At 34.0% G+C, this 72,089-nt stretch overlaps 3 protein-coding genes across 3 annotated transcripts; all 3 read right to left on the reverse strand.

The window, feature by feature from the left end:
• Positions 1–2,718: 2,718 nt before the first annotated feature.
• LOC125859914 (acid phosphatase 1-like) lies at positions 2,719–6,105 on the reverse strand. Its single transcript, XM_049539771.1, has 3 exons — positions 5,461–6,105; positions 5,016–5,225; positions 2,719–2,980 (listed from the first exon to the last, which is right to left on the reverse strand). Exons 1-3 carry the CDS (start codon positions 5,862–5,864, stop codon positions 2,803–2,805), a joined length of 792 nt encoding a protein of 263 aa, XP_049395728.1. The 5' UTR covers positions 5,865–6,105; the 3' UTR covers positions 2,719–2,802.
• Positions 6,106–18,674: 12,569 nt separating this feature from the next.
• LOC125859905 (uncharacterized protein At3g06530) lies at positions 18,675–48,267 on the reverse strand. Its single transcript, XM_049539757.1, has 39 exons — positions 48,050–48,267; positions 47,387–47,600; positions 47,135–47,230; positions 46,935–47,052; positions 46,669–46,842; positions 46,046–46,216; positions 43,716–43,771; positions 43,518–43,607; positions 43,301–43,440; positions 42,703–42,785; positions 42,467–42,586; positions 41,405–41,479; positions 39,767–39,935; positions 39,553–39,692; positions 39,366–39,458; positions 38,620–38,800; positions 35,203–35,297; positions 34,956–35,108; positions 34,718–34,871; positions 33,194–33,327; positions 32,904–32,985; positions 32,575–32,737; positions 31,043–31,118; positions 30,790–30,963; positions 30,624–30,695; positions 30,394–30,498; positions 29,174–29,263; positions 28,031–28,242; positions 27,702–27,903; positions 27,437–27,619; positions 27,069–27,164; positions 26,884–26,951; positions 26,458–26,809; positions 25,411–25,626; positions 24,329–25,009; positions 23,823–24,232; positions 22,802–23,057; positions 20,029–20,199; positions 18,675–19,272 (listed from the first exon to the last, which is right to left on the reverse strand). The coding sequence occupies exons 1-39, from the start codon at positions 48,198–48,200 to the stop codon at positions 19,042–19,044; spliced, it is 6,447 nt and encodes a 2,148-aa protein (XP_049395714.1). The 5' UTR covers positions 48,201–48,267; the 3' UTR covers positions 18,675–19,041.
• Positions 48,268–54,261: 5,994 nt separating this feature from the next.
• Positions 54,262–57,362, reverse strand: LOC125859913 (replication protein A 70 kDa DNA-binding subunit B-like). The gene is made up of 9 exons (XM_049539770.1): positions 57,196–57,362; positions 57,012–57,102; positions 56,726–56,859; positions 56,571–56,649; positions 56,354–56,489; positions 56,106–56,263; positions 55,897–56,020; positions 55,480–55,770; positions 54,262–54,479 (listed from the first exon to the last, which is right to left on the reverse strand). The coding sequence occupies exons 1-8, from the start codon at positions 57,218–57,220 to the stop codon at positions 55,483–55,485; spliced, it is 1,035 nt and encodes a 344-aa protein (XP_049395727.1). The 5' UTR covers positions 57,221–57,362; the 3' UTR covers positions 54,262–54,479; positions 55,480–55,482.
• Positions 57,363–72,089: the final 14,727 nt, after the last annotated feature.

The following is a 72,089-nucleotide window of genomic DNA, read 5'->3' on the forward strand; positions in this document are numbered from 1 at the left end:
TTATTTAAAATATTTTTTAAATATTTCCATTTTCATTCATGATTAAACGGCTAATAAATATATCTATGGTTAGATTTAAAGCAGGAAGCAAATGTCGTTGACCTAGCTAGATAATTGCTTATGCTACAAACATTTATTGTGAGATATTGTTGAACTCAGGGATCATTTGATTTTTGAATAAGATAATTAAAAAGAAAAAAATAGAAAACAAATTTAAGTTTATAAATAGCGTAACTTTTTTTATTATTATTATGGATGTGTTTATGTTGGAATAATTAGTGTTAATGAGAATAAAAATAAAGTCAAATGTTGGAGCAAGTAGAAGGACAATGAGTTGCGATGACTATTTTCTTTTGTTCTTCTTTAAATACTCATACTAAAACACAATTTAGTTCTTGTAGAAAATTCATATGAATATTATTGAAGCATATTTTTAATATTAGAGTTTTATATTTTATTTTAAGTGTGAAAATATGAGAAATAAAAAGAAAAAAGTGTGAATGCAAAAATAAAAAAAGAGCAAGAAAAATTTAAGATTATTTTTTTGTGGTTATATTGTAATTTTTTTATTTTTGTATCTGCAAAAGAAAAATTGGTACATCTATAATAATTTTCATAAGAAGAAGAGTGAAAAATAAATCTGATTACCAACATAATAAACTCAAATTATTCGTTAAACTAAAGAAGGCAAGAAAAATAATCTCATATGTGAGAACTGAGAAGGATCAAATGTACCCTTAAAGGCCTTAACTTTGCAAAAGATCAAATATACTTACATGGATTTTATTTTTTAAAATAAAATTTTAAAATTAATCTTTTTCACTTACGTTAGATATGTAATAGTAAAAATACGTATAAACCATTTTTATAACTAATAATATCTAAATAGTAGTAATAAAGTCGAGTATATATTTGACTCTTTACCCTCTGTAATTTACTACTCCCTCCGTCCCTTTTTAGTTGTCCACTTTAGAAATGGCACACAGATTAAGNTTTTATAACTAATAATATCTAAATAGTAGTAATAAAGTCGAGTATATATCTGACTCTTTACCCTCTGTAATTTACTATTAAATTGTTTGGCAATAAACCAATAATGATGAAGTGCATTGGCTGGAGAAGTAGAGTGATAAAAAAATAGTAGAGAAAATGATGGGTTAGGTAGCGTTGAAATTAAAATGTAAACAGAGCTGAGCTCTGACTTCAAAGAATTTTGGGTTGCTGACTTTTTTTTTTCCTCCGTGTTCGAAATTTATATTGGAGTCTCGACGAAATTTGAATTGTGTACTATTGGATTCATTTGGGGATGACGCTCTCAATAAAATTTTCTTTGTATCCAAAGTTCAAATCGAAAACCTCTAATTAAAGATGAAACAGTTTCACAACTATATCACAAAATTTGAGCATCGATAAATTAGTATTATTTTTTTGGTGCTGACTTAATCCTTACTCAAAGACACCGACATTCAATTAATGTAATGTAATTGAGTGTCAACTGTTTGACGCTTCTTTGATGTTTAGTACATAAGGATTATAATAATTAATAATAAGACTTTCTCAAATAGAATTTTAAGAGCTTATATTAGCTTTACTTTTTCTCAAGAGGCATGATATTGATACCCTCAACTTGAAAAATAAACTCGGAGATTCCTTCATTGGGCAGCACAAAAGAATTAATTAAGAAATATGGGAGAAATTTTAAACGGTTATTTGTGAGAATATATAAGAATAGTACTGAATAGAGTTTTTTTAATAATATTGATTAGTTATACTGAAATATTTTTTCATCTTATTTGGTGTATTAAATAGTCATATCTTTAACCGTATTAATTCATGTATTAATTACCATTATATATTACTAATATCATAATTTGTAGTGTATTAATTATACACCCCATATTATTAAATAAGATGTATAACTAATACATACATTATATATTTTATCGAATAAAAAATTGAATAATATCATAATTAATACATAAATTAATTTTTTAATGCATCCTATCAAACGAACCTTAAATAATTTGAAGATGGTAGTGAATATGAAAGCACAAACAAAGGACATATATGATCAATGTTTGTTCACTACGTACCAGACGAATAAACCTATTGCCACACTAATTAATTTCAATAAATAATATCTAACCAACTCTTGCGATGTGTTTTGTAATACGGAAAATAGTTTTCAAATTTTGTTCATATTTGGTTGAAAAAAATATTTTTTTTAAGGTAAATAAGTTTCTTACATATGAGTAAAAATGACTTGTGTAATGAAAGTAGGAAAACAAATTCAATAAATAGCATTTCACATTAATTGTCACTTTTGTGTGTCCAACACACCCCACCTTTATCCCCGCCCCCATATTCCTACCCTTTATCTTTACTCTCATATAGGTGTTTGTCTAGATTATACAAAACGTTTTCCAGACAATAATTTCTGCTTACTTGTCAAACACCAGACAACCAAATTGAAACGAAGGGAGTAAATACCATAGCAAAAAATTTAATGGCACAATTTAGTTCCATTTCCCATTAGGGGTTAAGGTAGTTGTTGGGCAGCACAGGTTTGGCTCTCTCAGTTCACTTCTTCTTTATTAAAAAGGATCAATTTTCACAGTAGAGGAAGTTATATTTTGTTATTGTCAATCTATATGTGTTAGTAGAAGTATAAAGCAATCAGAGAGAGATGTGGATTGTGCACAACTACACCAATTATGACATGGTTACATTAGTTAATTCATGGATTTTCTTGTTCAAAGAAGTATGTTTCCATTATTTGCAGCAGAAAATATATTGGGGATGTCAAGGAATGTAGTACATTGGGTTAGGAAGCTTGAAAGAACGAATCGATGCGGAGGAGCCTAACAGATCACTCCACTGATCTCCAGAGTTGCCCACTATTATCAACCCCTCTTCTACCATCTCATTCCTTTTCTCTGATTTATAAATTGTGGCTGATTTGCCATGATCCTCTGATCCCCTGTATAACAAACATTAATCCAGAATTTTAACATGTTGTCACCCTACATTAACAAATATAGGTAAGGGAAGCTTCTTATATAACTAATCAACAAGCGAAAAACAAAACCAGTAGAATTTTAGAGGTGAGATAGTAAAGTGAAGCCCAAAAAACTGGTAGAAATATTTCTTGTATTACGGCACAAACCTGAGGGATAACAATAAACTACTAGGAGTAATAAATTTGATTAAGAAAATTACAAATGGACTAGATGACATGCCACCTGCACTGCCCCATTTAAAATTTTCAGAAATGGATTTGAAGGAGTGAAAGCCACTTGACTCTAAGGAGAGGGGGTGACTTTCGCCTATCTATAAGGTCTAAGGACAGTTGGAGTTGACTGTCCTAGTTCTGTTAGAGTAAGTTGAGTTTTTCTCTGCCTTGCTTCGCCACCGCCCTGCCCCTTTGCAATCTGCAGATTGTCAATGAAGTAGTATGCGATATGGTAAACTTGTCAATTAAAACACAAAACTAAATATATTTGCTATAGGTTCACCTAGATGAATAATATGCAATTTGATTGAGAAATCTGGAGTCTCTTTTCCGTTTTGAAGTCATGGGGACTAGTTGCAGATATCAAAAGATCTCAGAACTATAGAATGAATAAGAGTTTTTTTTACTTTTCTACTTTTTCTGGCTTTATTTCATCATATTCCTTCCAATAACCATTCTGATGGATTTGCCTATCTAGTTGATAACTGTCATTACATTATATGGCAAATACTCCACTTCTTACTCCCTTAAAGGGCCTCATGCAGATTACTTTTAACTCCTTTAAATACTTGACCCTAATACTTTTATACTCAAATACTTCTACCTGGAAAAGAATTTCCATATGCAGAGAGAGATGGAAAGAGAGACACACTAACAGCAATGATTTAGGTGTATCAAGAAGCAAAGGTCTTCTGCACATGCTACTCAAGCTCTAAAACTATCTGATTTTATTTGTTTAAAACCTTACCCTCTATGGATTATTATCACTAGAATTGTTCCTATTTCTTCTTGAGTTCTGGAGTTATCTATTTCTGTTTTCATTTTGGTCAAGCGAAAGACATATTTTGCTGTCCTTGACAAAGGAGATATATCAAATATTAATATCACCAACTAGAAAATAAATGGCATTCTTTAGTTTACCAAGTATGGAGAATACTGACATTTAAGATGGAAATGGAATATTGGTGCAATTTGAACGTGAACTCTTATAATCTTAGCACCTCTATATCATCTAGGTAAGGCTACATATGTGGGGGGGTGGGGGGGGGGGGGTTTGTCATGTGGATATTTTTCCAAAGTAGGAATTATTAGACCTATAATTGTTACTTTCAGGAGTTTTGGTTCCTCAACATGCCTTTAAAGCTACCTTCTATAGACCAAGTAAAGTTAATCAAGTTCCTGGAAAATTATTGCCATGTCGAATTCTTGGATAAAATTTTACTGACAAATAAATTTCAACTCCAATCCCCGGATTAAGATCAGAGAGTATAATATATGCAAAGCAATAACTTAAGACCAACTAAGCATAGCAATAATGCAAAAGCAACTACTGTTTTGAGTAAATGATGAAGTACTCATCAAACTTCCCTCTAACTAAATTTATTCCTAAGGAGAAACTGTTTGATTCTTCCTAAGTTAGAAAGATCACCACTTAAATAAGGGTTCTAATTTTGAAGTATCTCTGATTTCCCATACAAAACTAAAAAGAATCAAATGGAACCGAATAGATGCAGATCATTCATCCAATTGATCTTTAACTATTTTGGGATTGAGACATCGATTGGCTATGACCTAGATGGGAAGCATTACCAAAACAGACCATATACCATGCCAACGGGGAAGATTCAAAATTCAGTCTTAATGTCTCATATCTCATAGTTAATTCCATTTTCAAAATTTCAAGTTATAAATGACTCATTTCATAGCTAATTTTCCATTTTCAAAATTTCATAACTCATTTCCATTGATATAAAATCTGAAGCAGTTATAACTTATAACTCACCTCAATATGAGTTTGTCCCAATCCTGAAACCCAGCATTCATCAAATTCTCCACTGTAACAATTCTGTGTCTTTCGCTACGCCCAGTCAACAAGAAAACTTTGAATCCTAGCCTCATAACATCTTGATAAAGCTTCAAACTTGATCCAATTGCTGGTGCCACTCCCTTCTCAACCCATTTATCGAATTCCACACTATCAAAAACCTCCGACCTACAAATAACCCCCAAAATACCTTATCAGAAAATCAACAAAAATGATCAGTAGCATACAAGAACACATTGAACAATGCTCAAAAAAACTGAAATATAACTTCAAGTATAATAAACAAAGTTCCATTTCTGATGGTAAAAAGACAACCCAATTCAACATTTGTGTTTGTGGATTGAACCAGGTGTTTAATTAGTCGAGGTGAGCCCAAACATGGAAATATTAATGAGACTCGTACCCATAACCATGTTGGGAATAATAAGGAAGATTGGAAAGCAAAGTCTCATCAACATCAAAAATCCAGACATCTTTTCCATCTTCCCCCAATTTCATGCTTTCAGCAAAGGCTCCAGCTTCACTGGAAACTCTATCAATCTCCATCTTATAAGCCCCACCAGTAATATACTGTCTCACATAATCAGCACATTCCTGTGGAATTATCTTCCATGGGCTTAAATTATTAGCCTCCACAGCAAACCTCCAACTTGTACACTCTAAATGAAGCGTTCTCTTCAAATGGGGTTCATTATTTTCAAAAAACTCAACAATCAATGGCCTATCAACCACATGGGTATTCAAATCTTCATTTGCAAAAGCAAAAGTAAACAGAATCAAGAAAATGGAAATTCCCAAAATTCTCATTTAAAGTTCTGCAAGACAAAATCCTCCCTATAGGATTAAGGGGTTGTTCTTAAAGAGATAAAAAGAAGGAATAGGAAGAGATGCTTGATGGGGTTTCGGGTTTTTGCAGAGATTCTTTGCTTTTCTTTTTCCCTTTGAGAAAGTAAAATGAAATATGTAGATAATAGTTGAGCTGCGATTTTCGATGCAGATGGAGAAAAGGGAAGAAGATAGAGAGAAAATGAGAGAAGAGGAAGGAAGAAAGTAATGGAGTCAATGGAGAATAATGCAGAGAATATGTCACAAGGCACAGGAGACGTGAGTGTTGGCGGGGCCAATCACATTGCTTCATTCTGTTGGATTCGGCGCGCTCATTCTTATGTTGCCTATAATTCTACTCTTTTTCTTTTCCAAAACAGAGGGAGTCCTCAAATCATCTTCGAATTTACTCATTTTAATTTGATTTCTATATTTATTTCTCATTTTTGACAAAGCAAGAAAGAATAAAAAAAACTCTACTATATTGTCCCTTTGTTTCTAATTATTTGTCCAATTTTCATTTTTTATTTATTCATTTTAATAAATTAAGAAAGGACAAAAAAAATTATAACTATTATATCCTTAATTAATTACTTTGAAAAATATAGAGCTTCTTGAAAATTTTAAAATTTTAATTTATCCACTTCATTATTAATAGAGGTAAAATGGTAAACTCACTATATCAATCATTGTTTTCTTAATAAGTGTGTCAATTCAAAAGTGGACATGTAATTAGGGACAAATGAAATATCAATTAATAAGGATAAAATAGTAAACTCACTATATTTATTACTCACTATCTCCCAATTTATGACTTATGTTTGATTTGACACGAAATTTAAGAAAAAAAGATTTCTAAAACTTATGCCAGAAAATAAAGTTTTTGGCCAAAAACATCCTTCAATTATACCTCAAACTTAAGTTACATCCTTAAAGTATAATTTTTAGCAGAAAACATCTTTCAGGTATTTAAAAGTGAGTAATTTTCATCCTTCTGTTAGATATCGTCAAAAAACTAAGGGAACCTACAAAAACATGAGTAGTTCACGTGACTATCAACAAAAGTTTTCCTACATAATTTCATTACTTGTTATAAGAAGTTCCTATAAAAAATATTTAAAATCTTAAAAATTATTGCCTACGAAAATAAAAAAATGTTTGGAAGGTGTGAGGGTACATGATCTGCTCTTTTTCTCATTTAGTAACAGAAAGAAGCTGAAGCTTAATTATCTTTACCTTTTTCATAGCCAAACTGTATTTAGATCAATAATTTTTTGGGCCAATCTGATAGTGAAGTGATCAAAATATTGATTATGTCTCGCATTTGAGTTCTTTCTACATTATTAGAAGCGGAAGTCTCCAACAAACGGCGCTTCTAGCATATTCAATTGAGAAGAAACATATTTCAACTAATAATATTTTAAATATCAAATTACATGAAAAATAAATGAAAAAACATTTAAATTAAGATTTTGCATAATACTAAACTCAATTACCAAAAAAGTTCTCGACAATATTTTTGGCGTATCTAAGAACAATAATTAGGAAGGAATGACTTGATTTTTGTGGGATCTGTTAGTTTTCTGATAAATTAAAAAAGAAGGATGGAAATTGTTCACTTTTAAATACTTGAAGGATGCTTTCTGCTAAGAATGATACTTTAAGTGATTTATAGTCACACAATAATTAGTCAAGTTGTTTGTGTGACTATAAATCACTTCATTGAGGGTAACATAGACATTTTAAAGCTAAATTCTTACCAAATGAAGAAATGTGTCATTTTTTTTAAAATGACAAAAAAGAAAAGTAAGTCATATAAGTTGGAGCAGAGTGAATATTATTTCCTTTGATAAATATAGCAAGTCAAAATTTAACAAGTAAATCTAGACAAATTGAGTAATTTTAAAACATTGAGTTTATTATATTAAACGAATGCTTCTATTAATTGCTCTTCAAAACAATATTGAACAAGTAAAAATGAATGAAAAATGTAATTAAAAAAATGTTAAGCCTTCCATCCCAATGTTACTTGTCAATTTACAAATAAAGATAGAATTAATTTTAAAAAAATTATTTTACCCTTGAATCAATTCTTTTTAAAAGTACAAATACTATAACGTTCCACAAATATTCCTACATTATTAATCTTTGTTACTGATGGATAAACATATCCAGAGTGTATTAAAAAGGTTAATTAGTAACAACACCCTTCTCATTTATGAATTATTAATTTGGTAGAACGTAGAGATTGTGAATACACAAGAGGTAGCAACATCAAAAACAGTAAATATATAATGAGAATTTGTAGTCATTCATTTAACTTAACATCAAATTATGGTTCAAACATAAAAGGCGACAACTTTGGGGTAGCAAAACAATAACGACTTCTCCTACTGTGAGAGCTTAGAAAAATACTTTTAAACTGTTGACAACAGCAGTATACTCGTTTCTCTTTCCTTTTCAACAAAATTGCCTCCCATCTACATGGACAAAAAGAGGTAAGGCCACACCATGTATATACATCTCAACAAGAGGCTATTCTTTCTATGCTACAAAGGTCCTAAATATTCAGCTACAAAACTATCGCCAATACTCTCAGATTTCCGAGCTCTGTGCACAACTCTTAAGTAGGGAAAACATGGTATCATCCCACAATGAGTGTCCGGTCCTGCCAAATGTTGTATATGTGCCCTGATATCTCCGTATAGAGGGCTAGGAAAGGCAGAATGCTGCAAGGTGCTCATTACCTTTCAAAACAACAAGTTCGTCAGAAGGCAAAATTCCTGCGCTACACACCCTTGAGGAAGAGGCTTCTATAGATTTTCACAATTAAGCTCAGAGATATTGCCGTAAGCTTTCACCACTCATCGATTCCATCTCCTTGAGAATTGACTTGACAGGAAGCTCAACATCTTCAAGCAGCTCCCCAAGGAAGGGAATGGTTTCGGCCAATAAGACCGGATATTCTGTAACACCTCTAAAACACTAGACCAACTCTTGCATGTCGATGCATCATTTCTTAATTATTACAATATGTTTTACTCTTAGGGCCCGTTTGGCCATACGATATGGTATCATGATTTGGTATCATGATATGGAATCATGAGATGAAATTGAAGGTTTATTTGGACATGCGATATGAAATTTTTGTGTTGTATATTTTCTCATAAACATAAAAATCTCATAAGTTGTAAAACTATTAAAATAGCCTCAATTGTTTATTCAATCTTATCAAATAAACAAAAATTTATAAAATCGCATAATAAATTATTACAAAGCTATTTGTTCTCCACTTAAGTAATTGTTTCATCTAACTTGAATTTTTTTTTAAAAACTGAACATAAATTGTAGTGTACTAGTCTTTACTATAATCCTCCCATATAGTATGGACAATTTTCTCACGTTGAACTTGCATTTTTCAATCATGTGATCGAGAAGACGAACCAACATTGTTACTTTGAGCCATTTGTTGGTCAATATCATCCGCAACTATATTTTCATGCTCATAGACCATAAATATTTCATCACTTTAACAATTGATTGGTGTGAGTTAAAGTGACTATATGTTGGTGAGAATAATAAATTTTATGCCGGTGAGAATAATAAATTTTAAAAAGTAATGATGTGATTATAAATTTTATTTACATATGAATTAAATGGTTAGTAGATATAAATGTGGAGTTGTTTTAACAAAATATAAACTCGTGGATCAATTTTTGTATTAAATATCTCAAATCATGATATGGAATTACCATATAATTCCATGTCATGGTTTTTGGATAATATGGAATCACATCTCATGATATGGAATCACGAGATGAAATCAGCGTAAAATCGCATGTCCAAACGCTGATTCCATCTCACGATACCATATCATGATATGGTATCGCATGGCCAAACGCCTACTTAATTTGGGAACTTGAAATTTTGTGATATTTGCAACCTTGCTTAAAATAAATTGTGCTCATAATTTAAGGTATTGTATGGGGGTATTTACGTAATTTTTCTAATTAAAATTTCATATGAATTGAAAGTGTTGGTATCAATTATATACATACAGGTGTATATGTATACATTTTGGGCAGCACACAATAATATGGGGCAGCACCTTTTAGTGACAGTTGTATATGTGACTAAGCATCACTCTTAAGACTATATTATCACACCTCCTCTTGTGATTTTCGTTTGGAACTGAAGTCCAAGAACCTAAGAACATTTTCTAACCAGTTGTTCATCAAAATCACAAGAGAAAACCTTGGTCCTTCTAGCTGGAAATCGAGACATCCTACCTTTTGGTGAGTAATCATTTGTTTTTTTTAGCTGAGTCATGTTTAGTACTTTTAGAATTTCTCGTTCTGTATAACTCCTTTTTCGGTGAATAAATATGATTTGGAAAGCTGATTCCTATACCTACAACTCTTCTGTTTATGGTAAACTCTAATTTAGCTTTTATGACTACGAAATAAGGGTCGCAACATATGACATGTTCTGTCCAGATTCTGGAATTTGAAATCCTATATGTTTAACTGTTAGTGTTTTGATTATATCTTTTTGTACAAAGCGTATTTTGCGGTGATTCTTGACTATTTGCAAGCTTAAGAGATGTACCTACATCTTTTATGAAGGATATAAATTCCATTTTGGCCGTTTTCTGTTTCAAATCTAAGTTGTGACATGAAATGCTTTTATTGGGTAGAATTGTTGTTTTTGGAGTATAGTCGTATTTGTACAGGCTAGACTTACTTGTGATGATAACCCTGTGTTACGCCATCATTATTGAGCTACTAGAAAGTAAATAAGTTATTGAATTCATTTTTTAAGGTTGTATATCCTCGTGTACGAGTTGAAGACTTTGATACGCTAGTTGGTCTACGATTTGAACTCGTGAAGTTGTGTTGGACTGTTTTTGTGCTAAAGAACTGAGGTTTGCGTATAAACTTGCACTTGCACTCTTTTAACTGCTGGTATATCTGAAAGTTGATCTTGGTACCTTGGTTACCTCTTGTCACTTTGCATTGTCGTGTTGGTATCCTTTAAGATGTTAAAGACTCTTGTGTAACTCGCCCACTTGTACGGATTATTTGATCACTTGGCACTCTTGTTGGAACCTTGTCCTTCTTGTGGCTATGACTTTGTCACTATTGGCATGCCTCTTGATTCGGATCATTTGTCATCTTGACTCTGGATTTTTAGTCCGTCTTAAGAATGGAAGTTGTCCATTTTTAAGTACGAACTAGAAAGCCATTTTTAATATGGTTCTTGGTTCTCTTGATTATTGGGTTTTGACCCTTCTTGATACCTGCTTCTGCTTGGTGTGACGACATGATGTATATATTGGGCGAGCCTTGTTGTTGAATCTCTTGGAAAACTATGCTATGAGCGTTCTTGACATTTGGATCTTTAAATATAAAACTTGATACTCTTTATATATTGTTTACTTAATTTATTTATTATGTTCAATTATACTGCCCTTGACTTGAGAATGATAACTTGCTGAATTTGAGGGCTCCAAACCTATAGTTTTTACACCACTAAGCTATATGCTTAGCAATAGTTGTTTCTATCGTAGGGGTTGTTCGAGATGATGCTTGAAGCTGGCCATTGGAGATGGATGTTTTGAGAGCCTTAAGGAAGATCACATTTGCATATAGGAATCTATATTTTGTATAAACCTTGGGACTTGTACATATTCTATGTGTTGTATATTTACATGGGATTTTGAGGGATAATTTGATCATGTCACCATGAGTTGTAATATAAATATGGCTATATGTTTTGTTCTTTTTGGATGTGTAAACCCAAGTCTTGTAATATCCTAAATGTACTAGTACTTTATGAATGTTTGTGTGAAGGATGAGCAGGCTGATTTCGGTACTCGGAAGCTTGAAATATTCTTGTTATTTCATCCTTGAGTGTGAGGATAATATATATATATATGAAAAGCTCGTCGGTTATTTGCTTAAATTACTTTTCGGAGGTCATTATGCATCTAATCCCTCTACTAGATTAAAATCAATATGGCCATAGTTAACCTCTTTTAAATATCGCAAGTATTTAATTAGATTTCTTGTTTAAGTGGTAGTATCCTTTCGAAAGGGTTGCTACATATTCTTTTTTCAGATTCTCCACCATATACTTAACAATTCTCAAACCCAGAATTCGAGAGCGCAACTTCTCACTACGAGTTTGCATCAGCACCTGTATAGATAATGTGAGCAGTCGAAATCTCTTTTTTGAAAAACTACATGGTTTTTGAAGCACGTCAAAAGAGCAAATGAATAATCTAAGTAGGAAGAGACACAGGTAGGGTAGAAGGCGTGTAAACGCCAAAAAATAAACAACTACCACTTCATGCATTTATCCAATTTGGCAAGGTCACAACTGGAAAAACCCCTTAATAGTAAGGTGGCTCCGCCACTGATTATATGTTTGTATGAATACTTTACCAGAAAAACCCGNAGAGGAGAATTTGATGATTAAACAGAATTGAGAAACTATACCTAAAATATTGCCAGGATGAGCAAGCAGACTCAAATTTATTTGGTAACTCCCACAACATAGAAGCATGGGTTTACCTTGCCCTTCATATTGTATTTAGTACTATTCTCAAAGGCGATAAATGAACTAACCAACTGAAGAATAAGATTTTGGATGCCATTAGTTCAAACGAATTGCATAGAAGAAAAAACTTTGTATCTTATAGCGGCCCAACTGACATGATACAACCCACTTAGCTCAGCAGAGTTCATTAAAAGAAGTACTGAATTGATCTTAGATATCAGCTGGAGAGGACAACAAAAAATCATAAACAGAATCTATAGTTCGTCTCATTCTCCTCAACAGAGAGATTCCGAGGGAGTCATTATGGTAGGAGTTTATATAGATAAATATACATGAAACATATTTAATCCCAGGAATTTATCCACTGTGATCATAAAACTGAAAATAGATAATAGTAAGCAATAAACGTTGTAAAAGTAAATTTAGTAGTCACCTCATGGTTTAGCGGCTTCCAGAGGAGGTCAAAACCAGCAGTTACAGCCATCCGACCAACACATGCAACTAATAAATCATCAACTTCTTCCACTGATGGCACGTTGGGGTATTGCATCAGTGCAACTGGTAGGTCTGTTACAAGCTGCGACACTATCGATTTTAAAAGAACCTAATGAAACACAGAATGTCAGTCGAATGATGGAACTACAAAACAGTTGGAAATTCTTATGGCACTTTCATATGTACAGCTACAAGAACCTTACTTCTGCTCATACTACCTTTATTGAGTACAACACACTTTTTACACCTTATATGACCAATCACATTTTCAATTTTTGCTTGTATGCAGAGCAACTTGCATCCAGCAAAATCATAAATCAAAATTAAGACAAACAATGTTGGAAGAAACAAATAACCACTGGCATCACCCAACTAAAGTACCTACTCTGACATTTACGATAAACCTCTGTTTCAGTTAAATTTGTAACAAACAGGAGATTCTTATGAATCCCCCAGCCACCCTAACCCACATACACAAGAAACAAAGGATCAAAAGTTGTAGAACTTTAACAGAACATATCCCTAAGTTTGCATATCAAGATTCATTGTTGAGTAAGAAAATATAACAAGATATGCTATAGAATATGTTAAGATATGATGTATTTAACCACATAACTTTACTTAGCTTATTAGGCATAAAATTGATTATGTGTCCTTTTTGTATGCAACCCCAACATCTATTCCTGAACACTATTAATGAAGTCCACAAGAATTCTTCGTTATACTTCTTTTTGGATGACTGAGAAATACATCCAGAACCAACCCTAGCTTTCGAAACTCGGGGATAACGGACTCGCTCAATACCTTCTCCATTTAAATACTAGGCCTACCTTGCATGCGCAGGCTCAAAGGTGCGACTCAAGTCATGAGTCCCTCAACCTTTGCCACTTCAACTAAACCCATGGGAGAAATCTTCTTCTATACTTTTTCGCATAGTACCAAAACCCCTACAGTCTTAGTAGAGACTAAAAAATGAAGCGTTCTCTTCAAAAAGGGTTCATTATTTTCAAAAAACTCAACAATCAATGGCCTATCAACCACATGGGAATTAAAATCTTCATTTGCAAAAGCAAAAGTAAACAGAATCAAGAAAATAGAAATTTCCAAAATCCTCATTTGAAGTTCTCCAAGAAAAAGTCCTCCATGTAGGATTAGGGGGTTGTGCTTAAAAGAGTATATTTACAGAAAGAAAAGAAGTAATAGGAAGAGATGCTTGATGGGGTTTGGAGTTTTGCAGAGATTCTTTGCTTTACTTCTTCCCTTTGAGAAAGTAAAATGAAATGTGTAGATAATGGTTGAGCTACGATTTTCGATGCAGATGGAGAAAAGGGAAGAAGATAGAGAGAAAGATGAGAAAAGAGGAAGGAAGAAAGTAATGGAGTCAATGGAGAATATGTCATAAGGCGCAGGAGACGTGAGTGTTGGCAGGGACAATCACATTCCTCCATTCTTATATTCCCTATAATTCTACTCTTTTTCTTTTCCAAAACAAAGGGAGTCGTCCAATCATCTAACTCCTATCTTTTTGAGAAAGAACCAAAATAAATTTCTACTGTACTACTCTTTTTGTCGCTAATTTTATTTTCCGACCTGAAGGCCATTTTATTAATAAAGTTCTTTTAGAAACATCTGTCTGGCCAAAGAGCCCAATACCACCCCAGCCCATCTTTACCTAACCTTAATTAGGAAAGTGGACAGAACCACCGCCCCTTTCGATCTTTTCATCTCAATCTCCCAGATGTTCCTTGTTGTTCCTCGCCTTCTCTTTTGGATGCAGCTCAGCTCCAGGTTCTTTCCTTTTCTTTATTATTTCCTGACTCCTCCGTATTCTGTGTCAGCTGATATTGTGCTGCATTTTCATGTCTGCTTGGACACTGTGTTGACCTCCTTGCTTGAGTGTCTTCCATGATGCTGCTTTCAAGCTTTGTTGTCAACTACTTTTTGGTGCTAATGTAGATTAGCAAACCAATTATTTTAGTAGTTGTAATAATCCCCTTTCTAAGATTTGCTTCTATGTAATACACTTTGATGCTCCCCTCCCCTGTCTGTCTATATGTCTGATCTTGTGTCATCATGTTACCTTATTTGCTTATTTCTTATTCTGATGGATGGAATCTGTGTTTTGTCCATGTTTGTGATGTGTTTGCCTGCTGTTGGTAGCTCTGTAAAATCATTGAACTCTTGTATTTCTGTTTGATTAATAGCTAGGTTAGCTAAATAATCTGCTAGTTGATTGCCTTCCCTAAAAATATGTTTGATTTCTACCTTCTGTGTCCCCATCTCCTTCATTATATCTTCCATAATTTCTGCAATTTCCCATGGTATTCTCCAAGTCCTCTGTATGATGTTCCTTAGAGTAAGGGAATCAAAAGATTTCGAAACCCCCTTCCTAGAGCTGATTTTTAGAGCTTCTTGGATTGCTTTCACCTCTGCTTCTATATTAGTGACAAATCCTATTTTTTTAGCTTGAGCATAAATAATATCTCCATTCATGTCCCTGAAGCACATCCCAATAGCACTCTCTCCAAGATTTCCTTTGCTAGCTTCATCAGTATTGCATTTCACTTGATCCATCATTGGTGGTTTCCATTGAACAGTATGGTAGTATATTTTAGACTTGTATGATCCTAATATATTTACCATCTCTGCCCAGGTCTTTCCAGAAAAGTTAAGATCTGCGCTTCTCCCCATTGTCAGTAACTGAATGTTCTTTGTTACCTGTTCTATTAGTTCTTCCAGTTTGTCGCTAATTACTTGTTTAATTTTCCTTTTTTATTTGTCCATTTTGACAAATCAACGAAAAATAATTTTTTTAAACTATTATACCATCAATTAATTATTTTGAAAAATGTAAAAGACTTTTCAAACTTATGCCATAAAATAGGGGTTTACAAAACCGAATCGAAAATCGAACCAGACGGCAAATCGAGTAAAACCGAGAAAAAAACCCGACTAGTGGTTGGTTTGACTAGGTTTGGTATTGAAAAAAAAAACCGAGGGTTGGTTTGGTTTTAACTAAAAAAAAAACAACCTGAGACCAAACCAACTCGACATTATATATATAATTTTAAAATTTTATTTTATACATAAAAATATTTACTTTGATATAATTTTTAAATATTTCTTATACTTTTTCATAGTTTTTATCTATTATTATTTCAAGTTTGAAACTTAGAATTCTAAATGGTTCAATAAAGATTATAGTCCGCAGATGTTGGTAATTATAATAAAGTTTAAATCAATATCAAATTAATACTAATGCAAAAAAGAAAATCAATTCAACACTAAGAATGACAATAATATTAAATATTTGTTCGATGGTTTTACGTTGGTTTATTCAAATACATAATCTAATTTTAATTTCTTTTAATATTTAGTCATATAACTAATACTTATTAAACTTATTTTAGCATGATTTAGTACTATTAAATTATGATCATTTTCATTATGACTTGTTAATTTGCAATATTTGTTTTACGCGATTTCATTATTATTATTTTTTTGTTGGATATTTTAGTATCATTACTCATAGGGGTGTACATAGGTCGGTTTGGTTTGGTTTTTCATTAAAAAAAACCTAAATCAATTATGTCGGTTTATTAAATCTAAAAACCAAATCAAATCACGCAAAGTCGGTTTTTCGGTTTTAGTAGGTTCTTTTGGGTTTTTTTGGTTTTTTACAACTATACGGTGTTTGAAAAAGAGATCAAATATATTTTCACTTACCTGTGTGAAAAGCTAAACTTAAGAAATGTTAAATGAATAGAAATTTTCATAAACACGGTAAAATTCACATGAGTACAAAATATATTTTTTTTGAAATATCAACGTTCATTATGTTAAATTAATAAGATTAAAGGATACAGTCAAACTGAATACAAAACGAAATATTTACAAAGTAAATTGTTAACATTGAATTTGAAAAACTATAACAATATAATTGTAACTTTGGATCTTAATACAAAATAAAATATTTACAAATTTTACAAGCCCAAATTTGAAATAAAATATATAAACATTGAAAACTATAAACTAACTAAAAATATATTAACAAAGTAGATTATAAATAATATTTTTTTATCTATAAATAAAATAAAATTATATGTATAATATTTACAAAATTTTACAAGCCCAAATTTAAAATAAAATATCTAAACATTGAAAACTATAAACTAACTAAAAATATATTAACAAAGTAGATTATAAATAATAGTTTTTATCTATAAATAATATAAAATTATATATATAATATTTACAAAATTTTACAAGCCCAAATTTGAAATAAAATATATAAACATTGAAAACTATAAACTAACTAAAAATATATTAACAAAGTAGATTATAAATGATACTTTTTATCTATAAATAAAATAAAATAATTTATATATTCGATTTGACTTTTTTTCTTTTAATACCAAACCAAACCAAGAGTGGTCGGTTTTTTTTTCAACCACCAAACCAAACCACAAATCGTTTTTTTTTTTCGGTTCGGTTTGACTTGTACACCCCTAATTACTCATATAATATTTTGTGTTATTTTCTTAAGAAACATCTTAGATAGTTGTATTTTGGTAGGACTAAAGAAATATTTGAAGTACAAGTAAATTATATGCAGTGGCGGAGCCAGGATTTTCAGTAAGGGGGTTCAAAATCTGAGAAAATAGATACATGAAGTAGCCAAAGGGGGTTTGACATCTACTATATATACCTAAAAGTTATTTTAATCATGTATATATTATATAATTTTCCACCAAAGGGGGTTCATTGCCGAAGGGGGTTCGGATGAACCCCTTAATAGTAAGGTGGCTCCGCCACTGATTATATGTTTGTATGAATACTTTACCAGAAAAACCCGAAAAAATCCTGAAAAACCCGAAGTTGAAAAATTCGAGTTTTATTGGTTTGGTTTATAGATTTAAAAATTCAACACAAATAGTTTGGTTTGATATTTGAAAAATTCGAACCAACCCAGCCATGTACACCCCTACCATAAAATAAGTCATAGTTGTTTGTGTGACTATAAATTATTTCATTACTATAAATTATTTCATTACAGATAAAATAGACATGTTAAAGTTAAATTCTTACTAGAAATGTGTCATTTTTTTTTAAATGACGAAAAAAAAAAAAGTAAGTCATATAAATTGAAATAAAGGGGATATTATTTTCTTTGATAGATATAGAAAGTCATTTAACAAGTAAATCTAAGACAAAATGAGTAATTTTAAAACAATGAGTTTATTGTATCAAACGAATGATATTATGCCTTCCATCCCAATGCTACTTGTCAATTTACGAATCAAGATAGAATTAATTTTAAAAATTATTTTACCCTTAAATCAAATCAATTCTTTTTTTAAGTACAAATACAGTAACGTCCACAAATATTCCTGCATTAATGATCTTTGTTACTGATGGATAAACATACATAGATTGTATTAAAAAGTAAAAATAGGTTAATTAGTAAAAACACCCTTCTTATTTATGATTTCTTAATTTGGTAGAACATAGAGATTGTGAATACACTAGATATAGCAACATCAAAAAGTAAATTTATAATGAGAATTTGTAGCCATTCATTTAACTTTTAACATCAAAATTATGGTTCAAATATAAATGGTGACCGTTTAGGCTAGCAAAACAATAACGACTTCTCTTGCTATGAGCTTAGATAAATACTTTTAACTGTTGACAACAGCAGAATACACTGTTCTCTTTCCAATTGAACAAAATTGCCTTCCATCTACAGGAGAAAAAGAGGTAAGGCCACACCATGTATATACATCTCAACAAGAGGCTATTCTTTCTATGCTACAAAGGTCCTAAATAATCAGCTACAAAACTATCGCCAATACTCTCAGATTTCCGAGCTCTGTGCACAACTCTTAAGTAGGGAAAACATGGAATAGTCCCACGATGAGTGTCCAGTTTGTCCGGTCCTGCCAAGTGCTGTATATGTGCCCTGATATCTCCGTATTTCGGGCTAGGAAGGGAAGAATGCTGCAAGGTGCTCATTACCTTTCAAAACAAGAAGGCCTCAGAAGGCAAAATCTCTGCGCTACACACCCTTGAGGAAGAGGCTTCTATAGATTCACAATTAAGTTCAGAGATATTGCCGTAAGCTTTCACCACTCATCGATTCCATCTCCTTGAGAATTTCTTGTGCAAGAGACTTGACAGGAAGCTCAACATCTTCAAGCAGCTCCCCAAGGAAGGGAATGGTCTCGGCCAATAAGACCAGATATTCTTCTTTCAGATTCTCCACCATATACTTGACAATTCTCAAACCCAGAATTCGAGAGCGCAACTTCTCACTACGAGTTTGCATCAGCACCTGTATAGAGAGTGTGAGCAGTCAAAATCTCTTTATTGAAAAACTACATGGCTTTTGAAGAACATCAAAAGAGCAAATGAATGATCTAAGTGGGAAGAGACACAGGTAGGGTAGAAGGCGTGTAAATTGATAAACGCCAAAAAATAAACAACTACAACTTCATGCATTTATCCAATTTGGCAAGGTCACAACTAGTAATGAATCAGGTGCAAATTGCAATGAAGAGGAGAATTTGATGATTAAACAGAATTGAGAAACTATATGTAAAATCTTGCCAGGATGGGCAGGCAGACTCAAATTCATTTGGTAACTCCCACAACATAGAAGCATGGGTTTACCTTGCCCTTCATATTGTGTTTAGTATTATTCTCAAATGCGATAAATGAACTAACCAAATGAAGAATAAGATTTTGGATGCCATTAGTTCAAACAAATTGCATAGAAGAAAAAATTGTATCTTATAGCGGCCCAACTGACATGATACAACCCACTTAGCTCAGCAGAGTTCATTAAAAGAAGTACCGAATTGATCTTAGATATCGGCTTGGAGAGGACAACAAGAAATCATACACAGAATCTATAGTTCATCTCATTCTCCTCAACAGAGAGATTCCAGGGGAGTCATTATGGTAGGAGCTTATACAGATAAATATACATGAAACATATTTAATCTCAGGAATTTATCCACTGTGATCATAAAACTGAAAATACATAATAGTAAGCAATAAACGTTGTAAAAGTAAATTTAGTAGTCACCTCATGGTTTAGCGGCTTCCAGAGGAGGTCAGAACCAGCAGTTACAGCCATCCGACCAACACATGCAACTAATAAATCATCAACTTCTTCCACTGATGGCACATTGGGGTATTGCATCAGCGCAACTGGTGGGTCTGTTACAAGCTGCGACACTATCGGTTTTAAAAGAACCTAATGAAACACAGAATGTCAGTCGAATGAGGGAACTACAAAACAGTTGGAAATTCTTATGGCACTTTCATCTGTACAGCTACAAGAACCTTACTTCTGCTCATACAACCTTTATTGAGTACAACACACTTTTTACACCTTATATGACCAATCACATTTTCAATTTTTGCTTGTATGCAGAGCAACTTACATCCAGCAAAATCATAAATCAAAATTAAGACAAACAATGTTGGAAGAAACAAATAACCACTGACATCACCCAACTAAAGTACCTACTCTGACATTTACGATAAACCTCTGTTTCAGTTAGATTTGTAACAAACAGGAGATACTCATGAATCCCCCAGCCACCCTAACCCACATACCTTTGTCAAAAAAAAAAAAAAGTTGTAGAACTTTAACAGAACATATCCCCAAGTTTGCAAATCAAGATTCATTGTTGAGTAAGAAAAAATAACAAGATATGCTATAGGATATGTTAAGATATGATGTATTTAACTGCATAATTTAACTTAGCTTATTAGGCATAAAAATGATTATGTCGGTTTTGTATGCAACCCCAACATCTATTCCTGAACACTATTAATGAAGTCCACAAGAATTCTTCGTTATACTTCTTTTTGGATGACTGAGAAATACATCCAGAACCAACCCTAGCTTTCGAAACTCGGGGATAACGGACCCGCTCAATACCTTCTCCGTTTAAATACTAGGCTTACCTCGCATGCGCAGGGCTCGAAGGTGCGACTCAAGTCACGAGTCCCTCAACCTTTGCCACTTCAACTAAACCCATGGGAGAATTCTTCTTCTATACTTTTTCGCATAGTACCAAAACCCCTACAGTCTTGGAAGAGACTAAAAAATAGCTTCCGCAAAGCATAAAACTAGCTTCTTCTTTTTTCCTTTCTTTTCAAGCAACCTAATGTCGCTTATCTCTTCGGCGACCATATGGGCTCCATTTTATGATTATTCACGTCTTTTCTTATCCAGTGACCAGAGACATCCCTCTCTACAACGACCTACTCTTTCCTCTCTAGAGCGACCAACACCTTCCTCTACACCTGGAACGTTTGGTCATTGTTCCACCAATTCAAGCTACAATGATCATTTATTGCTGGGATTTTCAACACTATACCTCTTTTTTGGGTGACAGAGGTCAGATTATAGATTTTGGTCCAACAATGTAGATATATTGGACATCTATTTCAAAAAAATGTATATATGTTGGACATTTTGAGGCAATAATAGATCCTGGATGGCAATTCTGATTGGTCAATAACAATCGATTTCAATGCTATTTCTTTTTTTGTTTTATATGAGTATGCTTGAGTAGTGCAAGAAGCACAATCTTCTATTGTGCAGTTGGTCACTTGAAAAAATTCAACAGAGTTTTTATTTTAGTGATTCTACTCTATTTCGACACACTATTTTTATGTTTAAAAAGAAGCAAACTCAAATGAGATTTCTCACATTGAGTTTGAGACACATGTTGAATGATAGAGAAGAAAGAGGAAAGAGCTAATATCTCAACAAAAGACAAATTTAAGAGTCATTACAGCAAAAGCCAGCAGCCTTGCATCTAGTGCCATAAATATTTCCAACTATTCAAACTACAACGGCGAATAATTTCAAGAAATTCAAACTAAAAAGAACAAGGACAAAAAATATTAAGAGAATTCACAAATGAAAAGAGTAGCACGTAGTATGTTTGATTACCTAAAAAATTGCAAATTATAGAAAAGTTTAGGACGACTGAAATTGGTAAATGAAGTTTTTTTGAAGATAGGATTTTAAGTTTTGATTATATAATCCAACGATAGAACGGATTAATTGTTAATGTTTGCAGGTTCCAATTTGATTGTTAAGGGTCACAGATCATCAGATCTATTGCAGAAATCTAATCCAAATGGATCTTTGCTTAGTTGGAAGAGTTTCTTCTTTTTGAAGGAGAAGTCCAGGGATCAAGTCTTGTTGCCATTTGTAGTTTGATGACACTAAAAGTTTAAAAACCAAGATATGGTCAGGGGGTTGGTGTCATCACTGTCTATTTATCTTATATTATATTCTGCATATTATTTACCTTCATACAAGTGATTTTTTTCAGAGACCAAAGCAGCGTTGGATGACACCGCTTGTATTTACATGCGTCAACCCCCGCCCTACACACCTGACTAAATCCTCATAAAACAAAGTAATCATGCGACAAGCCAGATTGAAGGCACTGTTTTTCATTCTGTCATAGAAAGTCGATCTGGGTGTATTAAGCAAGCAGCTGACAATTAAGACTGAGCAATCCATACTCCCAATAATAAGTGAAGCTAGCTTACAAACACAAAACCAAGGGATAATCTATCAACATTAGTGGCATTCATGTGTTGAATAAGGACGTACTTTGCAATAGAAAACAAACTTATTCATTGAGGTCCCCCCTACATAAACGTATAGGCAGAAAATGAAACAGATGGAAAATGGTAAGAGAAGAATATCACATATTATCAAGAATGAAAAACAACTTGTTTTACCGATCGAACAGTAAACGAATAATGATAAGCTTCTCAAATATGCAAATTAATAGAGAAAAGGTATAGGGAGTACAACTTGCCTGAAAATTTGCTGAGTCTAGAAACTTCAGTGTCCCAGTGTCATACAGGAAAGATTTATGCAGGGAGGACAAAATCAAAGCTCTCAGATGCCACAAACCAATGGACAAACCACGATCGGTATCCTTCTTGCTGTTGCTTTCCTGAAGCTTCGCCTTTTTCTTCTTGTGCTTTAGAGCTGATCCTGCATCTTCAGCATCCATGAGATGTCTCACACAGCCATCAAGCAAGTGCTTGAAATTTGGTACAAACAACGACCTGAGGTGAAACATAAACAATAATATTCTAGTTCTCTCTGAAATATTCCAACAAATAAGCATCACTTTAAGAGTATGGTTGCAATAATCTCAAACTTTTCCTAGAAAATAAGCATTAGCTTTATAAGAGTGCAGTTGCAATAATCTTTTTTTTTTTTCCCGAGATAGTTGCTCAACCAGAAAAAATTCACATAGGATCCAGGATGATATAATAAACAAGGAGTTCCACGCCTATTGGTGCCTCAGAGAGGGAAAGACTAGCGCAATGAAAGAAAGGAAAAGAAACACAGAAGAGTGTAGAATCATAAAAACAACTTTAGCATGGATGAATGCCTAACAATGGCAGAGTTCTCCTGGCATCCTAAGCTTGTGGTGGGCGGTCAAAAAACAAACTGAACCTTGTAGCCCGTCAGCTAAAACTACTATTTCAGGTATCAGTCTCAGTTTGTAGAACACCTCTTATAATGAGTTGCTGAAATTTCTGAGCCTACGACCGAAGTCTAAGCAAAAGCACCACCTTCACCTATCAAAAGTGCTTGGGAGGGGGGAGGGGAATAGGATTAGGTGGTATGCCAAATGCCTCCACTGAATGATACAGTGTCGCTCAGTATCTGGTCCCGGATATTTCAACCATTCCAAGTTTTTATCCACATGAGATCTACAACAACTCGCAAAATTGTACTGGCTGTGTCTCATAACTAGATCAAATCACAAGACCAAGTAAAAATGGATTTGGAAAAGAAAAAAAAAGATGCTGATGACTCACCTTTGGCTGTCAGCTAGACTGTTAACCAAGCCATAGAAGGCAATAGATCGATCTATACTTTTGGTCCCTACATTTTCATTTTCTTCAACGATCGACTCTGACCATTCAATACTCCTCATGAAAAGAGGTTTGAACATTTTCTCTGTAAGTTTCATGGTAAGCGCCACCACCGTATTGATGACATTCTTCTCGACAGCATCAACATTTTTAACAGCAGCAGGGTGCTGACGACGCAGGTCAAGACCTTGTAAGCATACGTCAAAAATTCTTACATGATACGCACCAACCGATGATCTATCCATAGCAGCCACAAGGTTTTGTATCATTTCAAAAGCAACCGATACACTAGAATCCCCACACGTAATTGCATCAGAATATACCCTCAGCAATGGAGAAAGTAAAAGACGAACCTGCTCAATCAAGGAGTAGAAGGAGTTCATAGTAACATTCAAAGTACTGCACATATAAATCATACCATACGAAGATATGCACTAGATGAAACTTACAGGGACTCTTTCAGCGATTAGCTTTCGTACAGAATCAGCTTTCAGCTTCAGTTTTAGTTCTGACGTGGAAGTGTACTGAGGCTTCAATAACATAAGTTCCAAAATATCACCAAGATATGGATTTAAAAAGCCACCAAGCTTGTTTACAACTGCCTCTAGGGCGAGCAAAATAGACATCAAGACAGAATCATTCTGAATTGATGAAACTGTGGAAGCATCACCATCAGTTGGTTTGGTTTCTGCTGTTACAGTTGACAAATCATTGTGAGATTGCTTAATCATGCCTTCCATGACAAAAGGTAGCTGAGGGAGCGCCTTTGGTCCTAGCACATTAATCAAGGCACCAGCTGTACGAAGGCAACTAGAAGACAGGGCAGAATTGTCCGTACAGATGCTTTTACTAACAGAATCTAAGCATGCACTAAATACTGAATTATCTGAAGGAAACCTGTTTGCTAAAACTTCCAGCGTTGACACTGCTGCCAGTTTCAAAGAACTACTTGATTCACTCTGTGAGTTAACTAATTTTAATATCTCAAGACACAAAGTGTCCAGTGATTGCAAAGAATTCTCGTCCAGATGAAACCACGAAATTCTTGAACTCAAAGCTGGACCCCTCTTTTCATGCTTTAAGCCAACAAACCCAGTATCCTTCACTGTCTCAGACAAAGTTCCAAGAGCCTGTTTATAAAAAACAAAAACAGTATCACCACAATAAAACTGAAGTAACACCAAAATAGCTTAACAGGAAAATTTCCAACAAGATCTCTTTCATATGCCACATGCTCACACACATTTTTTTCAAAGAATGAGAGTGCATCGACTAGACAATTTCCAACAGGAAATAGGCCCAAATGCTGAAATTGTTTTAAATTTAGTCACATAGAGAAAGAAAGAAAATTTCACTGGGTATGTTGTTGTTGTTGTTAGAGAAAGAAAAAAAATTGAGAAGTGTAAAACTAACAGCTTTATCAAATGCACCATGAAAGACGTGTGAGGTGCTTAAGCTCCCAAAGATAGCAGGTGTCACAAGTGTAAATAACTTTCTGAATAACAATGGCAAGGATAAGTGTCTACATTACCTTTCTTCTCACACATTTATCTACATGACCCAGCAATTGAACAATTGCTTTGAAGTATACAGAGGGTGTAAGTCGTTTCGTAACAGCACTTAAAACAGTATTCATATATTCCTTTAGCTCCTTCCGGAAAACAGAAAGAACACCTATCTGCTTTCTTTTGGAGTCAACAAGTTGGAGATGACGAACAATTTCCTTCATGATTACCCCAACTGTCAGCTGCACCAGCAATAGAATTAAATGGGTTAAAGAAAAGAATTATGCAAATGCACAAGAAAAAACAGTAGCAAAAGTCGTCATGCCATTTAAATGATCAATTCTCAGTATTAAAGGCATTTTATCTCTGTATAAGTTGAGTCACTGCAATCATACATCTATAGAAAGCTAGAATTTAGTCGTCATTTCAGAAGTTTGGTTTAAAAGACAAATCTTGAAGGACCCAATTAGGGAAAGAAACTCAAGAGTATTATTAGGTTAGAACATAAGGCATGGTGTCATGCAAAGAAAATCTCCAACTATGGAAAGCAACAAAAGGAGCAGTTCGTGTATGTCACAATAACAAACAGAAAAAGACAAGTAACTGCAAGTATTTATATTACTATACAGCCAAGCACAAGCAAGAAATATTGTGATTTTGTAGAAAAGCTTTAAAGGCACTCCTAAAATTTCTGGATTACTCCATGTTTTGCTGGATATTAGATCAAGATCGCAAATGAAATTCGAAAAACTTATCATAGGATGGTAAGCAAGATCATAAAACAATTATCTGCATATGAACCCAAAATATATTATTACAAGGATACCAAAGAAAAGAGAAGGCTGTTGGACAGAATAAAATATCCATTTGCATACAAACCAGAAAAAGTTTGATGTAAGAATACAAGAAGAGGATCATTCCTCACTACTTCATAAATAAATAAATAAATAAAAAAAAGAGGATCATTCCTCACATTATGAAGCACTCATGCACTATTCATCTTTCAAGTGATCAGGATAACTATCATACATTTACTAAACAGTAGTTCAAAAGAAATGACAACGCATACAAACCTGAATGTTGTCTGAATCTTCCCCTGAATCAAACTTAAAAGCAATTTCAGGATCTTGGAGTTTGTTTGAGATGAAATGCATTGCAACTAGCTGCTCCATGAAGAGTTTTGCATCACTGTCGCTAACTACTATTTGCTGAAGAAGAAGCAAAATTGAGGGAAGCCATACTGTACACGAATATTTTTCCAACAAATCTACAGCGAATAAATATTCCCACTGCGTAGTTATGAGGGAAATTGAGTAACTGAAAGATGGATCACTTCTGTCACACAAGGAGGAGCAGTTTCTCGCAACTAGCGAACGAAATAGGAGGTAGAGCAATGATCCTAAACTAACACTTTCACCCAGATGCCTGCAGGAGAATCGTATTAAAGAAAAATGATGCAGCCAGAGAACATATTACAGCTCAAAATTTGAATTCTATACCTCAAAACGTGCACAATCATTGAAATCCTCTGGTGTTCAGAGACCTGAGGCAGAATACTTACAAAGATCTGGAGAAGTAAAGATTTACAGCATCAGTACAAAGTTCCATGAGTTATGGCATCTATTAGTGGATGATGTCCGTATTTTTTATTTTATTATTGTAAGGGGGATGCTGCCCATATTACCTGAAGCAACGCGTCTGCACTGTCAGTTTTAGACAACCAACATGGTACAACCGCAGATATGAGGTCCTCATATATATGTTGAAAATTGCTGTCCCACTGTAGAAAGAGAACTTAAAGATGTAAAATCTCTCGGTAGAGATGACATAAATATACACACTCAATACCATAAATGCAGTGTTCAATTTTTAAATTGTTGGAACTTCTAGTTTCAACATGCAGACTGATATGTGACTTGTGTGACATGGTGTTCAATTATCACTAGTCAAATTTGACGCATAAATTCAAAACAGTTATCGCAACACAGGAGTACTGAAAAACAAAGAGCGGCAAAAGGAAAAGGAAAAAAATTCATATGCTCAAAGAAAGACCTGAGTGACAGCAGATTCCCCAATGACAACAAGAATTTCCAAGATATGGTCTAAAACTTCATCTGGCTTAGCTCTGGAAATAGCAGATAACAATGAGAAAATTTGATTGCGTGTGACCATATTGCTTGCAGAACGGGCACACTTAATGAGGAGCTCCACATCAAAGTTCATAGAATTTTTATCCTGACAAAATGTATAAGTAAATGTGGATAAGGAAACCCAAAATAACTCAGTATATTTAAACAAAAAGGCCCCCTAATAAAACCTCAGATGTGACACTAGCAGTAATGTCTTCCAAGATAAGGAGCAACTCTTGTTGGATGTGAACAGCGGCATCAGCAATGATTTGAGAGTTTCCAGATGAAGAATGATAATGTAAATCACTCTGGTTGGCAGCCACATGAATCCACTCATTATCAATGAAGGCATTTTGAAGAAGCTTGAACAAGGGACAAATGAGAGAACCTCTACAAAATGATTAATTGATATCATCAATAGTCAAAAAACAAGGGTATCTATAGGCACAGGTTAGTCATATTGCTGCACTAATCGTGGACAAGTCAATAAGATGGTAGCATGACAAGTCCAACTGACCTGTTTTCCATGTCTTTTTTCAACAGCAACACATCAAGCAGAGAACCAACAAAAGCAACAACATTTCCACCTCCCGGAATAATATCAAGGCAAACATCACGATTATTGCAGGCACTTCTTTTCTTTCTTTTCTTTTCTTGCTTTGACCCATTTGACCAAACTTTCTGCTCACAAATGAAACCAAGCATCCGACTAACAATCGAGCAAGTGATCTGGAAGAAAAATTAAGTCAGTCACCACTAGCTTTATTTGGAGGAATGACTCCCTTGTCCAAGAACAGCATTCTGTGCTATTCCTCCCCACTAAAAGAGCGATTTAGAGAGTACAAGGATTTTTTTTTAAATCCAGATATTTATACCATTGAGGTTCACCAGGTCAGTAAAACAATGTGGATTTTCTTTTACCATAAGACAATGATTTTATGTATTTATAAAAAAATTTCAAATTTAAGCAAGAATACTTGATCCCCATAATGGGACACTGAATCAAGAAAATCAACCTGAGAAAGAAAAACAGAACCAAACACTGACAATCAAATAAACTGGACTGAGTACCAAAAACCGAACCAATTGAGTGAACACAGTCCAATACATTCACAATCTAGAAAGAGATGTGACTTTGTTTCACTACCTCCCTAGCACATGATACACAACTTAGGGCGTATGGACTTGTATGGTTTTCTCAACTGCAATTGGTAATTAGTGTTGAACATAAGCTAGAGCGTAAAGACAATATGAAAGCCTTAAATTTTTGCAAGTTCCAGATCAAAGCGAAATGCACTCTAGCATTATTGGAATGATCTGCACGTGAACGCACGGACAGATTCCAAAGTCTATTGTTTATTACTGCAAGGTTTCTCACCTATGTGTTTTGGATACAACCAACTAACTTGTCACGTATGTGCTTCAGATTAGATATAGACACAGAGCACAAAGAGTGAGTATGTGTGTAGGCAAAAGAATGATTTATAACTCAGAGAACACTCTAGACACAATTTTGCTCATTTCAATGAGCTATATTAGTTTCACATAGACTTCTTATAACAAATACATGTAAATTGGTGCTAGATGTTCTGGAACTTGGAACATGCTTAGACAGTGAATAATCACTGCATATCAGATGAGAAGAAAGTTAGGAACATACATTAATGCGAAGCAAGGCTTCTCTTGTGGCTTTTTGTATATCCCCGTTGGCACTGCGAAACAAGAGCACAAGATGCCGAAAGACAAGATCCTGAAAGTTCAAACCATGATCAATGACATTCACAAATACAAGTTTTCAGGAAAAATACTTAGTTAAAAGAAGAAATTCAAGTTCATGCACTCTACTCACAAAAAGAAGAATGAGAATAGCAGCAAAGTAATCAAAGAAGTCTAGATAACATTCATATAAAAAAAAAAAAAAAGAAGTTCAGATAGTATGAAGAGTGAAGCATCCAATTATTAAGAAATTGATAATAGAGATACATTGTCCTGTCAGGCATCCACGCACCACCTACGTATTAAAGAATTTAGTAGTAGCAGAAGCAGAAAAAAAAAGCTAAGACAGCATGAGAAGCAAGAAGACAAGACAGCATAAAATAGGAAAACCTATGACAAGAATATTTTTATCATTAAGCAATTGAGAATAGAACCTATGGAATTGAGGATAGAATTTATGGGTGACAGAGAACTTTCTACCGCTTAAACGTTTATTCTATCTTTTCCACAAGAACAAGAGAATGCCAGAAATCAACTTTTTCTATAGCCTTCTTATCCTGATCTAAAGGAAGCTGACTTGAAGAGGCCAACTACATGCTATAGACACTAAGAAAATGGTGCTGCATTATAAAGCTTATGTTGGCAGCTCAGTGGACCTACAGAAACAGAAAGAAGTTTAACCTAAGCAGGCTTACAATGCAGTTACCACATGTAAGCCTTTAAAATACTCTCTAGACTCTATGAAAGTTCCCAGATTGTATACATGGCATAAATTTTCCCTGAATCCAAGCTCAGGAAGCTCAAGTACTTTATCAGGTATACATCAGGTACATGGACACACAGAAACAGATAACCGAAACAACAGACTTCATATATGCAAAATAGCCAAATGAAATATATATATATATATATATATATATATGTATATATATATATATATATATATAGAGAGAGAGAGAGAGAGTAGCCAATTATTAGAAAATGTATAATTAAGGAAGTATTGGAGTATTATTATCACGTCAATCAGCTCTTGTTTATTCTTGTTAACATCAAAGTCCTTTAGCTCAGCGATGTCAAAAATCCACTATAAAATAAGTGAGGAGAAAAACTGCTTCAGATCAATCTTTGCACATTGAGCAAGGTAATAAATGCCCAGTCATTAACCTGAGTCTCAGTCTTCAGGCTTGCATAGAAGGAATTGCTAAGATCCCCAAGGACAGTCATACAAGGCTTCAGAATAGCAGGGTCTCCGGACAACACATCACTGACCTAGGACCAGAAAGTATGGCATATTATCAGTACATTTCTCAGAAGGTTATGATTCATCATAGTATTGAAATTTATATTGGTACATGTTCAAAAGGTGGGAGGGTACAGAATGAAGGCCAACTAACCTGCAAGGCTTTTAATACAGGGTCCAAGACCTCAAGGTCACCAATAGTTGTAGTAGAAGGCTTTATACACAACTATGAACAATGACAATCCAAGTCAAATTATTGAGAAGCTTAGATAAACATAATAAGAACTAATATAAGGGATTTACATATTTTATAATTTTACCTCCAGTAGAATACAAAGAATGGTGACTTCAACGTGTGACAACTTATGGCATGATTTGTCAAACCCAATATGATACTTCTGGCGTCTATCAAGAAGATCAAGCATTAATGATTCAATACCATTAACACGTAGAACCGTATGCCCCACGCCTTTGAGCAACGACAAAATCTTTAGCTGTATACAAATTTTGACAGTTCAACAAAGGTCAAACAAAAACAAACATTGCATGTATAAACATATCGAGAAGGCCAACCTTTGCATATGCAGAAAATCTAAGGACAGAATCTATCAAGGAAGCCAGGATTTCTTCTTTAGTTGTCTGATCAAATCTGTGAAAGCAAATTTAAGTAACCTCCATTATGCCAACATATTTCAAAAACAATGAAGACTGTACATAAGATGATGTTGACATCTGATATATCTGCAAGAATAACAATCCTTTCAACAAGCCTCGCGTCAAATAACATTACTTATCCTAGATTACCTAGCAGAAAAGATTGAAAAATAATAAGAAACCTCGCCTAGCACCGAAAAAGAGACTAGAAATGACATTTTCCATGTCAACAATACCAAAGGGATATTAAATGAATGGAATTGGAATATGGATGGAATATAATGAAATAAAGCTAGCAAGGTGGAAATTACCCAGAAGTGGGAGACTGACTTTGATAAATTTTGTCCTTGATGCCCTCCCAACTTATATGATGTCGGTGTTTCCAATTCCTCAGAGGGTCATCAACAAATCAGACAAAATCAGAAGAAAGTATTTGTCGAATGCAGTCTAAGAGCAGAGAGAGATGGAGAATTGTCCCTGCTAGCATTTGGTGGGCAATATGGAAGGAGAGGTATTCCAGATGTTTTGATAGTATAGAAAACAGTATGCAAAAAGTCAAACTTAATTGCCTGTTGCTACTGTGTTTTTGGTATAATCAGTTATACTTCAATGACACTATCTCCCTAACTGATGTACTAGACTCAATTTAGGATCAGATAGCTAGATTTAATGAACTTATTGTAAAGATGGCTAAGTACTGCCTGTGTACTGTTGTAGTAATATACAAAGTTAACTATTTCAAAAAGAAAATGAAATAGAGACATTTTGAGGTTCTCTCTAAAATGAGGGATGCAGGGGAGCCACTACGAAGAAGTTCCGGGAGTTGCGAAGGAAACTGCGAGCTCATATTTTTCAAGGGTTGAGAACGGGAAACGAACTCTATGAGATTGAATCTCAAGGAAGAGGCGGGAAGGAAAGGTTGGTTGCACGTTTTCTGGGAGCAACACCTCTTTTCTCTCTCCCCCAAGGACTCAGTCTCTCGGGTATCTATCAACATATAGAGATCTTGCCTCAGTTGCTGCACAGTGTGATCTTCTTCAATCTCCAACTTCGTATGGTAGAACAATTGCCTGATATGGTTCAAGAATTGTGTTCTTTATGTATACAAGTTTACCATCTCAGGCTCTGGTATCAGCAGGTGGGGCTTTCCTTTGAAGAGGATTCACTCTATTTTCCTTCTTGTCCTGGAGTTTGACTACTGGATATCAACAGAAGCACTTGACCGAGTTCTCTTTGCTTAGATACTGCTCATAGGCTTTTATTTAATAATAAGAAAGAAACATCAAATAGAAGAGCTCTGATCATCGGATCAAAGTCTTTGGCATACTCAACTAAGTTACGGTAACCCACTCCCCAACCGCAGGTCGCAACAGACCAAAAAATAAATATGGAGCAAAGAATGCAACATTTACTAAAAAAAATGATGGGTGCTATTGGAGCACAGAGCAAACCTCTTTCCAACATTGTGTTGTACTAAGAGAGAATCGTTGGAGTTGCCTAGCAATGATGAAAACAATGATGAGAGGACATTTTTATCTGATATTAGCAATCTCTTCTGCTGAACCATTAAGCCTAATATTTCTCCCAGGAAATGAACCCAGACAGCAGGAGGACCTGTCATTTTGCAGAATGTTAAAGCCATATGGAAGAGAAAGACATCACTGGAGAACCTTCTTCTTCATGGGGGATTTTATTTTGTTGATGTGGGAAAAAATCCCCATACAGGAGTAGTATACAAGAAGTAAACGAGAGTTAACTGACTTCTGCCAGAGAGGAATACCATTTTTAGATCTGGATAAATCAACGCGTGACCACAAGGATAGAAGTCCTTCAATGGTATTCATTGCTGCTGTGCGCACATCCTACATACAGAAAAAAAAAAAGTATTTTGCTTTTAAATGTGAAACAGAACACCATCTAAAGAAAAAGGCATGTTTCCATTTTCTTTCGATAAAAAGAAAAGCTAAAATGTGTTTCTCTTAACAAAAGAGAGAAACACGAAAATTTTCTAAGAGAACAGTCTGAGTTGTTTTGCTAAAACGTTCTAAATTTAAGAAGTGAATGCAAAACCTGGTTATCACTTGATAGCGGAACAAGGATCGAGGGAAATTCAGCCAAGAGTTGAAATGAAAGACTCTCGTCCGGACGAGCACAAAGAGATGTGAAAATTTGAAGACTTCCAATAAGGAGAGCAGCAGAAACACCTGTGGGATCAAAACATCCAAAAATATAGTAAACAGTAACCCAAATCCTCAAGAAAGATCATAAAGGAGCAGTGAATAAAAAATTCCAGATAGTTGACTACACCGGAATGGACATCTTCACCAAATCCATAAACATCACAAAATCATCACTGCATCACAACTATCTACTAATTAAGCAACTGACAGGGGCTCCTTTTCTCAAACAAACCTTCCAGAAATTCAGTTCAAATTTCATCAGACCTCCCACTGTTGGCAAAATTAGGATGTACAATCACATTCTACAGTTATCCCAGACTGAATCTTTGCCTTTCATCCATTTTGTTTCCTTGATGTGCAGAGTTCAGAATTAACCTTGCGAGACCATATAAGATGCACAAAGTTTATCCTTTATAAACCTGGAAGGCTAGTCCAGTATGAATATACTCTTCAGTGCAACATCTCCCCAATTTCTTATCTAGAGAACTCCCTAAAAAGAATTGACAAGTTTCTTTTCTTTTGTTAGGTTGATTTTACTTTATCAATTTAATACAAAGTTTAATATGGAAGGGATTAGGGTTCTTGGGCAATGCAAGGAAAATTCAGACAGAGAAAGTTAACACAGAAATCATATTTAGCTGAGAAAAGGAGATATAATGGATCGATTCCCCGCAGAGACAAATTGATAATTCTCCTCCAGAGAACTTGTACGAACTTCAGATCTTTTATCAACACATCACTAGCTTCACACTAACCTTAATTTAACACATTGTAGAACAGGTTGAATGTAATTTCAACATGCTTGTATTCCACAGATGCTTTTAGATACTAATGTTCTTTATGAGATTGCATAGAGACCATTTCATTTGAGCAGAAAAGCTTGCAATTCAAATGCCTTAATCTCAAATGAAACTACCAATCAGAAATGAAAGTAATGTGCAAACTTGAACCAAGAAGTGTCACCATTACTGAACACTCTAGTTTTAGCAGTAACGGTGGTCAGTTGTCTATCCAGAAATTGATAAGCTAAACATCAAAATATGAGTCTTTTAAGATATGATGAACAACAACTGTAGGAAAGGAACTTTATTAATAGTTAACTAAGGGGAGGAATATTAAGGTAAAATTTGTTATAGCAAGATGGTTAAGAGAATGAACAAGAATTTAAAGGAAACAGTTTCTAAACATCCCTCAGTAAAGAACTTCAAAAAAAGTAAATTCACAAAACAATGTCACTATGCAGGAAAACGGCAATTATTAACAGCACATTTAAGAAAGATGCTTTTCCAGTAATTGATATTCTCGAGGGTCAAGATATTACTGCTTAAGAAAAGACAGATGCACAAAAAAATGAGTTGGTAATAACAACACTAATACAGAACGATGAAGAAGTTAAAAGGCACTGTCTCAAAACCTTCATCAGTAAAGAACTCTGAGAGGAAGTGTGATATCTGGAGCTTGCATTTTGCAACAACATTAGACAGATGTTTCTTGAAGACATGGTTCGTACGGGATACAAGAAAGACAAACAGATCCCGAAAGCAGCATAACCAGTTCTCATTCTTATCCTGCAAACAAGACAGGAAATACATCCGGTGACAAAAAAGCAAAAAAAAAAAATAGATGTCAAAATAAGAAAATGGATCACCAACCAAAGGTTCTGTTTCAGCTGCTATTTTACTAAATGACCCAAGCAGCCTCCAAAACAAGCAAGTCAGAATTTCACCATTGACTTCTTTCGGGTTGGTAGCAAGCATATGCTTAATGAGTATACTAATGTCTCCCTCCCATAATCCTGGGTTGAACTGTAATTAATGAAGGAAGATATTAGCAAAAGGTGGTGCCAAAAAACAACAATAACCTACTGCTGTCAATGGCAGAAAACTACATATCAGCCACCTCTTCTGAAATATTCCCAGCAGACTCGAGCAACTCCCATTCCATTCGGAGAATCGGAAAGCAAATGCCAAAGAACGTTGAAAATTGACCACCTCCTAACAAAGGGGAGGAGCCAAAAGTAAACATTACATTTTCCAAAATAACGTTGCAGTAATCTATCATTAGAGCTGTAAAATCAAAGAGCAAAAGTATCTTTTCAACTTATTCTAATCCTTTGACCAATATTAGTTAGCTTCTACTCTTTCTGAGTTCTAAATTTGAATCAGTAGCTGATCCAGAAATTCTAATAAGGGGATTAAAAGATGCAAGAATACAACACTAGGAATATGAACCTGTGACTTGAAGTAATTATTGAACACCCTTCACCACTACATGATTATATTAAGGAGATTCGACAATGTATATACATACAAGCAAAATTTTGTTTTTACCCTACTTGCACAGTATTACTTCCCAACAAGGGGGACTCAATTGAACTCCCTAATTAACTTTAGCTCCATCACAGATTGGAATAATCAAAAATTTGTTAAAGAATTGGCTTTAAAAAAGCAGCCAATTGGAACGTGAATCCTCGGGTACCAATACTTGGTTCAAAATGTTTTTTTTTGAAAATGATAACGATGTATTATATCACAAGAGTACATGGGTTGTACTCAAACCTTATATACAGATGCACTCTAGACACTCCTACTCTATTTCTATATTGAGTCTAAAACATCAACTATAGAGGCAGTGTCATTTGAGTATAATTGATTACACCAAAAACATAACAACAAAATGCAGTTTAGTTTAACATCCTGCACACTATTTTCTATGCCTTCAAAACATCTGGAATTCCTTTCTTTCCAGATTGCCCACCATATTGAAGCAGGGATAATTCTCCATCTAGTTCTGTCTTTTGCAAGGGCACCTGCCTCCTCCCAGCTGTACAATGCCTCAGTAACTCTCCTAGGCATAGTCCAGGATATGCCTTCAAGACTCAAGAAAATCCTCCAAAGCTGCCGAGTGTATTTGCAGTGTAGAAATAGATGGTTTACAGTTTCTAAGGTTTCCCCACATAGGAAACACCTAGAGCATAAGGTTATCCCCCTTTTCATTACATTATCCTGAGTCAGGGCAGCTTCCTTAGCTAGCAGCCAAATAAAGCATGAGACTTTGTGTGGGATTCTACACTTCCATATTTGTTTCCAGGGCCAGATGGGACTCTGCTGGCTTGATTGATCCATCAGCCTGTAAGCTGAATGCACTTTGAACTCTCCTTTATTGTTGCCTTTCCACCAAAGCATATCCTCATATGCTTGAAGTCCAGTAAAGTTTCCAACCAAGTTGAGGAATTCTGCCAACCTCATCACTTCCCAGTCATTTGGTTCTCTCCTGAAGATGAAATTCCACCCTTGTGGTGTCCATAGTTCTGCAATAGTTCTTTGTTGGAACATTGCCAGATTGTAAATATCAGGGAAAAGAGTTTCCAGGTTACCTTTCTCATGCCATTCATCCTTCCAGAATTTGATCTTGTTCCCATTCCCCACTTTCATCTTGAATTTGGGTTTAACTTCCTCCCATAATGCTCTTATGGACCTCCATAAACTGATCCCATAAGGTGTGGTCACAATCTTAGTCATCCAACTATCTTCATTCTCATATTTGGCACCTATCACTCTTCTCCAAAGTGTTTGGTTTTCATTTGAGTATTTGCACAACCACTTCATTAAGAGTGCTTTGCCATGTAGCTCCATCTTCTTTATTCCCAGACCACCATTCTTCTTTCTAGTTGTCGCTGCATTCCATTTAACTAGATGAAAGCCTCTATTCTCTTTGTTTCCTTGCCACAAGAACTTCCTTCTTATGCTGTCTAATCTTTTAGTGATCCCTGGTGGGATGGGGAATAGAGACAGCATGTAAGTTGGGAGAGCATCCAGGACTGAGTTAATGAGGGTCAGTCTGCCCCCTCTTGACAAGTACTGAGTTTTCCATCTGGCCAGCTTCTTCTCACACTTCTCTATCACACCATTCCAAATTTCTAAGGACTCAAGAACGGAGATTCGAGCATTGCAATTTGAAATCTTACAATGAAAGGGTAGTATCAAAAACAAGATTCTAAAGAGAGAAAAAAAGAGACTGTTGAGAACAGAAGTTGGCCTCTTTTCTTAGGTTTCTGGATATTCAAAATTGTTGAATCAGTGATGCGATGCATGAGGCAGGCGTGGAAGTGAGGCAAATACACAGACTATCCCCAATAGAGAGAATTTCAAGTATCTTGGGTCTGCAAATACACAGAAGTGGGACACCATTGATGATGTCACACATCGCATTGGTGCGGCATAGATGAAGTGGAGGTAGCTCCGAAGTCTTGTGTGATAAAAAGGGACCACCTAAACTTAAAGGTAAGTTCTATAGTGTGGATGCGCAGACATTCCGTGAGGTAGGCCGAAAAAGTATTTAGGGAGAAGTGATTAGACAGGACATGTCGCAGCTTCATATTACCGAGAACGTGACTTTAGAAAGAAAGGTGTGGAGGTCATGTATTAAGGTAGAAGGTTAGTAGGTAGTGGAGTGCTATCTTGCTTTTGGAAGGTTTAGGCTTGTTGATGTTTGTAGTAGTACTAGACTACTAGTCCTATTCTTGTAATTTCTTGCTTTTGATATTTATCACCATATATTGTTTGTTGTGTTTTGATTATCACATTATTTTACTATTGTTGGATTTCACTGGGTATGTTGTTGATTTTGATAAGGTGTTGTTAGCTTGTTTTAAAGAAAGACCTTACCATTATTTTAAAGATCTTCAAACTTCAACCAAGATTGCCACGACTTGATTCAGTTGCAAGTGTAATTAAATAATCCAGTACACTAAGAATCTATTTTTCATTTTGCCACATTTGGTGATTCTTTTTTTGATAAAGGTAACATTTGCATATCAATCATCAGCTCAAAGCTGGTATCCAAAAATTTACATCATATCCTCCCTCCACACTTGTGTGTCTGGGTGATTCTAGAAAAGCAAAAAACAATAATGACTCACATCCTTTTCTGTATTCAAGAAATCTCCGAGGGCCCATTATCCACCATGTTTCTAACCATGTGACACTGACCCTCAGCGATTTCTCAGTTATCAAAAAAAGAATAATCAAGTCTGAACATTTTACTAAAACCAAAGCAAGCCATTCTAGGTCAAATATTAGTACATATAAATCGAACAATTTTTTTGACAAAATATATAAATCAAACAATTTCTATGAGTCCTTTGGGATATCTTAAAAGCTAAGACATGCGTTAACAGAGATTAATAGGCACTGCAAATTTGGTGTTAATTTTTCACTTGTTTAAAGCATCAAGGAAGGCCCGACCTAGAACACTGGGGTAGAAAAACGGGAATAGAGTGGAAGCACCAGAGCATCAAACCAGCCATTCAATTACCTGTTTCCAGCAGTGTGAAAGATTGCAACAACACCAACAAGAACAAAGTTTTTGACAGTTTCAAGGTTTTGCAGCATTCTACCAGCCAAGGCAAATGTTCCTCGGGATGTACTAACAATGCTTTTGCTAGCACATTAATGTTCTCCACGTTGATTGAGGATATTTTCCCAGAATCTAGTTTCTAAATATAAATTAAAAATGCAAGATTAGTTCAATGATCATTCATTTTTTGACAAAATTAAATAAGAACAAATGACGCACCACCACCACCCCACCCAAAGGAGGGCATCCGTCAACCTCCTCTTCCCCAGAGTAAAAGAAAAAAAGAGAACTGTTTAAAAGTGTAAATGGAATAGGCTTCTGCAAACATTTATTTCCTAACTCTGTACAAGCAAGTCCCAAAGTTGATTTCTGGTAACATTATGTTACACTAAGACATGCACACACATATTTTTACATTTGAACATAAGGAAAAGATATAAACTGAAAGACCTATTACAAAATTATACAGCAGATGGAATTTGTGATGACTAGACTACAATCTCAGATTCTACAGAACAATAACAGTGGCAGTTAAATCACTATACGCAAAAAATTGAGCAAATTGGGAACTCAGATTTAAAAGACCTATTTAAGGTTTCAAAATTAAAAATGAAGACAGGCAATTGTGTCCTTTATCTGAATTCTGATGAACTGTTATACGACAATAATGAAGAGATGCTCAGCAATATGATACAAACCATTACCTTATCCAGTAGAGAAACACTGACCAGATTCTCGTAGAAAGGCCACTTAATTTGCTTGGCCATTTCAAGAGCTTTCAGATTTAATCTTTGGGTCTGTATTAAACATCAGAAAAGAATAAGATAATGAGAAAGCTAAACTTGAGAGCTCGGTGACTAAAAGGAAACAACTGAAACTTTTTGATGTAACCTTCAGAATTATCATAATAAAGGGAAAAATTAATGCCGCCACTATCTTCACATGTTCACCCTCATCTGGCAAACCCGCTGCAGCATGCTGGAGGCAAGACAGAGCGATGTCAACAGCTAGAGAGGCACCATGAGATGCACCTGTAATTTGAAGAGTTAATGCAAACATATGTCCAATTCAGGACAAAATTCACCAAATGCAAAAGTTAAGATACCTGATGATAATAACTTAATGCATCTTTGGAGCACATTCCTGAATGCATCAATACGAAGTGGAGCACTTATTATTTCGGGCAATGCCTCTAGGTTTAAAGCAGCCTGAACAACAGTTATATCTTCATCACAGAGCCGGCGTAGTATAGCATCTTGAATGGTGCCAAATCTCTGAATGGAAGAGCAGATATTAGAAATGAAGTCTGAAGAGACTTTATCAATAGAATAATTCAATGCACCTCATAAAAATAGATTCATGCAGAATAGACGAGCACCAAATTATAGAGAAGCTAGCATACCAATTCAATTAAACCTCCAAACTACAATTATTTGAAAAGAGACAGCTGCATGCAACAATCAAATAATATTGCAAAGTCACATCCCAGTAAAACTATTAGAGCATCCTTCCCTCAACCATTCCAGGTGGGGCCAAGTAACACATACAACTAAAAATCCAGGTCAGAGCTTCCCAAACACAGTACAGCAGCATTTTCCTCCCCATTTAGATGCAAAGACAAATTTTGGAATGTGCTAAACATCCCAACAGAGGAAATTAACATTCAGCAATCAGAATTTTTAGGAGCGTGCTTGAAGATTTTTCAGTCTCAAAAAAATATTAGGAGCATGCTTGATGTTCAACAAGATATATAAACAGATGACTAAGAAATCATCAACAATCACAACAATACTAGCTAAAATTAAACAGTGATGGCATTGTCCTTAACATACTAGCTCGTTTCACTTATGGTAAAAACAGCCCAAGGATAAAGTTCTCACAGTTTCGGATGTCAATTACTCATGTTGATAGTCGGATAGGAGTATTAAAAACCGAAGGACTATACTCAGTGTTTAGGTAATTCAGAATACAGCTTGATCGCCATAAATCTAAAGCTCTGCAGACACCATCAACAAAGAAGTATTGAGTTCTCACATCGGCTATTAGGGATGGGAAGATCTCTTTATAGGATCAAGATCTTGGCTATCCTTACCTTTTTGAGCTGCCTTTGAAGGTTGAGTTAGGCTAAAGGTCCATTACTTATCATTGTATTACAGAATCAGACTCATCTTAACTCTTGGTTTACACTATACCCGATGTTGGGCCCTCATACTAAGTTTTTCACACTCCACATGTCCATTCTTGGGCGGGCGTGTGTGGTTGTCAAAGTCTCACATAGGTTGTGAGCAAGGTTATTTGATCTCCTTATATGGTCTTTGGCAATACTCACATCATGAGCTAATTTTTGGGGTTGAGTTGAGCAGAAATTCTCATCATAGTATCAAAGACAGGCACATTCCAATCCTTGGTTTTACCCAATGTTGAGCCCTCATAGTATGTCATCTATGCTCTAGTAGGCCCGAGTGAGGGGTGTGTTGTGTTCCCCACATCAACTATTTAGGAACAGAATAGGTCTCTTTAAATGGTTGTAAGCAATCCTCACTTCATGAGCAGTTTTTAGGGTTGAATCAAGGCTCAAGGTCTATCTTTTATTCGAGAGTAATAATACTAATTTTGCTTATGATCTAACAAAGTATATCATATCAAGATTAAATTCTCTCCGGATGAAGGTCAAAAACCAGATAAAAACAACTAGTTGGGTAAGGGAAAACAGCACATCTAGATTAAAGGAACGAAGCAATACCTGAGAATCAGCTGCTTCAACATTCAACATACCACGCACATCCAGGCCCAAAAGAGCAGATCGACGAACCTCTGCCTGCAAAAAAAACACATGTAAATGTGTAAATAATAGTTTGTACCATACTTAACTGGATTTGATCTCAGAAGTTCATTAAAACGACAAGTACAAAGCACAGACTCGTGATCTTCTCTTTAAAATATCATTTACAAAGTACAAACACATGATCATCTTTCTTTCTTTTTTTGAGAATAGATCTCTTCTTTAAAACAATAGTTTATTTTATTGTATTTTTGATGACCATGGTGTCCGGACCAACTTTGGTGCACCTTGACTAATTCCTCGAGATATCTGTCACCTCCCGCCAGCAAAATGTACAAGGTAGGTACCTCTGTCCACCAAGGCTAGTACTTTTTATCTCTACTGGGATTTGAACCTGAGACCTTGTGGTTCTCAACCCACTTCATTGACTACCAGGTCACACCCTTGGGTGCTATTCTTTAAAACAACATTTTTTCCCAATAACAAAATTGATCTATATTTTATCATAAGATATCTAATCTTTATTACAAAAATCACTGCGCTTCTTCCAAATGTCAATATCACTTCTAAGTTGAAGAATTAATTTGTATTGGTGAAATTTCTTGTCAGAAGATGGACAACTTCATTTTCTGGTTAACTCGTTAACTCAAAATGCCAACAGCAATGCATCTTAGCTGTTATCCTTCAGTCTGTTTTGTCTTTTTGTAACAATGGGGTCAAATATGCCCAAATTCTGATCCATTTAGTGGAAAAGATCATATTACTACCAACCATATGCTACTGCTTTGAAGATTGCTCCAAATCATCATTATCAGGGGAAAAACAAAGTTGCTCCCAATGATACTCATGCCTTTCGCCCATTTGAAGATGTGAAGTGTAAAATATCTTATTATTTCTTTTTTAATTGGCAAACTATCCTCTTTTATTTTTACTTCTAAGAAAAATATAAGAGAGAAGTAGCCAGCCCAAAGGATGAAGCCATCAGGATAGAAATATATAATATGGGAAGGTATACAAAGATACCTTTGGATGTTCCATGGCAAACCAAACTTTTGAATTAGATATTTCATGTGAAAGATCTAAATTACAGTTCAACATCCTGATAACTATTTCATAGTCATTTTTGGACCGCAGTTTAATATCCTGTACGCAAAGAAGAAAAAGATATTTTACATCAATGATTAAACTAAACAATTACCCCATAATAAGAAAAGATCAAAACCACACAGAATATGGAGAGACAAGCAAGATAAACAAACCTCAATATATCTGTTGACAGCTTCACGTGACTCGAACAGATATTTCTTAAGGAGAGAAACCAATATCTGATTGCACCGGCACCCTAATAATTATAAGCATAGAATGACATGAAAAAAGAAATACAGGTTAGCAAAAGCAGAACAAGAAATATTATTCAAGAATCTATAGGAAGTGAGATGCTTATTCAGACATGCAGTTAAAGAACACCAGGAGTCTTCCAGGGTGAGCAGAGTAGTAGTGTAACACAGTTACTTGCATGTTTCTTCCTGTAATACCCCGTTAACCACTACAAATTAAAAGTTAAAACAATCATCCCCTAAAAGAATGGGAGCTAATTTAATTTCATATCCAGTCTGCCACATACCCCCACCCCGCAAACTCTTTTCCTTCTTTTCTTTGAACCCAAGTACTCTTTTCCCTTTTATCAACATTTAATTGAATTTACATTAAGCAGACGCTTGGACAGTGTGTGCCTACTCAACTAGTTTTAGCATTTATGACATTTATGCACGTCAGGTTGGCGAAATCAATGAAAATATTTCAAATGCAATAGGATGGAATAGATGATGTGTATGCTAATCTTAAAACAAAGCAAACCTGCAGCTGCTGAATCATTGTCCTTCAATATCCGCAAAGATGTGTTAAGCAGCTTTGAGACTATACGAGCAACAAAGCCCTTTAAAGGAACCATCTCTACTATAGACAACAGAGTTCCATGGCAAAGATCATCGGAACAACTACAAAACATAAAAATTAAAGTCAGAGGGTCTAGCAAACAGTAAAACGTCAGAGCAGGTAAAGCAGCCATTCCCACCTGTATTCAACAAGAGAGTCCAAAAACAAGGCCAGAAATTTCTCTGTGTTGAACTCCTCTACCAATTCACTTAGAAGTCCCGAAATATCCCTTTAGACAAACAGCCAGAAACAGGATTCAGAGGAATATTACAAATTTCAACTTAGGCAACAAACGGTTTACTATGTGGTGGTACATGAGCAGGGCACAACATTACACCTGATGTCCTTGAGGATATCAACGATCTTCTTGGGGATAATTTCAACAGATTGCAACTGCATAAAGTGTTATTAAACCGGAGTACGAAGTTAGAGACATAGATAACAATTGCTAGAACACTTACAAAATTCAACCAGCATGCTAATAGTCAACATTGTAAAAAAGAAGGATATGTTCCTGAGCCATTCCTCATGCAATCAGATAAACAACTTGCTTTTTATATAAAGGTAACAGCGATCAATTAAACAACTACTAGCACTCTATCTGGAAAATGGGCAGACAGACAGACACAACGACACATACAGATGAGGAGACATAATAGGCTTAACATCATGTTGACATTTAAAAAAAATTAAGCATTCAGTAATCTAGATAAATATCCATTTCTCTAACTATTGCCACCAGAAAGGCCCTAGTAATTCACTGGATTGCATCCAAGCAAAGAATGAAATTTGAGAGCGTAAAGACCATCATCTTGGGAATCCTATCCCTAATTGATCCTCAAGACTTTACTTCTAAAGTATTGACTCCCTTGCATATAATGTGTCCATAGTTTTATCATAATGAAGGTCCAAGATAAATGTGCACACAACAAACTATTAGTAACTTATACCATAAACAAAGTAGATACAGCTAAGTTCCTCTTTTGCCTTCATCTTAAATCTCAATTGGTTCTATCCAAAGCTCTCATTATTAACCATGCATCTTACATAAAATTCTGAATATCTTTATACTAGAAGACAAAGAAACTCTCCAACAAGCTATGTTGAGAACTAATCCTGTTAAACATTGTTGTTCCAGATTCCATGATTTCCTAGTTTTTTTTATGTAGAAAGGGATAATCAGATGACCGACACACAAAGTTCCTTTTTTTAGTTAAATGTAATCATCTATCACAACAAAAAGGTGTCTAAGAGAATACAGCAATAGACTAATTTAAAAAATCAATGCTACCCCTAGAACCAAACAATTAAACAGATAAATATGCTTTCAACAGTTCCCACTTTAAAATCATACAATAATAAGTTCTCTGCTAACCACCACTTTGCTACTCGACTTTTGAGGCTAAGCTTTTACAGACTGTTGATAGTAATTAAAAAAAAAAACATAATTCACAAACACTCTTGAAGCTCACCTAATATTATCCATATCCATTTAGATATCTAGCTGTATATATACAAGCAGTTATTTGTGGGTTGATTCTTTAGCATCAGCTACCATAAGAACAATACCACTTTTAAGGTAGCTAAGTGATAACGAGGAAAATATACAACACTATCAGAGTAATAGTGTAAGAAATCCGTCTTCTAAGTCCACAAAGCTTTCCACTAGAAGTCTAGAACACAACATAATTTGCATATTTAGTATGCATTTGGCCATAGGATTGGGAGCATGATTAAGCGATTTTATTTCAAATCAACATACGCTTAAAAAATTTGCATAAAATTCCAACTTCAATTTTAAATCATGATTTCAAATCTCAAAAATTCTCCAAACAGTAGGATTCAGAATTAGAAATTGTGATTTCAATTTTTTAAAAATATAAGACTGGAACATAAGTTTATATTTACAAAAAAGACCCATAATTTTAAATTTTGCAAGAAAAAAATAGACTCATGTTCGATGGGAAGAGATCGTCAATACCATGTGGGAGGAGATTTTATGAAAGAATAAGAATAGTTAGTTTAAGAAAGGAAGAAAGACTTTTGAAACTTGTGCTCTAAAATAAATTATAGATATTTGTGTCGCTAGAAATCATTTCCTAGAGGGTAAAAAATAGGTATTTTAAAGTTATATTGTTACTATATATAAAAATGTGTCATTCTTTTTGGGACTAACTAAAAAGGAAAGTAAGTCATATAAAAAGGGGCAGAGGGAGTATAATTGTTGATTTAATGAACCAATGAATCTTAGAAAAATTATGTGTATTTGAAAGTTTGTAATAACATGTAATAGCAAATATTTATTTATAAAAGGACCATGGAAATATGTGATTTATTATTTCAACGTTTTAGGATATTTTGATACCTTGTTTATGAACAAATATTTGCTCATTTGGTAAGATTGTATATGAGTTGGGGAAGTTTTGATAGTTTTCACAAATTATGGGATTTTCATGTTATAAGAAAAATGCAACTTAAGAAATCCAAATGCATGTCCAAACAAAACTTCACCTTCAAATCAACTTGTATCATGTCCAAAGGACCCTTAGTATAGACCCCAGGATAAAATATATCAACAAGAACCACATAATACATTTTTCTAACCCAAACCAGAGGGAAGAAATGCTGAAAATACTCTCTACCAAAGTGAATGGAACACAACAATACCTGGACAAGAGTGACTAGGGTCATCAAAGACATACGGCACCACTGCAAGTCAGTAGAATCTCTTGCATCTGCTCGAGCAACTTCAGCAAGGGAACGGATCAAGCTTTTGACAACCTTAGGGGACAGAGTTACCTTATCAGCTAGCAGGCTAACGATCATCAGAGCACCAGCCTACAAAAAGCCAAAATCCCATTCACAAGATCAATGAATGATATGGCTTGAAGACTCTAGAATGTCTGAATGTAAGAAATTCCACCGATACAAAATGTGCCACGCATTTAATCAAGTAGGCAAAAAAGAACACTACAGGGGAAGACTTAGAAATGTAAGTTAACGTGAATGGAATGAGAAAAAACACATAAAATGTGACTGTATTTCCACGTCTCAGTCACCACATGCATAGATCTCTGTTTTGGTAGCACTAAAAATCAAACAGGACAAAGGTTCATGACAGCCTCCAGATTTGCACAGTACAAGTCAAGCCAACCTTTTACTCTGGAGTATCAAACAGTGATCGACATCTTTAGACTAAGGAGGACTTGGTGACAAGAGGCAAAATAAAAAGAATGTCAAGCAGCATTATAACATAAAATAGTTATCGCATACGAAGCCACTAAGCTAACCTTTTGATCGGTTCCTCCTCTGGAGCCTGGTTGAAGTCCAAATTCCACAAAAGGCAGGACTCTCCTCACTGCATCACTGTCTATCGTAGTGAGTGATCCTAAGACCTCAAATATTACAGCTGTACAAAAGCCAGATACAGGCCTTGATGGCTCAACCTTCTTTGAAGCTGTCACCTATAATTTTCCATTCAAAATTTGTAATACATCAAAAAAAAAAAAAAAATCAAAAAGACAATCAGGTATACACACAATGGATAGGTGCATACATAGTTGCACAAACACTCTAAGATCCCAAAGTCACGTATACTTTGTTGCACGATAATCTTCCTGGGGAGTGGTGCACCAGAAACCTTAACCCCTTCAAGAAATTTCCATTTGCTATTCCTGAAACAGGCAGAAGATGTTATATTCCTGTATCTGATATCCTAGACCACCACATGAGATATGCAAACATTAACATTCTTACCCAGTGTCTATTAGTTGCACTACTCGAACGAATACATGAGTGTCATGGTAAGGCAAGGCACATAAAATTAATTCCTCGATATTATATATGTGGATTCTGTTGAAAGAAAATTCAGATAGAGTTAGATACAGAAACAAATGCAAATAGCATGAAACAAACAGTGTGTGTAAATCAAGTGGTATAGAAATATTTAAGAAGCACCAATAAATAGTGTGTTGCATTAAATTCAACAACTGAAATTGAGCAGCTTACTTGTATCTACGAATCAAGTACTCTAATGTCTTTAGGGCTGCTGATAACTCAAAATATCCTGATAACAACTGCAAGTAGGAATAAATTGATGCGTTGATTCGTTTGTTTTCCTCAATCCCCATCAACTCTCTATCCAATTCTCTACTCCCATAACTAAACAAGTCACTTTTGTACTTCTTAAATCTTTCTTCGATACTTATTAACACCTCCAAACCTGAATGGCATATAAGAAAACACCAGAAAATTTTATTTAGGTGATGTCCAATACAAATGAATAACAATAACAACAATCGAATTCCAGAAAAATATGAAGAGTAAATGCTTGATGAAAAAATGAATATAAAACTATTTTGCTTTGCCCTGTATATCTACATGTGTAAGATAACTTTGTCCAATACATAACTTCTTGGTAATACAGAAAATCCCAATTAGGAACTGCCAATAGTCTTCCTGGTTTCACTTCAGCCCAAAAACACTGAAGTGCGCAGCTTAACAATCAGGCATAAGTTTCGTGGCACTTGAAAGGTGGGATTTTGGAGCAATTAAATAAGACTATGCATGAGGACCAAGCAAAAAAAGTACACACCAAACAATTCCCTGGTATCCTACTGAAAATTACAAGTAACAAGCAGCTATTTGTGAATGCTTAAAAAGGGTTGGCACCTGATTGAGCAATGTTGAGAATGGTGTCGAGCTCGATATCGGCGGCTTCTTTTGGGTCAAACAAGATTGAAGGACGAGTAAATGGTCGTTTACGCTGCTCAGTATCCGGGACTGCTAACCGCTGCAGCTGAGCAACCAGTGAAGTAGCCATCGTTAAACCTTAACTGCTAAGCTGGTTTTTTGTAAACCTGGGAGAGATGAAAGAGAGTTTAGGTGCTTTTTGTAAGGAGTGAGGAAGAAGGGAGACGACGTATTTGGGGTTTAGGGTTTTAGAATCTGAAAAAGGTCTTTTCTTTTTTTTTTCTCTTTTCTCTTTTCTTTTGGCTGAAAAATAACATGTGAGTAATATTTACAATTATAAGTTGTGTAGCTCAAATATCACAAAGTAAGAATAGCATAAACTGTCTATTATTATTCTCATAAAATTGTCTTACGATAAATTGTGTAGCTGAAATATCACAGAATAAGGATGTATATACTATTGTTTGTTTTATATTTTCATATATAATTATTTATTTACATATTTTTGTTTAAATAATAATAGAGAAAATTACACCAAATGGCCTTTCATGATATTTGTTTACCACTTTTTTGTTTTGCAACATTAATGTCCGAAATGACCAAATATGGATAAAATGGTCATAGTTGATGTAACTAATATACATTTATTATATTTCTTTTCTCCAGAAAAAACATGCACGATTCTGTCTGAATTTTTTCACCTCTTCTTAGCTTTTTCTTTTTAGCTCGTCCTCTTCACCTTCGGTGGAGGTAAGCTATCTCCTTCTTCGTTGATTATTGTTGTTTTTTCATTACTTTGAATCTTCGTAGGTGATTTCTAGGTTTTATTAGGATTTAGGGTGCTGACTATGTGTATTGGGTGGATTATAGCTCGTAGGGGTATCAAAATGAGCTCAAATATAGGTAACTCGTCCAAGTTGTCCAAAATTTTATGGGTTGAGCTCAAGATAATTTGAATTGGGTTCAATTTTAATTCATTACAGTCTTAAGTCATTTTAAGAGAATCCTCAATTGAGTCAATTTAATCTTCAATTTCAACTTGTTTTGACATTATTTATTTTCATTGATGTTGTGTGTGTATCGGTTGCGAGTGCAACCCATGTTTCTCCAAATAAAAGAATTTTGAAATATATGTTTTTTTTTAAAAAAAAAAGGCTCTAAACATGGTGAATATAAGTCCAAGCGCTAAGATTGCTCTATGCAAAATCATAATCAAAGTGAAGTTGAAGTTGTAGCATGCCGAGTAAAAGGCAGTCAGAGTGTTGTGGACGACAAATAGGCAGATGATCGCCCAAGAAATAAGTTTGAGGATACAAGTAGAACCGAAAGATGTGATCAAAAGGTATTTCGTGAAATTTGACTTACTATATATTTTTTTATATTTTCACATTTTTTATAATTGTTAATGGTGGTTCTAGGTCTCTAAGTCTAGTGGACATTCTGTTTTGTTTCAAATTAACATATTTTCATTACTTTAATAACGTACATTTGATCATATGTGTATGTCTTCTTATTTTTATTTTTTTTCTTATTTTGTTGTTCCTTGTACTACTTTCGTTTTAGTATTATTTGTCAAACTATTTTAATGTTCATAAATTATTGACATGATTCCTTTTGGTATATGTAAAATATTGTGGTTTTTATATTCAATCGACAAACATGTATAGTGTAGGGTTTAGTATGCATACTAACATTGATTTCATGAGTGTGTTGAAGAACGCATTGAATAAAAGATGGCTCAAAATGTTTCAACAGTATTATTCGGCATCAACTAAACATGCATTATTGTTGAGAGTGGTTATTTTGGATAATATTAATGATTTGTCGGTTAAGATTAATGGCACCATCTTGAGGTACGGTCTTAAAGAATTTACAATTGTGACCGATCTTAAGTGTTTTGATGACAACTAAAGAGTGAAAATTATTGAAGAATTCAGTTCGTTATTGTATACATATAATAGAAATAGTGAAAAGTAACAAAATCTAAGTTAGCGTTTGCTCATAGATTTCCAAATATTCTTGGCAAATATTATTTGGGTGAAATTTCACCATGTGTTTGACCATAGTATTTGGGAAACATATTTCACTTTTTTAGAAAAATATGATTTATACCCATCAGTTTTAAAAACTATCCAAACTAACAATAAGTTTGTATTACAAGTCAATTGGATCTTCGTTGCAACAAATAACAAGTACTGTCCATGACACTAGAGCAATGTGGTAGTTTGGAGTGAGTACAACAAGCATCATTCCATAAATCATGAAGTAAACAAAGCACATAACTTTGTTACCATGAGCCGATTGTTCATCATATTCACAACAACTATATTATTACTTTCATATTAACTGAATATTTCATCACTACTTTCGTGTTCACGTAATAAATTATGTAATACAACGCAACAACTACTATAGAGGGTGTTTTTGTAAAAGATAAAAATTTGGTGTAAAATTTTAATTTTTAAAAGATCCCAAATACTAGAAAAAACTAGTATTTGGAAATTTGCCAAATAATGGCAAATTGTATGAACAAATACTATTTGTTAAATTTCCCCCCAAATATTACTTGGGAAATCTATGGCCAAACGGGTCCTAAGTTGTTGCATTGCTTGATCATGATCTTTGATCCTAAATCAGAACTGATTTTGAATAGCATAGTTCTTCTAAACTTTGACAATCGTTGTCTTATCTTTATAGATTTATCGTTTCTCAGCTTTCAGGTTAAAACAACTATCACTAATATAATTTACCTTCTCTCTGACTAGTGCACCATAACCTATGATTCCAACCTCAAGCATTTCAAATGTATATGCATTGTATACATTTTGTATACTATCTTTATTTTCTATAGAGAGACTAGCAACTGTAGTTCAGTTGTTGAAGACCTCCATAAAAATTCATTTTAACGTGACACAAAGTGGGTACGAAGATATATATGGGTTTTTTCGTTTCAACTCCATATAATCTCAACACTTGTGTTATTGTGTATTAATATAGATAGAGACTGATCAGTGATGATATATTTCATCTCCATGAAGTATGCTATGGTAGTTGCACCAATTTTGTGTAGAAACAGCAGTAGTTAGATCTTCAAGATCACAATCAAAATTGACAACAACAACATCAATAATGTAATAGGCGTATTTATTGTTATTCTCCCATACACCTTTGTGTTGAATCAAAATTGTGAAACAATCCATTGAGATTGATGAATTAATAGACAAACTGATGAATCAAAACAGAAATTGGCTGAATCAGCTAAATTGAAGAATTGACAATGAATCACCAGAAAAATTGAGCTTTTCTCGGCGAAACTACAGAGAAATCGTTGTTTGTGCGGTAATGGAGATAGAAATATATATTTTTTTGTATAAATTATAGGAACCACATATTATAAGTACTAAATAACATCATATCCCTTCTAGTTTTCTATTTACCAAAAATTCCTTAAAAATGATGTTTGCGGGATACATAGCGTTGTGCACGGGATACATTAGGTTTGATACATTCCACATAGCAGGGTTTGATACATTCCACATAGCGGGGTTTGATACATTCCACATAGCGGGGTTTGATACATTCCACATAGCGGGATACATAGCATTGTGCACGGGTACATGCGGGATACATAGCGTTTGATACATTCCACATAGCGGGATACATAGCGTTGTGCACGGGATACATAGGTAAATAAGGGATTTTTGAAATTTTTGAAATAAGTAGGGATAAATGAATATTAAGGTAAGTAAAGGAGTGTAGTTAAGTAATTTGTCCATTTTTTTTCCAGGTAAATGAAACTTGACAATAATTTTTTTGAAAACAAAGTAGTTTATTGTATAATTATCAAATTTTCCCTAAATAGTATTGATAAACTTCTTATAATTTTTTGCGATTTTTTAATTTAAGGATACATGTATAATTTACATGCATTAAAAAACTAGTGCTGACATTTTTAAAAGGAGAAATTAAGTAAATGCTACATAAATACAGATTAATTATAAAAATACACCCCATTACATTGATGCCCCTAAATAATTACAATAGATGCCCCAAGTAATAGTTTCGCGTAACTAATACTAAATTAGTGTGTATGTGTGTGTATATATATATATGTGTGTGTGTGGGGGGGGGNATCAATAAGATTTCTTCTTCAGAAATTACTCATTAGTCAATGATACTCATTTTCGGGATTTACCAAAAAAAAATAAAAATTTAAAAAAATTATTGAAATTGTTTAAGTTAAGGTTACTATATTCATTTGTAAATTTTTGGCATTAATTTTTTTTTTTTTCATATTTTTCCTATTTTTATTAATCAATTACTTATTTTCGGAATTTACCGAAAAAAATAAAAATTTAAACAAAATTGTTTAAAAACGGGTCGGGTAGTTTATTTAAAAGGGGGGTTGATTTATGGGTCGGATTAGGTGTTTATGGGTTCGAATTTTTTAGGGGCATAATTGATCCCTTTCCATTTTCATATAAATGTCATGTGATAAAGTCAAAATGACATGACAATTCCATGTGGTATTTAAAAAAATGGAAAATGAGCTGGATATGTCCAGCATACCAACTAAGGTCCATAAGGGCATATCTAGATGAAAAGTTGGACGGCGAGGGCGCAAGTGAGCCAAACTTTAAACGGAGGGTATATTTAGACCTTTTCGAATAGTTTAGAGGCATATTTGACCTTTTTCCCTTTATTTTTTTTTATCATAGACAATGTAAACACTTTAGGTGAGTACAATTATTATTGTTGTTGTATCAAAGTTCAAATATTACATTTGGCAATATATAATTCTAAAAAGGGAAAAAAGACAAATATACCCCCGAACTATCGTAAATGGTATGCAAATATCCTTCCTCATATTTTTGGGACATTGGTGCCCCTGCCGTCCAAAAACTATAGAGCATATATACCCTTTATACTATCGGACATACACGTGTCATAATCTTATCCACGGATCCGACATTTATTAAATATTGGATGGACGGATTAGATTGTGCCACGTGTCCCTCCCTATTTAGTTTTCCGTTAGAGTGAAGGGCATATATGCTCTAATTTTTAGACGGCAGGGGCACCAATGTCCCAAAAATATGACGGAGAGTATCTACATACCATTTACGATAGTTTGGGATATATTTGTCCTTTTTTCCTTCTAAAAATGATTATGCATGGAACTTGATTTTCAGCTCCTTGCAACATATTGACGCTTGCCTCTCTTTTGTTTATGCATTGAAATGTTTAGCAATTCTTATATTCAAACAATACAACTTTATATGGATATATCTTTTTCACCATCGTAAGCAAAAAATTAAGAACCAATTCTCAAATTTAATCTACTTATTAATGTAAATCTAGTTTATTATTGAAAGTCAACTGTAATTTCATCCCGGTCGAACTCACAAATTTACTGTAATTTTATGAACTAAACAATAAAAGTTATTAGTATAAAACTTACTCATGTTGATATTTCGGATAAAATATGAATGTTGAAGGAAAAATATTACTTACATTTGAAATCACTCATCCAACTAGCTAAAATATAAGTGGATTAGGGGGTTGACATAATATGAGCCTAATTTGCCAACACTACATGTTAGTGATGTAATTCATATATAATCTAAGTAAAGAAAACAATCCCATAATAAATATACTTCACCCAAGCGTGTCTACATTTTCAAATAATAATCAAGTAAAAAATATATTTGTATACAAACAACGTAACTTTTACCAATTCACTCATTTTAATCATTTTTTAGTTTTGAGTTTATAAATAGAGATCTCTAGTATTTAAGTTTGGATATATTTCTATCGTTTCTTTAATTTTTAGAAAATAAAAAGAATAGGAATTACATTGACGAATATTCTTTTTCTTACATTTATAAATAGGTGACTAATTTTTACCCAAATCACAACACCATCAAGTCTTGTGTATTCCCTTTTATTAGTAGCCCAGAAATGGAGTGTCACGTCTCCAACTTTAGGATCCGCTTATTTATATACTAGGGTGGGGAGGCCCATGGCAAGCACGGGCCCAATAGTCAAAATATTATGGTTGTAAAAATATTGTAATATTAATGAATTAAGGGTTAGGGTGTTTGTAGAAGATAGATAATATCATATATTATATTAGGTACTATTAGAAATATTCACAATATATACAATAGACATCAGTATGATGTCGATTTGCACATACTAACTAATGTAATGTAACCAAAATAATATAGTACATGTTGCAGTTTTGGTATATAAGATTAGCATGTCATTGTTTATCATATTTAGAGGACGCTGCAGTTTGCCTCTCCATAGCTAATCTTCCTCATGCAAAAAACCAGAGCATAGGGAGAGTCATTCATTATATTGTCCCTATCATAAACAAAAGTGACAAAATGGTCTGAGGGAGTTCCTTTAATTACACAGTTTAAAGTATGTTAGAAAGTGCAAATATTGCAACAGATAGCAAAGCAATTTTAATATAGGGATCAAATAGAAAGAAAATCATGGAATCATCATAAAAATGATAGATTTGCTATTGAATGTGTGTGTGATTGGCCTAATAGTTTATGGTGAATGAGGTTAGCTAGTAGACACAAACCTCCTTCCTATTCTTCCTATTGATAACTGTGTATTATAGTGTATGACATCATAAGAAAGTAGAATAAGAAAAATGTAGAAAAATGTATGCAGTGCAAGTTATCCAGAAAAACATGTAAATAGACTTATATTGCAGTGTGAAATGACAAACATTAACGAAAGAGCAAAAGGAGGCTACAGTTTTATGCTATCACAAACACACAGCAGACATAAGGATTTCTTTCACTGTGATTTATATGAATGTGAGCAACATTGTTCATAATAAAATGTCAAAAGTGTAATTATGTTTTTTAGTGTTGAAAGGCAGTTTGATTGGATGTGAGTTGAGCTGTTGGAAGGAGTAGAAATAGGAAGGAGTAAAAAATTAGTGTTATTGTGCAAAAGGGTTGCTGCTAACTGTGAAGTAATGAAGTTGGTGAATTGTTGTAACAAAAATAAGCTAATTCAACAGTCAACATGAGATGAGGAATTAAAAACAAATTGTTAATCAATTGATTTGATCATGGATATGAACATGGATAGAGAGTTTTTAGCCCTGAATGAATGTGAGACTTTGGAATGTTATGTCAAACATAAACATAACAAAATTGTGAAGTGTGAAAGCAGATAAGAGTAAATGCAAAAGCGGCACTATAACATAAGTATGACACTTACAATGTTTTACAGGAACTATATAGATACGTGTATAAAAGAAAGTAAACTACAGCTAAAAGTAGAGACTTTTAGCAGTAATTTTTGAAAGAATTGTGAATCTGTGGAATTGATAATCATTCTGAGCTATAGTTTGGTATGAAAGTGAGATGTAGACTGACCTTTTAGACCTTTTTGGTTGGTGTGGGTGGTTCAAATTTTGCCGGTGCATTTGAAGGACCAGCTGCAGCAGTTGTTGCCATCACTTCTACCTCACTTATTTCCAAAGGCTTTATCTTTTTAGAAGTCCTATCAGTAGTGCTCTGTGGAGTATGTTGTTTTTCCATGTAGGAAAGAATGGACAAAGTTGCATGCGTGGTATTTGAGCTACCCCAAGATGACTTCCTTAGCTGAATTTCGAATACTTTGTTTGACAACATCTCATGGACATGATTAAGAGACAATGATTGTCGCTATAAATGTAACAAGTTAGAACAAACAGTTTAGAACAAAGCATATGGGGTAAAGTGTTTGTGCTGAAGATATATGGTATTATGACAATAAGTGTGTACAAGTAGCTAGTGGGAATGAGAGATAACCTTAGTGCAAGTTATGTCAAATATGTCTTCTGCTGTCATGGACAGTAATTTTTCTCCTAATTCAGCAGAGATAGATGCTGTGGTTATAGCAGTATCGTCAATAAGATCAATTTGGAAGCTGCAGCTGAAATGAAGGGAAGTTTGAAATATGTGTATAATATACGCTATATTTTGTAGAAAGTGTAATTTAGAAGTCAAAAGTATAGTACCGAGGCACTAATGATGTTTTCCGATTGCATTTTGGACATTCAAAATCCTTTCTATCCCTTGTCCGCTTCTTCTGTTTGCATCCTAAGCATTCAAGCACACAAAAGTCTTGGAACTCATCTAATACGGCCATCTCTGCTTCAACATAGAACACTCTCATCTGTGGGAAGTTTTGATTATTTAGGCAAAGCTACAACATGAGAAAATGAATAAGGATACTCTCAAATAAGCAGGTTCAAGTATGACTTACAGAAGGTGCTGATGAGATTTCTGCAATAGAGATAAGTTGTTGGCCAGCAGGAGTGACTATCATGGGAGCGATAGATGAGCTTGTTGAGGTTTTCTCTGATGGACAACTTAACAACATTGTTTTGTTTTCTTTTGCCCTATTGTTAGAACATATAATATGTTTAGTAGGTTCTTTACATGCAAATTAAAGCTATAGAATAAATATGAAATGTGAGTACCAGTTGATGAGTGCCACTGCCTGTGGGTAATTCGGATTCACACGTACTGTGGAATTGTACCTAGTCTGCAATGACAACCCTGTATAATACATAGGTTGTATATTGTTTTGTTATTATATAAAATTATGTTGCTAAGAAGTTGAGCGCATACGTACCTTGATAAGTAGAGATTCTTATACTCCTTCCGAGGATTACAAGTAGATCTGCCTCTGTTGCCATTTTTGAGGAAATTTCATGTCCTTCTATTTCTTCGAAATCCTCCCATAGAGTGAAGAGAAATTGATTTTTCCTGAGAGTGTGAGAACATAAGGACATAAGAGTAAGTACTATGATAATGCTTAGACGATAATTGATGATGTGAGCAGAAAAATGCAAAAAGTGGTTACTGATTCAAAATATTTGCAGAAAATGGGAAAATAGAATGTCAAATGTTATACTTACTGATTGTCACAAAGGGTAATTTCTCGACACCTATGATGACTGCGACCGGCGTTTTTTTGAGGACCACAACGAAGAACGATTGCCAGTATATCTGCGTATATAATACATAATGAAATGTTGCAAGTCTTCTGCAGCAGTAAAGATGCATATTTCAGTCTGATAACAGCTAGTACGATGGATGTACCTATTTCAGCAGCAGAATCAACCATCAGATGAGGAATGCAGTCAAAGCTGGTGATATTCAGCTTGGTTGGCGGTGGAAGTGGTTTTTCAACTTCATTAGATGGTTTGATTTGTTCAATTACCGTTTCTTTGTCAAGAATCCAGTAAAATTTTATGTATTGGCTTGCCGTATGAAGTTGGCGAGACTTTCACTCTTGCAGTAGAGATGAGGTAGGTATTGAGGAGTTTAAGCGTAGCTGCATACTGCTTGATTTCGTCGACGTACATAACTGCCTTAATTTGGCATTCCTGAAAGTAAGAGTTATAGAAAGTTGAGATTAACTAAATTGAGAGGAAATGAGCAATAGTCATAAGATAAAATATAATAATGAGCTGACCTCTTCATCTTCCAAAATTAAATTTTGGAATGTACATTTCTTGTCAAGGCTTTCTCGTGGGCGTCCTATTTCGACAATTTGAACTTTGCAAATCCAATCTCGTGTTGATGGTTCTATTTGGTCGATGTTCACTCTTAGTACCATGTTGGTAGGAAATATAGTTAACCAAATAGTAGTATCTACAGGATAACATGAATATTAATTCAAAGTACTTGCTTTGTTGTGTTTTTATGAACAGGGCTGATTAAATTAGGGACATGCAACATTGTTTCATCTCTTTAGACAAAAGGAAAAAATGAATGAAATGAAAGTAGCACTGTGGAGTAAAATGCACCTTGTAGCTGCATAAATGAGCTTCTGATGTAGTAACAAAGCACTAAGAAACTCTTGTAAAAGCAAGTTAGGACAAACATTGAAGATAAAGTACAAACTCATAAAGGATAACATAGCATGTATCATACTATTTACTTTTCCTGCCATCTTCATCTGGTAACCATTTATGTGTTATTAATTCTTTGTCAATCATGAGATACAACTGTACAATTGCAGAATGCAAAAGTATGAGATTAATAATCAGATACAAACAAAGCACTTACATCCAAAATGACCAAACAAAGTATACTACTTAAGAGTTGTACCTCTTACTATTGGGTCGTATGAGATATAAACTGTGGAAACATAATAAACTTTGTATGTTCCAAAAAAAAAAAAAACTGAAGAACAAATGAAAAGGAAAACAACAGTGTTGTCATAGTGGAAGTACAGTCATGTGTAAATCTGTTAGGGCGCTTTAGTGGAGCTTAATGAAGACATAAAATCAGTTAGCAAGCATTATTAATGTGCAAAGTACAATTGAACAATTCTTTTTTCACAGAAGATCTGTTACAGGGACAGAAAATGTTGCAGAATATTAAAACAACAACAATTATCTCTGAAACTTGAGTCAAACCACTATACATTTGGGAAAAACAATATGAAAAAGTTTACTGAAGCCAGTATGTGATGGCTTATGTATGACTTAGTATCATGGAAGATACAGTTTGTAGAAGAGACCTAATCTGTCACATTTTATATCCAAAGGCACTATTTAGTCTTACGAAAAATGTTTCCTATTTTTCATAGAAACTAAACTTTCATGCTACTATTTAAAATTTCAATAATAATAAAAAAAAGACAAAAGAAAACAGCTATGCTGCAGATATTTTGATCATGTTGGGCATGAAGCTAAAAGCATACTGCTGAGCCCATGGTATATCTATGAAAGATTGAATAGTATTGAAAGCATTAAATATGATCCATTAAACAGGAAACTCATAAGGGAGGCTATTACTTTGGCTTTTACATTTGCAATATCAGTACAAATGTAATACCATAGTAATTGACGTCCAGCTAATAACTGTAATTTTGATTTTCTGTTTTGGTGACAAGCAGAATCTGGAAGAAAAATTGAAAATGGTCATGCGAGAAAACATATAAGGTACCTGTGACCACGTGTGGGATGTCTCTGAATCTTCTGGATTGGCTAGCATGTATATAAGGTTTGGGTCAGCATTTGAACCAATCCCTCTAAGGTGGTGATAATGAACAGGCTGCTGCAGACCCAGCAGGCTGTTCTGTATGACTGCTATTTCTATCGTTGAGTTGCAGGCAATCTCCTGTGAAATAAAGTGACTATTTAGGAATATTGAATTTCACCAAATTGAATACGAAATAAGTTACAACTACATATGGAACCAATGAAGTGAATCATTAATTATAGCATAAGTGCAGTTGTTATTAAAAAAAAATCAACAACAACCCAAACATAGAAGCACATAGAATTGAAGAACCATAACATAGAGAGAGAGGAGCTTAAGCTCAAATAACTCATCCAGACTACCCTATAATGAGACAATGAAATGGAATTGGGAAGAATAACATTTAAGGAGAAGGATGGATATGTATAGCGACTTACAATCCAACGATATTTGTTGCTCGACAAAAGTCATTAAACCTACACAAAAAAAAAACTGAGACCAAGAAAAAAAGAAATAATTTGTGGATAAATTTGATGAATTTATGAACGGCCAATAGGATCAAATCTAACTTAAAGATGAAATAGATTTACACAGTTCCAGATGGAAAAAGCGAAAAAGCAACCGAAAATTTAAGAGTACAAATGTCTGAAATTGAAAGCGTAAACAATAGGAAAAAAATAAACCGAGAAACCCTTGAAACCGGAAGCTTCCAAGCACTGAAAGTGTGAAAGGCAATTTTGCGGTTTTGAGGGCCTCTGGTGGTTCGATGGTGAAGATAGTGCAATAGAGAAATACATGCAATTATTGAGCAGAAGTTTGCAGCACATATATACAGTATAATATGGGTTAATATGGTTTACAGCAGACAAATTAGGAATCGGAGAAAGAGCAAAACAGAAGACAAATTAAGAATGGGAGAAAGAGCAAATGATGGAGCAAACATGTAAATTTCGCTTAAACCATGAAGAAGTACCTGCGCAGGTTGTCCGAAACAAACAGCAATCTTCAGCAAAGCTTGAGAGAGAGATTTTACGTCTGCAGACAAACAGAAAAGACTAAGCAGCAGATGGATTCGCCATTGAAGAGGTCAGAAGTAGAAGGAAGACTTGAGAGAATACAATGACTTTAGCAAGGAGGAGAGAAACTTAAAGCATGAAGAAGTACCTGCGCAGCTCGTCCGAAACAAACAGAAATCTTCAGCAAAGCTTCAGAGAGAGATTGAAAGTGTGTAGACAAACCAAAAAGACTAACCAGCAGATGGATTCGCCATTGAAGAGGTCAAAAGTAGAAGGAAGAGTTGAGAGAATACAACGAGTTTAGGAAGGAGGAGAGAAATTAGGGTTAGAAAATTGTCAGCTATAGCAAGAAACTTCTAGAGAAAGTGTCTTTATTGATGTACAATTAGTACTACCTTTAGTACAATGCAAAGATGCAGTGTTAGTCCATTTCTAAATGTACAATTAGTACTGCCTTTAGTACAATGAAAAGATGCAGTGTTGGTCATTTTTAAGTGTCATTTCTACATATTGGTAATACTAGCTTCTTAACACGTATGTTGCACGTGATTATCAATTCATAAAATACATGTTATAGTAAATAGTATTGATTATTTTAGCGAAAATTTGAATAATAAGTTTTGCACAAAATAATATTACAGATTCTTTTGTGAATGTTAAATGTGGATCGTCATATATATCTCTTATTCACGCGAACCTATGAAGATGGTCAATGAATTTTTTTATTAATGAGGATCAATCATGAAATTAGTCATATCTCACTAATATTATTATTTTGACACGTGCGTTGCACATGATTACCAATTCAGAAAATATATGTCATAGTAAATAGTATTGCTTATGTAAGTTGGTAATATTTGCTGCATTAGTTAAGACACATATTTCCTTTCTTAATGGGTTAAAGCACGAAAGCAACAAGGAGTGTGCTGGTGAGTCCCAAGTGAAGGAAAGAAGGACATGAGAGGCATAGAGAGGACAAGACACGACTGAGACCCCGGTAAATTTGAATCCTACTCCTAAAAGGTTTCTAAATATAAAACCACGCATATTAGGATTAATTTTAGGATATTACATGCATTTCAAAAAATAGTTTAATCCTATTCCTACTAGGTTACTAAAAAAATCTACAATTGGGCCAAAAGATGTTGTTTTGCGCTAATTACATCTCATCAATTTTATAATTAATCCTAATCCTACAAGGACACATGTACTTTTTAAATTCCCAAACATAATAGGTTTAGACTCAAATCATAATAGGTTTATAAATCAAGAATTAAACTTATCAAACCCTGTTTTGCCTTCTAATTGTTCCATCTTCATACTAAAATCCCTTGCCTTTTAATACTTGGAAATTTGTCACTAAACAAAAGTTCTTATCATTTAATTCATTATATTTTTGAAATTACGAATTCTTTAGTACGTAATTTTATACTTGCAATTCCTATCGAAAATAATAGATGGAGAAGCCGAATCTTCTCCCTATATACGCCTTTTTTATTTTCGCTTTCATTTTAGCAGTGGTATTTTATTATATAGTACAAAGCTCACACGACCCTTCTTATGAAGAACCACTATTACCACATACGAATTATTATGTGGTAGACATTCCACAAGATCATGACGTGGGAATAGAAAGAGCTCGTGATGTGACAATAGAAGGAGCTCAGCTATTACCTTCTCCATTCAAGAAAATCTACTTAGCCAAGGTGAACCCAAATTAACGATGAGAAGTGGTCAAATCAGTAGCAAAGACACCAGGACGGATGGTTGGTTGTTGTTGGGTTCTGAAGGGTGATTAGGGCGTCATGCGGAAACTTACAATTGCAATCAAGACGGTGATAAATTAGATGACAAATAAAGTGATACTAAAACATAATATTATTAATATGAAAACTAATTTAAAAGAAAAATATTATAACTGTTGAGAGAATAAATCTCCCCATAAACTAAACTTTTTAAATGTCTACATTGTGAATACTATTGTGTTATGCTATGAGAATATGGATCTTCAATTTATAGATCTCCAAACATTTTCTCTAAGGAAAGATAAACCAAATATGGAAGAAAATTATATTTTCCTTTTAGAAAAAGTTCAAGCATTTATGGTAATATTTTGACTTTTCTTTAAGGAAAAAATAAACTTCAAATAAGGTAAGAAAATCAGGGCAAAACCCTAACAGTTGTAGCAATGACGTGTTACACAATTAGTACCAATTTCTCTGTAGAACTCAATTATATTTTTCTGTAATATTGAGAAAATTGAGGTCATAATATGTTTATCGTATTATCAATTTGTTTTATCTCGTATTTAAAGGTAAGTTAGTTTTGACAAACTTCATATCGAACATAATATTGTTGCTTCTTTTTTGAAAAGTAAAAAATTCAAATTCGAAGTTAGGCTTCTGGATTTAAACTTCGTTCAGACTTGATTCAAACATTATATATGCTTTCCTCTTGCCATTAATTTGTGACTACCACATATTTAGCCATAAAAACATTTGTTGCAGTGGGCTTGAATCTCTTTACTAAGAGCGAGTGCCTTAGCCTGAAGAGATCTTATTTCTTCATTTTATCTTCAATTGTAATCTTGTAATATTGTAATTTTCACTAACACAAAATTAAGGAACCGAATTCTTAATACCTGAGAAGATTAAACACTTGACAATCCATATATAGAAAATTTCGTCTTGACAAAATTCAAGTAAAAGGAGACCCTTGCAAGAAGCCAAAATTGATACGTCAAGAGGTAAAGTCTTTAATATTCCGCCTATCGACTAGGATTTACATAGACTTTACAGAATACTTTTGATATTTCGTACTTTGATGAAGGTGATGAGTAGATGAGTTGTTTAGAAATATTTTGATCTTGAAACCATTGCGAAGCATAACTTTGAGTAACGTTTGGTTCACAAAGTTAATTATTTAAGCTCTTGCATAGAATTTTACATTGAATTGCAAGCTTCACGGACAAGCGGGAGATAATATTCATAATTATATCTTCATTCAGTTCCATAACTATTGTGTGTTTTTTTGTTGTTGAAATTGGCTTTTGTTTATTTAGGTTTAGCATTCTTCTATATCAATAAAATAGATTACTAACATTAGTTTTGTATTTATATTTAATTTGGTTAGATTTATATTTGACTTTAGGGTTAGGACTCCTTCACCAAAATTGTCTAGGATTCTGCCACTAATTATGATCACTTTAGGTTTAGCAGTTATTCTCAACCAGAGATTAACTAATATACACTAATGTATTTCCCTCCGCAATTCTCTCATGAATGATAAAATTAGTTATTCAGCATATGAAGAATTGGTTAATTATAGACTTATAGTGCTAAAATTATTAGAAGTCATATATTTGTTTTATAAGCATTTTTTTATTGGTTAAACTGAAAACGAAAGCGTTAAGGACCAAAACCGATTGATTTAATGTATTCAGAAATTGAAAATCGATAAATCAAACCGATAATACATAAAATCGAATCAAACCAACCGACCGATGCATATGTCTAACATGCTGAAAAAGGTTCAAACAAAGAAACAAATACGAAGTTGTGAAACTTATTATAGCATATGAATTCCTTGAAATGCTTGTTGTGACTTCACTGGTCTAATACACAATTAATTTTTGTCGAAGACCATCGATATTAGGAACAAATAAATGTCCTTGAATCCAAGACGTTATCATATGCATCAACTGTGAATAAAGTGTATGTTGTTCATCTTTTTTCCTAAGATACTTGGAACAAAAATTTTGAAAAATTTGATAAGAATCAACAAAGTTAAAAGAGCATTTTCAAAACTAGAAAATTAAAACTAGTAGAGAAAATAGAATCAGAAACAAATTAGAAACAATATACAAAATATTTTTCTTAAAGAAGAAAATCGAGCCCACTGAATGCACAGTGTTCCCTTAAGGAAATTATTCCCCTCAAGTACCCGAGGTTAATGGAATATATCGTCCCAGAATAAAACGATTTTACTCACCGGTGTATCGGTACCTAAAACCACGGTGTCAGCGAACCACTTAACGGCAGTAAAGTACACTCAGAATACTAGATATAGTAGTAGTAGTAGAAGAAGTCCTGAAAATTTTATTCTTTTTAAAATGAGAGGAAATCCCTCAATTTATAGAAAACAAAGGGTAGTGTGAAAAGGTTCTTATTGTGCCTTACCGAAAATGTCACAACCCTTTGGAAAAGTCACAATCTTTCGAAAAGGTCACAATCTTTCATAAAATTCACAACTTTTTATAAAAGTCGCAACTTTTAATAAAAGCCACAACTCTTCATAAAAGTCGCAATTCTTCATTTTCCATTTACACCTTTTAAAACCCAACAATCCCCCGCATGAATGGGGAATGACTCCAAGACAAAGAAACGGACAAGTGTGTGTACTTTACAAGCAAGAATTGATTGCATCTGGATAAGTAGGTTTCACTTTGAACTTTTCACAGTGAACATGTCGGATATACTCGGTCAATCGGTAGATTTGATATCTTTGAACCGTCAAGCTTTGGTGTATACTTAGACAACCATATGTCACACAATCAATCATTTACCGTTTATGATTCTTATGATTGTGTTCGTTTCATCCATGAACACCTCCTGGTTTCATGAGTGTATAGAGAGATGGGCTTTTCACAATCATTCTCTTTGAAACGGCTTACACTTCACACTCACATAGGTGATCTCTAACCGTGTTATCGCATAGATACACTATTTGGTCAAATCTGCCAAACTTAGCAAATTATTAAAAACTTTAAGCTATATTAACTCATTAACAAGCCTTAATATTGTATCCTCGTTCCTGAGCATTGTGTTTCATCATGGGAATGGATTGAGTTGGTTGACAATTCTGAATTGTCAGTCACAACTTGGTTTTTCTCCTTGAACCTAGCTCTTGGGGTCTCCAGTCTGCTAGGTAGAATCACCGCTATGATGACTTGTCCTAAGCCGTAAACCCATTCCCTTAGATGATCTTTCAACTTTCTCTCTAGTTAGGCCTTTTTGTAAGTGGATCCAACATATTATCCTTTGACTTTACATAGTCAATTGTGATAATTCCACCAGAGAGTAGTTTTCTAAAGGTAATATGTCTATGTCTTATATTATGAGACTTTTCGTTATACATCATGCTCCATGCCCTACCTATTGCATCTTGACTATCAAAGTGTACGTATACTGATGTCAATGGTTTGGGCCAAAAAAAGAATATCTATCAAGAAATTCCTGTGTCTTTCAACTTATTCACCGGCCTTATCTAGAGCACCTAGCTCAGAGATCATTGTAGAGATAACGATACATGTCTTTTTTGGAAGATTTCCAAGAGACTGCTCTTCTACCAAGAGTAAATACATATCCACTCGTGGATTTTACTTCATTTGATCACGGTTATCCAATTTGCATCACTATATCCTTCCAATACTGCTGGATATTGTTATAATGCAAGACATAGTTTTGAGTATGTTTTAAATACCCCAAAACTCTTTTCATTGTCATTCAATGAGTTCAATTGAGATCACTCGTAAATCGACTCAGTTCATTAATAGCACATGCTATATCTGATCGCGCACACTTCGTGACATAAATCATACTTCTCAATACTCTAGCACAATCCAATTGTGAGTCACTTTCGCCTTCACTCTATTGAAATGCACAACTCAAATTTATTGGAGTCTTGACAATATTGAAATCCAAATATTTAAACTAGTCGAGTACTTTTTCAATGCAATGAGACCATGACAATGCTAAACATTATGGAGTTCTAAGGATTCTTACACCTAAGATCGCATCAGCAACTCCAAGATCTTTCATATCAAACTTGCTTTCTAGCATACATTTAGTAGTATTTATGTCATTAGTGTCTCTACTGATGGTTACATATCATCAATATACAAACAAACAATGACCTTGTAATTTCAATGTAAACACATTTATCAGTTCCATCATTCTTAAATCCATATGCCAACATGGTTTGATCAAATTTCTTATGTCATTATTTGGGTGCTTGTTTTAGTCTATAAAGTGACTTAACAAGTTCGCACACTTGCTTTTCTTTACCAGGAACCACAAAATCCTCGGGTTGTTCCATGTATATTTCTTCCTCCAACTCTCCATTCAAGATCATGCACGGCCGCTAGTGCTATCAACACCCTAATAGATGTTATCCTTATTATTTGAGAGTATGTATCAAAGTAATTGAGACCTCCTTTTGTCTGTATCCTTTGACTACAAGTTTAGCCTTATATTTGTCAATAGTCCAATCAACTTTCATTTTCCTTTTAAAGATCCATTTTGATCCTAAAGGTTCATTTTTTGGAGGAAGATCAATCAACATCTGTTGACACCCAATTTTGGACCTCCACAATATAAATTAATCATTTTGAGCTTCTTCAATTTTAAACAATTTAAAATAATTAGTTTTATAAAATTTCAAAAAAATAAAATAAAAATAAAAATAATAATAATAATAATAATAATATAGTTTGCAAGTTATTTTAACTAGTTCTGTCTTATTTTATAATTTTTAGATAATATATATGTTTTACATAATTATGTATATAATTATTATATTTTATGAATATTCAAAAATCGTTTCAAAAAGAGTTTGTTTTATATTCAATTAAATTAATTTGGTTTAAAGTATAAGTTATTTATTTTATTATTTTAATTATTCTTATTTTATATTATTTTGTCTTATTTAATTTTGTTGATTTGAAAAGCACATTTTATTTAAGTAACGTTATTTAAGTCATGGCCATAGTTTTAAATTAATTAGTTTATAATCGAATTAATTATTTTATTTCGTTAACATTAAGAAGCTCATTAAGTAATTTTATATTAGCTCACCTTATTTAGGTTTTAGCCGAATTTATATTTTAATTAGTTAAGTCATATAATAGTTTATAATATTTTTGAAATAATTAGTTTTTTTGCTAATTAGGTTGATTATTTTATTTCGTTTAGATTAAGAAGCTCGTTAATTAATTAATATTAATTCGTCTTATTTAAGGTTCGGTCAAATTTGCTAATTAAATTCAATTCGACTAAGTTCTTAATTTTAATTGGCTACGATTTCAATCAAATTGGTCAAATCCTTAACCCAATTCAACAGGCCAATTTTGGCCCATTTCCAATTCAATTTCCCAGCCCACATTTTGCCCTTGACCCAGGCACATTTTCAATTGTTCACCAAAGACACACCCAACATTTCTAATCCATTACTTACAGTAACAATACAATAGCAATTCCAAAACACTCCCAGCCTACACCAACATACGTACAGTAGCAATTCCAGCCGACCCCATCCCCTTTCCCTTCCAATTCCAACGCTATGATACAATAAACAACAACCTTATAGTACCAAAACAGCCCCCTGCCAGCGTCTTCCTCTTCCCCAGACGCAAACCCAAAACGTCAAGGCAACGACAGTCCAAGATGTCAACAAACAACAGCTTTCTCTGCAACAACCGCCCACTCTGCTCCTCATCCAGATTTTCTGGGATTTTGGATGAAATCTCATACCAAACCCAACTGCTTCCTGGTAAAGATTTTGAATTTGGGAATTTGTGGGGAATTCCGAATTAGCCCTTGTTCCTATCCGTTTTTCATTTTTTCTACCCCTAAAATCGTGAACCATAAATCCCTGGATATAAATAGTCCCTTGTTGGTCATTGTAGAGGAGGATTTTTTTTTGGAGTTTAAAAAATTTTTGTGCTAGAGAAATCGTTAGAGAAGACAGGGGAGATATTTTTTAGTTGAGATTTTTGGCAAATATTTACAGAGAAAGGAGTCGCTGAGCTACAGTACTCATATAAGAAACATATCCTAAATATATACCTTTCTTCCCTCAGTTGTGGGTTATCGGGAACCTGCCGAATTTCTGAAGTTCGAAGTTGGTGTCAAAGTCGCTCCAAGTTCGTTCTCGTCTTCGGTGCGCTGCTTCGAATAAGGTAAACAACTCATGATCCTTTTGCTTATTTCGAGTGCATTGTGTTGGCTTGATATATAGCTCTTGGCGGATTCTAAAATGATCTGATATGATGTGTTTGTCCTGACGTTACTCTCTCCGTCCTATTTTCTGAGTTAGGCAGTGTATTCTATTTTCCAAGAAAGTTTTAATGCATTTTTTTTAGCTTGTCTCTTCGTGTGGTTTTTTTTTTTCTCGAAGTTGCGGTTGTTTTACCTGTCTCGAAGTTGGGTCTTTCATATGCGAGCAGGATTCGGAGGCATTTGTATGAATGTTTGGAGGATCAGTGTCAGACCATTACTGTTCTTGCCGCCTTAGCTCTTCATAGTATAGTTGTGATAAGCTTTCGAAATGACCGTATTAGTCTTAGTCTGCCCCTGTTTAGCATGAATATGTGTCATTGCTTAACACTCGATGTCATACGCTTCATTCTTTCACCTCAAGTTGAATGAATGAATCGAGATGTCAACAATATGAGTTATGTGTTGTATTTGCTACTGTTTTAAGTATTGGATTGCATTGTTTATTGTTCGTTTCTGATCTTTCTTTTTCATTGGTTCGTTTTAGTCGAGTCTATTTCCAAAAGCAAAGTTCGTTCCCCTTTCCCTTTGGTTAGAGTAAACTGTTCTCAACATGCCTTGGTTTGGATTTTCTTTGCATTTGATATCGTCTTAATAGTCTGTCTCCTGGTCATGCATATTCAAGTTCGATTCAGCCCCTGTGTGCTTGTCTTCATGTATGTTTCTTCTTGTTTTTGAGTTCATTCATTCATTTAGTCATATCTCGCCAAAGTAATACTTTGCATATCTGAGTTCTCTTAGATTTATCGCTATTATTATTTCTTTCCCCTTCTTTTCAATTTAATGTCTAGATGATATTGTTGTTAAGTTTGGTCGTTCATAAATATTTCTCTTACTTCGAATGTCGGCATTTAGTCTTTCCGATAGCTTGTTTGTACTCGGTTCCACGCAAATTGTGTATCAGTCAGATTAAGTTTATCAAGTTTGGAAGCATGGCTATGGGTTACTGTAAAGTGGTTTGATTGATATACCATCAGCATGTTTGGTCTTCTTTATTGATGCTCATAATATAATTTGTTCTTGTTCTCTTCCCCTTTGAATGATCTCTAATTTTATTTGTTCAAGCATATGTGTTTGCTACTGTTTGGTGCTGAAAGTTGTCGAAATTTTCTTAGTTTTAATTTTATAATATCTCGTTTGTGCCTTGAAAGTTTTGGTTAATTGTCTTTGAGTTAGTGGAATGATTTTGCTCTTAATGAGGATTAGTAATATCTACATTGTTCTGGGAAAATATTGTCTCCAGTTTGGATTAATTATTTCGTTCGCTAATGGGTTCTTGCTTCTCTCCAAATGTTTAAATTCTATTAAATAATAGTTTTCCAGTAGCTCACTTATGTGCAAAGGGAAAGTTTAGTTAATCGGTTTTAGTTTGGTAGTCTAGATTTGCGTTAAATAGGCTTGCACTTTGATTAAATTGCCTCATTTCTTTTTTCTTTCCATGTATCTTTTGGACTGCATTATATAGATTCGAAGTATGCTATATCACTAATTTCGGTCTCTTTTTGTTGTTTTCTATGTGTGGACTTGATCTCCACTCCTTGCATTCCGTCGATCGGGCCATTATGGCCTAATACCCCCTTGCTCATCGAGTCATCCAACAAGAAATTGAAATACTATTTTCCTAGAGTAGAGACAGGGCCGGAGAATCGAATTTCCAGGTCTAAAGAAGATCTGAATGGGGCTGTATACATGAAATATACAGTCGTATACACAAGTATACACGGAAAAAAACAGCGATATACAGGTCCAAAAATTGAAACATGTGTTCTGGAAGTCGAATTAGGTTGTATACATTTGGTATACAACCTTATATACAAGAAAAATGGGTTGGATTCATACGATATACACTGATATACACCAGTGTATACAAAAACGGGATTGAGCCTAAGCCCCAAATTTCAGCGAATTTGGCCCAAAATGAGGCCCAAATTCAATTTCTCCCTACTCTTTAATTATTTAATTATGATTATTTATTGTTTATTGCGTGTTGACTCTAACTTTTAAATTGTTAACTAACCTAATTAAATTCCCCAAACGATAAGTTAATTTCTTTACATTGGCTTACCTTTAATACATTCTTATATTTGTTTTTGTTTTGTCTTACTAATCAAATATATTGGCCATGTTTCATTTTAATTAAATCCTTTGTTTTTTAAAAGAACATGTTTTGAATGCCTCTTCCTTTAATCATTTTGCTTATTTAAATGGTTTTAAGTTAACACTTTCCTCAAATGAACTAAAATAAAATAAAATTATGTGTGTTCTCTTTTATCAATTGATTTAAAATGGTATCATGCTTTAATTGGTTCAAATTATTATCTAAAAAAAATAAATAAAATGAATTAAATAAATTTTAATTAATCTAGTTTTATTGAAATTCTAATTACTTATATCACAAGCCAAATGTGTCACTTTGAATTATTTTCTCTAAAAAAGAAAATATGTCATTTATCTAATTATTTTCTCAAAATTAATTAAATATTGTAAATTATTTAAATATTCTTATGTTAAATTTCTCAAAATTAGTCAAAGTCATTTTAGTCAAATCGCCGGTCAACCGCAAGTTAGCGGGCATTCCGAGGGCCTAACACCTTCTCGGAATGTATATTGAACTTCGAACCCGTTTTCAATTGATTTTATCTGTTTAAATCTTTTGAAAACCATAAGTATTTTTTCTTGATTTTTTACTAAAAATTAAGTGACGACTCTGTCCTTTTGGAAACCCGATTTCTCTTAAACCATAAGTTTAATCGGTTCTTCGAAAACTCAGTCATTTTCCCTTTACATATATTTTTAAATAAAACAACATCCATTATGGTTGCTCAAAGATTGAATTAATCTCGCTATTGACACCATCTTTTCAAAAAAATGAGTCCACAAAAGATATAGAAAATGTTACGAAATCAGGTCCGAAGGAAGTAAATGTCCTTTGACATTTACTACACCTCCGAATCTCTTTATTAAGAACATTTTCATTTTTGTTCTTTCCAAGTCTTTTAGACCCCTCACTAGACTACTCAAGTCTAATTTTACAGTTCACAGTCTTAGGTCCTATTTAATCCTTTTAGGAATAAGAACTTGAACTTAGGCTAGACACTCTCACACTTTGAAATGTTTCAAGTTGGATTTCCTTCCTTTCATTTCTCATATGGAATAGATTGTGTCCTGATCAAACAAAACTTTTTCTTGCTTTCTTTCTGAAAAGACAAAACTTTTTGTTGTTCCCTTTTGCTGTAAGGATAGCTTCTCCACACAAGTTTTGTGGCAAACCTGAACTTATAAGTAATGTAGCCATCATTTCCTTCAAAGTTCAATTTTTTTTTGTTCTGCAATTCCATTAGCTATTAAGGCGAATAAGGCAGTAGTTTGATGGATAAATCCATACTTTCCAAACATATTTCTGCAAAAGGAGATTTATACTCTCTATCCCTACCACTTCTTATCTTTTTCCCAACTGATTTTCAACTTCAATATTATATTGTCTAAACGTTTCTATTGCTTCATCCTTACCATTCAACAAATAGACATAGTTGTTTCTAATGCATTTGTCAATGAAAGTTATGAGATACTTTTTCTCACCACTAGATGGTGTTGACTTCATATCACAAATGTCAGTGTAAATCAACTTTAAGGGATTAGAATTCCTCTTAACAGATTTATAAGAATGCTCAGCATACTTAGATTCCACACAAACTTGACATTTTTATTTATTGCACTCAAAGTTAGACAAAACTTCTAAGTTGATCAGTTTTCCTTACAAGGTTTTGTAATTGACATGTCCCAAGCGTTCATGTTACAAACAGTTTAACTCAAGCAAGTAAGAACAAAATAACATATTAAGTTTGAAAAGCTCTCCGTGGGATAGCATTTTCTCACAAATATTTGTTCCTATTTCTTGCAATTTTGTGTGATACAAACATTGTTTAGAGTC

The sequence above is a fragment of the Solanum stenotomum genome, chromosome 3 (genome assembly GCF_019186545.1).
Source record: "Solanum stenotomum isolate F172 chromosome 3, ASM1918654v1, whole genome shotgun sequence".
In the NCBI taxonomy this organism is placed as follows: Eukaryota; Viridiplantae; Streptophyta; class Magnoliopsida; order Solanales; family Solanaceae; genus Solanum; species Solanum stenotomum.

Excerpts from the sequence above, each read along its gene's own strand:
- LOC125859914 (XM_049539771.1), bottom strand. The coding sequence starts at position 5,864 with ATGAGAATTTTGGGAATTTCCATTTTCTTGATTCTGTTTACTTTTGCT. Across the intron at positions 5,226-5,460 it reads TATTCCCAACATGGTTATGG|GTCGGAGGTTTTTGATAGTG; the intron begins GTACGAGTCTCA and ends GGTTATTTGTAG. Across the intron at positions 2,981-5,015 it reads TGGGACAAACTCATATTGAG|GGGATCAGAGGATCATGGCA; the intron begins GTGAGTTATAAG and ends TTTGTTATACAG.
- LOC125859905 (XM_049539757.1), bottom strand. The coding sequence starts at position 48,200 with ATGGCTACTTCACTGGTTGCTCAGCTGCAGCGGTTAGCAGTCCCGGAT. Across the intron at positions 34,872-34,955 it reads CAGCTGAAACAGAACCTTTG|GATAAGAATGAGAACTGGTT; the intron begins GTTGGTGATCCA and ends TCTTGTTTGCAG. Across the intron at positions 31,119-32,574 it reads CAACACAATGTTGGAAAGAG|ATTTGATCAGACAACTAAAG; the intron begins GTTTGCTCTGTG and ends TTGCTTTCACAG.
- LOC125859913 (XM_049539770.1), bottom strand. The coding sequence starts at position 57,220 with ATGGTTGATTCTGCTGCTGAAATAG. Across the intron at positions 57,103-57,195 it reads TGATTCTGCTGCTGAAATAG|ATATACTGGCAATCGTTCTT; the intron begins GTACATCCATCG and ends TTATATACGCAG. Across the intron at positions 56,650-56,725 it reads AAGAATCTCTACTTATCAAG|GGTTGTCATTGCAGACTAGG; the intron begins GTACGTATGCGC and ends TGTATTATACAG.